The 72,089-nt window shown below is 38.1% G+C and overlaps 1 protein-coding gene and 1 non-coding gene across 4 annotated transcripts; both read right to left on the bottom strand.

The window, feature by feature from the left end:
• Nucleotides 1-7,427: 7,427 nt before the first annotated feature.
• Clcn5 (chloride voltage-gated channel 5) lies at nucleotides 7,428-53,590 on the bottom strand. 3 transcript variants are annotated; one of them, XM_048796634.1, is made up of 12 exons: nucleotides 53,444-53,590; nucleotides 31,950-32,101; nucleotides 29,100-29,199; nucleotides 24,844-25,031; nucleotides 20,833-20,955; nucleotides 19,686-19,892; nucleotides 16,562-16,642; nucleotides 15,587-16,129; nucleotides 13,243-13,429; nucleotides 11,987-12,385; nucleotides 11,617-11,833; nucleotides 7,428-9,712 (listed from the first exon to the last, which is right to left on the bottom strand). In XM_048796634.1, exons 1-12 carry the CDS (start codon nucleotides 53,583-53,585, stop codon nucleotides 9,622-9,624), a joined length of 2,430 nt encoding a protein of 809 aa, XP_048652591.1. In that variant the 5' UTR covers nucleotides 53,586-53,590; the 3' UTR covers nucleotides 7,428-9,621. The 3 variants fall into 3 exon arrangements, with proteins under 3 accessions (XP_048652591.1, XP_048652592.1, XP_015361990.1); XM_048796635.1 differs by lacking the exon at nucleotides 53,444-53,590 and adding an exon at nucleotides 43,238-43,548; XM_015506504.2 differs by lacking the exon at nucleotides 53,444-53,590 and adding an exon at nucleotides 34,220-34,550.
• Nucleotides 53,591-55,428: 1,838 nt separating this feature from the next.
• Nucleotides 55,429-55,501, bottom strand: Trnav-cac. Its single transcript has one exon. It is a non-coding gene; the product is annotated as a tRNA-Val (tRNA).
• Nucleotides 55,502-72,089: the final 16,588 nt, after the last annotated feature.

Raw genomic sequence — 72,089 nt, forward strand, 5'->3', positions numbered from 1 at the left:
AAGACCTGGTTCCAAATTGTCCAGGAATTTTTTTCAAGTGTCTCCCTGACTTGACTCTTGTTTTTATTATTTATTTATTTATTTGTGCTGTGAATGGCACCCAGCGCCATGTGTATGCTAGGCAAGTGTTCTACCTCTGAGCCACTTCCCCAGCCCAGAAATGTGTATTTTAATTTTTCAAATATTTTAGTTGTACATGGACCCAATACCTTTATTTATTCTTATGTGGTACTGAGGATCGAACTCAGTGCCTCACACATGCTAGGCAAGTGCTCTATCACTGAGCCACAACTCCAGCCCAGAAGTCTGTATGTTAACACCCATTTCAGATGATTCTGATGCCCAGTCAGGTTTGGGAGCCATGGCCATAGGTAAGCTAGAGAATCACATTCTACATTATTGGCTTCTTTTCTTGGCTCCTTTTTCTTCTCTAACTTTTAGTTAGCAAGTTCTACCCTGATCTTAGCTATAAGGCCTCTATAAGAGACATACTTGGACCAGAATATTAAAGAGTGGGGGGTGATGTTCACCATACCCCTAAGCCAATGAGGTAACCGGAAAAACATGCCCCTTAGGCAAGGAGTATGTTCTGGAAGCCAAGCCATACTTCAAGGCCCATGATCCCCTTTCCAAGAGGAGACTTCCTTCAAGGCCAATTTAGAGACCCTGAGTTTTGTTTAATCAAAAAAAAGGTAGTAATTCCTTTACAGTAAGTCTTGAGTCTAGGTCCTCTGGCTCCAAATCCTTTTCCCATTCTTTCTATCTTCTATTTGCAGCCTTCTGACTTAAGATCTTAAAGTGGACTAGTAGAGACATGAACTGTGGGCAATGCACAGGCATGGGAGCACCTCAACCTGACACCTTGAGGAGGACTAAGGGAACCCGAAAGTGGCTTTCTTATGAAATGAATGCTGCTCTCTGTTCAGAGCCCTATTATTGTTTTTGAAAACAATAAATTTTTCTTTTTAGTTGTACATGATAGTAGAATCCATTTTTCTACAAAAGTATATCAAGTATACAAGCATAAAATACATCTTATCCTAACTAGGACCCCAGTACCCCTCCTTCCCCTTCACTTTCCCTACCCTTGCTCCTTTCCCTCTATTGATCTTTCTGCCATTTACCCATAAGAACTTTTTAAACTTATGGTTGAGCATTTCTTTAATCCTACATCCCAGTAACAGTTGTGAATGCTTATTATGAGGTAGGAGAGCCTGTGGGAGGATCTATAGAAGCTCAAGGGAAGGGCAGAGCCTGAGATTCTAAGGGAAGGAACTTGGGAAACTTGAGATAGTCCAAAGATGAACAGTTAATGATACCTGAGGATTAGAATGATCAAGCTTTTTGTTTGCCTGGGATAATCTCAGTTTATGCCTCCTGTCCATGAGTGTCATGACTACCCTCCCCTTGTCAATTTGGCTTAGTCATGCAACAAATGATATGTCCACCCTAATAAGGGAGGGACTGGAACCTTCTTTCCCTATTGCTTTTTTAATGTTTTTTTTTTAACTGTCAATGGATTTTTTACTTTATTTATTTTTATGTGGTGCTGAGAATCGAATCCAGGGCCTCACACATGCCAGGCAAGTGTTCTACCGCTGAGCCACAACCCCAGCCCTCCCTGTTGTTTTTATCCAGTTTGCCACTGCGAAAAGAAACAACTTTCAGATATTAGGGTGGTTAAGCTCCTTGAAGGCAAGGACTGCCTTGTGATTGATTTTCTTAAATAATAAGAACCTGTCATATTAATTTTTAAAATAAGATCACAAACTTTATTATGCACATTACAAAGAGAATGTCTAATAAATTAAGACCTACCATGTGATTTAATTCAGTTCTCTCAGCACCTAGCTATAGCTATGAATTTATGCTTCTTGCCCTACCTACCTTGGATACAGTTCCCTTCTGACCAAACCTTAGCCACACCAATACTTTAATGATTGTACTGACATCTGGTGGTTATTTCCAGGTTTTTTTTTTTTTTTTTCTTTTTTCTGGGCAGTTCCTGCACTAGATGATGGATCAGTCTGTACCTCATACTCTATCAAAGCAATTTTTATCTGAGCCCTACACTGACTAGACATGACAACCCTAATACTTAATAAGTTGTTGATAGCTGGTAACAGATGTATTGTTTTTTCCTCAAGAAATATTCACAGAAAGGGATGATGATAGTGTAGAAATGACTCACGATAAACTAATAAATAACATCAAGAACTGAACTTCAGGGCTGGGGTTGTGGCTCAGTGGTAGAGCACTTGCCTAGCAAACGTGAGGCCCTGGGTTTGATTCTCAGCACCACATAAATAAATTATTAAAAAAAACACTGAAGTTCATGGTGGGATTTAGGTTTGTGAGGGAGTCATTTTTACATAGAGATCTTCTTCCTGAAATGAAACCAAGTAGGCCAAAGGCTTTCAAGTTCTTTGTAGCAGCAAAATATTGAGTCAACTCCAATGCAGATGTGATCAAATGTTTGCTAGAGAAAAGTCTTAAACTTGGATCCATGGCAAACTGCCTTATCAGTAGTATTTGGCTAACAAGGACAGGGAGGGAGGGTCGAGGAGGTGGCTGATGTGGGGAAAATAGCAAGAAAGTAGAAAAGCCATACTTCAAAGTATAGCTGTTCCTTTATTTTCTGTGTTCCAGAGATGTGTGGAAAGGGAATGGCTGCATATTCAGTCACCTCTCCATGCCCAATCCCACTGTCACTACACGGTCACTACAGAGGGCTTTCCACAGGGCATATTTTATTCCCAACACACCATGAAAAGGATACTGAGAACCCTGGCATTCACTAGAGGAATATTTTAATCCCCAATAGCCCTCTTCATTTGAAGGGACTGTAGGCAAGAGCCCTGTCAAAGTCCATGAGCTTACATCATTAAAAGTTCAAAAAGAGAAAAAAGGAAAAAATATAGCTCCCAGATTGTTCTCATGTCCTCAGGAAGGTATCACCAATGTATGAGACAGAACATTTAAGTAGGTATAATGATGACATTCTTTGCCATGGATTCCAGGTATCTGGAATGTCTCAGAAAACACAAGCTGCCCTTCAAGGGCCTCCTTCTAGTAAAAAGAATGTAAAAATAAGTATTTAATAAGCTTTTGTTTTTAATGAGCCTCAGCCTGGTGCAGTGGCAGTGCCTGTAATCCAGTGGTTTGGGAGGCTGAGGCAGGAGGATCGAGAGTTCAAAACCAGCCTTAGCAGTGTTGAGGCACTAAGTAACTCAGTGAGACCTTGTCTCTGAATAGAATACAAAATAGGGCTGGGAATGTGGCTCAGTGGTTGAGTGCCTCTGAGTTCAAACCCTGGTACCAAAAGAAAAAGAAAAATGTGAACCTTACAGTTGGAGTGTGCAGTTCCTTTCTATACTACCCTCCCCCAAGCCCCACACCCGCTCCCATGTTTTCTTTTATGGTTAGAAGTCAGCAGCTACAAAGTTTAGGGTCTTCAAAAACACACCAGACACCATGCTGGATAAGGCTGTGCTTTATTACATGCATAATTACAAATATGTGCTAAGTGAAAATGTATAAAGCAATGGCTACCTGGATTTAAGCCACACAGAGAAAGGGCTGGATGATCCCATCAACCCTTCTGCCAATGTCCATTCCATTGCCATTAACATGATTGTTTCCATTTCTTACAATTTGCATAGCACTTACTTGTCAAAGTACTTTCAATTCATTGTCTCAGTTTATCCTCACAACAACCCTGTGAGGTAGGTAGGGCAATTAACACTATCCCCATTTTGCAGATGGGAACACTGAGGCACAGAGCGGTTAAGATCTTGAGGCTAGTGAGTAGAAGCATAGGGAATAAAAACCAGGTCTCCGAACTCCCCAGTCATATCTTCCTTTTTACACTATGTCACTATGCATGACCAGGGAGCAGGACAAATTGAGCAGTGAGCCACAGCTTTGGTTCAGGCTGTGTGTCCGAATAAGCAAGTGAGGATAAAGCTAAGAAAGCAAGGCTACAGGGTTGGCAACACTCAAATGACTGTTCTGAACAGCTCAGCACCAAGCTTCCCCTGGCAACAGGCTCCATAGGCTTTGGTTGAAGCTAGCTTCGGGATGCCAAGTTAGTGCTGATGTCTATACATTAGCTTCATCTGAACTTTGACCAACACTCAGGAATTACAATTTCCAGACAGGTTTTCTTTGGCTACTTCACTTGGAGCCGGCACTACAAATGAGCTTATTACAGAGATATTCACATAGTGGCCCGTGGGCTGGAACCCAGCCCTTCTGACCCTCCTGGCCTTAGTGGCTCACCCAATGGCTGGTATACTTCCCATAGCCAGAAATGAATGGGCAGAGGTATGAGCAGGAGGCTGGTCTTGGTCAAATGAAGAAGATTCACCATCAAGACATTGTTGTCACCCTTAGGTGACGTGACCAAGATGCTGTCAGGCCCATTGCCTTTCTGGCCTGTACCTGGTTAGCAGCATAGCTTCTAAAGATAGTTTAAGAGAACAAAATATTAAACATATTTTATCATGAATGGAATAAATTCATAATCATTATACAGTCCCAATGGACCAAATACATAATAAAAAAGTAAATACTTATATAAAAAGCTGAGTACTAAAAAGGCAGGCTGATGGGGGAAGAAAGGAGTACGAAGAGGGGACAATATGAAATGGAAGAGGGAAAAGGCGCATTCTCAAAGGATCATGTAATCTGAGGTACCCTCAATATGATAGTGAGGCTGAATATTCCCACCCTAGAAAAATCATCACAGGCCCTGCCTTCTTCCCCATTTTGCCAGTTGGCATTTCCCTCACCAAATCCTAGACTGTCCATGAACTCCAACAGATGTAGACTAGTAGAAATAATGAGGTTTAGCAATGAATACTTCATAGGTCTGCCTGGAGGTGCTAAAGCCCTCAGCCTTCCCAAGGAGTGTCTGTGGCTTTAGCCCCAATGGAGCAAAGTGCCCTCGGCCCCATCAACTTAGGAGGACCTTCCATGTTCTGTTCTTAGAATCATCCTTTCTCTCCCTTCCAATGCCCACATTCAAAACAATTTACTTGTCAAAATGGATAGAAATTTGAATTCAAGGCATGGTGGAGGGACAGACAGGAGAGAGAAAAGGAGGGAGAGGGAGAGAGGCAGGGATTGTTTTTTGTAAACTCTCATTTTTCTATCATCACATACCATTTCTCCTCAAAAAGCCAAACTCTAGGCAAAGCATTCATTCAATGAGTGTCACACAGACGCTGGAGGCCTTTGGTAGGAACTTAGAGGTAGGAATCTATGACTGTAAGATTGGGTTGGGTGATCTGATAGGTCCCATCATGGAAAAGCAAACTCTGCACATTCCTTCCTTCCTTCCTTCCTTTCTTGGGTGATTTGGCAAAATCAGATTACACCGTGGAAAAGCTACTTCCGTTGACTGTATCTCTTCAAAACTTTGCCCAGATCCAGATGTTTAGAAATGAGAATGTAGCCAGCAAATGCTGGGGGTGTAACTTCAAGTTGCTAACACCCACCCACTTTTCCCAGAACGTCTCTCCTTAGAGCAAACAACTGAAACTGAAGCAGAGCAAATTCCAGCCATCACTCAAGGTCCCTTGCACTGACTGAACTTCAAATTTACACAGCTCCTGAGCTTTCATCTGAGGAACTCTCATCTATTTCTTTTTAATATATATAATACACAGAGAGTAGGGAGCTAAAATATAAATGTAAAGAAAGTTTATCACTGAGATGGTGCAAATGTCCTGGAGAGGCCTCTCTGAAGGTAGGCCCTTGAGCCAAAATGACTTTGAACCTCTAGTTTGCTTAGAAAGCACAGCTTCGGGGGCTTGCTTGACTTTGTATCTCCATGAAGTACATGATCAAGCACTTTCTGTTTATCCCAATGCCAGGATGCATGGCATGGGTTATGGGAATGCCTTTTTTCTACCTTCTTACATAGTTCATATACTTTCTCACCCAGACTTTTCTATTGTCCTCACTTTCAAATCCTTCCCCCAAAGAAATCCAGGTAATCTCAGAGGTGGTTTTAAAAAAATAATGTTTTAGAACATTTTAATTTGGCTCACATAGTTAGAGTACTTTTTCTGGGGAGGGAGGTGTACTGAAGGTTGAACCTGAGGCCTTACACATGCTAGAGAAGCACTCTATTACTGAGCCATATCCCCGGCTCTTTTTAAAATTTCTTTTGTCTCGGGGTCTGGCTAAGTTGTCCTAGCCAGCCTTGAAGTTGTGATTCTCTGGCCTTAGCCTCCCAAGAGAAATTTGTTTCTTTTTTTAAAAAAGGATTCTCACTCTTCCTGTAAAGGATTTACATTTAGCCTTGGGTGTCAAAGCAATTTGTTTTGAAGTTCAACCAGAAAATTAATCATTTCCTCTACCAGCTTGCAAATTCAAAGTATAGTCAATGTCAGATAATCCACCAGATTTGTGGATCATATCATCTCTGCTCTATAGCAGGGCTAAGCCAGGATGCTGGGGCCAGAGAAAGAGGAGAGCATTGCAACTCGTTTCTAATTAAACAACAAAAGAGAAATAATCTTTACCATAGCCATTATTTTGTATAATCAGTCCCCTACTTCTCGTCTTTGGTTTAACTTCTCATGCACTAATTTTTTTTCAGCTTCCTTAAATTATTTAAATTGGAGAGCTGAAGATACAAAATATAGCAATTAGGTTTTTACAAATCTATGAACTCTCACTCCTTTCATGGCTGGATGGCTACCAGACATCTTTCCCTGGAAAATCCGAACTCAGCTGAAGCACTTACTAGTATTCCTTTGTAAAATCTTCCCTTGTAGCAGGTGATTTTCTAATCCCAAATAGACTAGCCTCAATTCATTCATTTTAAAAATTACAAATAATCTAGTCTTTTGCCACTGAGGTGACCACCTGAGGCTACTGACAGACCTCCATATACTGGCTTTGTTTTTCTGGTTAAGTATGTCTAACTGCTGAAATGGCATTGTCAGGAAGAACATTTTCCTTTACCTCAAGACAAGAAACTCTTGAGTGTCATGGTGCTGAGCTAGTAGTTTTGTATAGCTCTTTAGCCACAATTAGCCAAACTTTGAGCCAAACCCTAGGATTGGACATATACTGGACACCATGCACTATAGCTACTTCTAGAGTATGAGCTACAAGGATTCCTGAGAAACTGAGGTTAATGAATGAGATTTATCAGGAATGAGGTATCAAAGGGACATTGTCATTCTCTGGAGGGCCAATCGGTGCTTAGCATCTAAAGTATACCTTGGCACAGTGTTATCTGATTTCTTGAATTTATTCTCTGAATTAGCACCTTAACACTGGCTCATCTATCTAAAATGAAGAACAGAGCATAGAAGAAACAAAGGCAAACAAGACACCCTCCATGTCACTGCTCCATGTTAAAATACGACCAAACCTCCCCTTGCCACCAAACACCAGAAATAGCCATGTTTCCCATTTTGCAAACTTTAGTGGGCAACAACAGCTAATGAGACACATATTCAACCAGAAATATACACATAAGAACTTTGTTTTCTACACAATATACAGGGTGGTCAGGCAAAGAGACATCTCACAGGAAAGAATCAGTGGCATGGAAGGGACCAAAGGACATAAAGCTATCGAGCCATAACTATGATAACAATGTACCCTGGAGCATGTTTTTTTTTTTTCATTAAAATGCTAGAGTGATATACTTAAAAGGATAAACTCTGGTGGTTGCCTTTATATTTTTAAAGATAAAAATCAGAACAAGCCTTGGCTACATAGCTCTGAGCATTAAAAGAATTTCAGATCTTGGAAAGATAAGAAGTAGGGGTAAAAAGTCCTAGACTCAGGAATCAACAACTTTTAAAATGAGGTACACTGAGGTGATTGGGGATTGGGTCTAGGGGAATGTGCTGAGTGATTGCTGATTCTGGGCTAGAAGGATGGGAGGAAGTGCAGTCTCACTGCCATGGGCATCTGGTGCAGAAACAGAAACATGGCGGCAGCAACTGGGCCACATGGCAAAGAAAAGGGCTGTGTATCGCCTCTAGTCCATGTGTCATATGATTGCTGAGCCTTGGTTTACCATTTACCTAGCCCTAGAAGTTATTATTTGTTATTAGGAATGATTGACCAGCCACAGTGCTCGACCCCAAAGGGAGGATTCAGTACTGAAGAGTAAGAAGGGGAACAGAATGGAAAGGGAGTAATTGCACATGGGTAAAACTATATAGAAAAAGAAATAGTGGTTGGAATGATGGTGGTGGTTCTTTAATTCCACCAGGTGTCCCTATAGTGTAAATTGTTTAAAACTGTTCTAAGTGTGGTAGGAAATTGAGACAGGCACCTTTTCAATTGGATACAAGCACCTTTGGTGTCACCAGGTCTTGTCCACACCCCTGGGTCTTAGGATGGATTTGCCTTTTGGAATTTTAAGGACCCCCAAGGGAGTCACAGTTGCCCATTCTGTTCCAAAGCTTTGAATATATTTGAAAGTATCCCAAGCCTAATCCATGCTCATGGGGACAGCTGGCCTGTTATGAGTACTTCACACTGGGAGGAGCATGAGTGTCAGTTATTTCAATCCTGGTGGTCTTTACAAAGGAATGCATGAGGATGTTGACGCAGCTCTGAATCTTCCCTGGTTTACCAGTATGCAGTCCAGACTTAGTTCCCTTTACTGTTCTTACATATTCCAGAAGCCTAAAGCACCATCATTCGTGGAGGTGGCATCTGGTAAGAGTTTCACTTAGGACCTCACAAAAATGTGAAATTCCTAGTCTTTGACTTTGCTTAGAACTTTACTCATCATTCATTTCAAGGAAGCTGGAAGAAATCATTCGTTGCTACAAATTCATGGCAAAGTCCTTGTCTACTAGCTAACAGATACCATCTGGAAAATTACCATTTTTTTTTTTTGCAGACAAGGAGAAAGCTCTATAACTTATCTTTGTGCACTTCAAAAGAGTACCAGGAACAAGCAAGCTATAAAAGTCAACCTCTCTCAATTCATTTAGAGGAGATTAACTAAAGCAGCATTGTCTTATAATCAGAAATTAAAATTAACATACATAAACATAGAACAAACTAATAATGCTAAATATTGTAACAGGAACAAGAATAACATTTGAACTGAATCTTCACAGTCTAGAGAATACCATTACTATTTTCCTTCTGGCTTTCCTTTCGGTGGTTTGAAAAGCAAAGCCCCTTAGTTTACACTTCATCTTCCACCAATGACAGTTAGATCCACCAAAAGTAACTTTTTCATGAGTTTCCTGCAGGCTATAGGTCAGGACGGTTGGAATTTTTCTTGCATAGTTTTCAGTGATTGCATATTGGCTAACGATTACTTTTAAATTAAAAAAAAATATTTTTTAAAAAAACAAATATAATTAAACCACAGCAATCTTGTTTACTCTTTCATGAGATCTTCCTAATGCAGTATCACAGAAGCCTAACTGTATTTTCTCCTAAAGAGAAGATTAATTTCCAGAGATTATGTAGTGCAACTGGTTAACTTGTAGGAAAGAGACAACACGCTAATATGACTTCACCATCCAAATATGGGAAATGTGTTTTGGGTACCCAGTTAATAAAATATATCCATGGTCTGCAATGTCCTTCCTGTTTTATATCCAGAACAACCCCATGATTCTAGTTGAAGAGAATGGAATCAGGATCTTGGTTCGCCATCTGTGCTATATGCTTTAACACATCCTTTTTGGTAATGATTCCAAGCAAACGCCTAAAAGACAAACATAATTCGACAAAACAAAAGTAAATCTACAGTTAAAACAACATTCCCAAAAGATGACACTTGTCCTCCCCAGTCTTTTTCAACTTTGCCTTTAAACACTATCTGCACTTCCAGAATGTTGAGACAACAGGAGTTGGATGCATGTTCCAGGCAAACAGGACGATGCACAAGTCCCTAAATATATGTGAGAACTTCTACATCTGGGTCTCAGGTCCTGAAATTTCCTCTGCTCTATATTCTCTAAATATATGAATCTTTCTTACTTACTGCAACCCAGTCCAAATGTTCCTCTTCCAGAAACTTTCCTGATCCTATAAACCAGTAATAACTGTTCTGCTCCCAGCAACAGCATGTTTTGTGCAGGCCTCTTCTATAATAGCTGCCCTCTTTGCTACTTTCCTATAACCACTTGTGTATCCTGCATTCCCCCGTAACACTGCAGACTCCTTGAGGATAGAGAAGGGTATTATTTATTTTTGTATCTCCACAGAATCCATAATACCTTCTTACATGAAGTAGGGATTCAGCAACTGTTGAATGAACCAGTTAAGGAGAGCCCCCTTACTGATTTAGATTCTGCTAGACATCAGATATGGCACTTGAAAATTTTAGAGGAGGGAGCAGCCAGGCATGATGATGCACACATGTAACCCCCCAGCTACTCAGGAGGCTGATGCAAAAGGATCACAAGATTGAGGTCAGCCTCAGAAATTTAGTGAGACCCTATTTCAAAAGTCAAAATAAAAAAGGCTGGGGATATAGTTCAGTGATAGAACACTTGCATGTACAAGGCCATGGATTTGATCCCCAACACCACACACACACACAAAAAAAAAAAAAATTAAAGGAGGGGGGAATTCTTATGTAGCGGCTGGATGAATGCAGCAGAAAAATGTTCAGAAAAAACTCCACCCTTCTCCTCTCCCGCCTCTCTTTTCCAGTAAAAACTGAAGGACTTCCTTTACTGGACAAGAAATATCCTGGGAAGGAAAGAGCCATGGACTTTGGAGTCGGAAGATTTGTGTTTCAAGCTACCTCTATTGTTTATTAACTGGGGACCCTCATGTAAATCATTAGACCTCACTGAAACTTGGTTTTCTTGTCCTCAAATAATAAGAACAAAGGATTGTAAGGGCCAAATACAATAGTCTCCTTTAAATTGTGGTTTCAGTTACCCATGATCAACCATGGTCCGAAAACAACGCAGTACCATATTTATTGTCATTATCTCTTACTATGCCCGATTTATAATTTGAACTTTATCATAGGTATAGGAAAAATATAGTCTTTTTTTCAGGGGCAGGGTACTGGCAATTAAACCTAGAGGAACCCTACCACTGAGCTACATCTCAGACCTTTTTTGTTTTTATTTTTTAATTTTGAGACAGAGTCTTGCTCAGTTGGTGAGGCTAGTCTCAAATTTGTGGACTCCTGCCTTAGTCTCCCCAGTTGCTGAGGTTACAGGCATGCACCATGGGACCTGGTAGGGAAAAAAAAGAGTTTTATATAGGGTTCAGTACTATTTGCAGATTCAGGCATCTGATGGCGGTCATGGAAGGTATCCCTGAGGATAAGGGGAACTCTTGTTCTATACATATCCTACCTGATACCATTATAATTTCAGTGCTGCCTGAACATGAGAACACAGCTATTTCCTTTGTAGGCGAGGATCTCAGTTATTGATAATATGCATCTAACAACTTTCAAATACATTCTCTTCCCCAAATTCCTTTTCTACTAATTATGATGATCAAAGTAACATATCTACTTTTATCTCAGAGCTTCAAAATGTACTACTAATGTTCATTTACACTGGATTCTTCTTTTTATTTTTCTGTCTCCATATTCTCTTTCTTCCCACAAGCAATTTGTCTTCGCCCAAGAGTTCTTACCCATTGTGTGTAACCAGGCACTGTCGTAGTCCCAGCTTGCGGAAGATATCCACTACGATCTCCATGGGTGTCAGGTCAGTCACAGTGAAGGGGCTGAGATCCAGGATGTTCCGAAGCTTCAGGGTAGGTGGAGTGTATGGTGGCATTGGAGGAGAATGCTCAGTGAAATAAATGATAGAAGTGCTCACAACTCCATCCTGTTTCTTCCGAGCATTTTCTATTTGAACAGAAAGGGGTTAAGTTGAAAACAGAAGTGCTAGTTCAATCATTCTGGCCCCTAATCAGTCCCCTATCCCCTGTCCTCCCCCATTTTGTGCTGATTTATTGAGTTACATAGTAGATTCTATGATCTCCTCTCTAAAATACTTACCAATTGAAATAATGAGATCTCTTCGAAGGACAAAGCCTACAAGTCTTTGAGACTCCCGGGACACCACCACTGGGAAGCCACTGTAAGTGGTTTCACTGATTATGGTTTCTACATCTTCCACAGTCATACTGTCCTGAGTCAGGACAGTCAACAAAGGATCATTTCTCCGGGGTTTCATCACATCCATTGCCAGGGTCTTATGAGCAAACTCTTCTTTGGCTTCAAGAAAGGGGTATCCATTGAGACGGATATGGGCATCATAAATGCCCTCCCGTCCAAGTGCATCTGCCACCCACTTGCTTGTCATGGCTGCAGCCATCAGAGGCACAATATATTCCAAGCCGCCAGTCAGTTCAAACATTATGACAACAAGAGAAACAGTCATGCGAGTCACACCCCCTGCAAAGAAATAGACACAGGCTATTGAAGGGACACAAAGCACAGGATTCATTCCAATTATTGGCCTGTTACAGGCTCCATACAGGAAAAGCTACTTACCAGAACTAATGCTAGAATGGAGTCCTACCTATAACTACACAGACCCTGAGACTCTAGTAATATTATAATCAATCTGACTCAGATTTTTCAAAATAACATCCACAGAAATATAAGATATCTTCTTGTATTTTTTTTTCATTTGGTGCTTCCTTTCCCTAATTATAAAAGTAATACATGCCACTGTAGAAAATTCAGAAAATATGGAACAAAGTCATTATTCACAAGCTCACTGCCTATTAATAAGCAGAGTAAATTTTTAGAGGACATTTTCAAGTTTTCTATACACAAAAACATAGATAAGCTCACATTATGTATAAATATCCACCATGCTCTTCGCCTTCTTTATGTGGGGAATATTTCACATATTATTACAAATTTATTTAACATCATATTTAAAGATTTGAACATGTTAACATCATATTTAAGGGCTGTGTAATATAGTGATATATGGATGAACCATAATTTATTTTATCAATTCTTTACTGTGCAAAGTCAGGTTGACTGGAAATGTTTCGTCTCATAAATAATACTGTGATGCGTATTCTTGTGCAGCCCTCTTTGTCTAAATTTCTGATCATTTTCCCAGTGGGAAAGAGTAGAATTAGCTCTCATAAAGCTCTTGAAAAATAGCAAACACATTAGGAAATGGATGATCGTTTATAAAATTCTGCAGTCTGTGCTTAATATCACTCTTCTTTTGTATATCAGCTGGATAGCTGGGTAGCAACTTCTTTGAAATCATTGTGAACCCTACTCACCTAAGCAGGCAGCAGCCCCAACCATCGCATAAAGACCAGGGGTGATGCAATCAGCTCCCTGACTACACCAACTATTAAAGATTGTCCAGTCATGGTGGTAATAAGCCAGTTGTTCCATTCCTACTCCTAAAAGCCGACCTGCTATAGCACCAACAGCCATGCTAGGGATAAAGAGGCCAGAAGGGATCTGCAAAGAGAAAGCAAGAGATGGTTAGTGACAAATGATGCTACTGCTTGGCATACGGTAAGGGCTGGAGGACTGACCCTCTGCGAAGCAAACAGGCCATTAACAATTTAACTATGCACTATGCTAGCAAGTGGCTATAAAGATTTGTGTAACACTACAGGGACTAGAGGTTCTCCGGGACGTGCAGGCAAGGATGACTGCAAAGAAGCTTACCCTGATTCGGGGTCCATCAGGCAAGAGCCTGAACTCTCCAGACCAACACAGAACTGGAGGCAGAAATTAGGCCTTTCCCAAAGAAAAAGGAAAACAGATGGAGTTTCTTATATATGCAGACATTTTCCCCAGTTTGAATACTTATCAATTACAATTTCTGACTACAGTGGTCTATGCTGAATGCTCTACACGTAAGATTTTGTAGATTCTTCATAACAACCCCAGGAGGTAGGCATTATTATTCCCAAATGATCAAGAACCTAAGGATCAGAAAGGTCAAGAAACTCATCCAAGGTCAGGATTTAGTAAATACTGGTGCTTGGATCTAAACGGAATGCTCACAACCATGCTCATACATTGAATCCTAACCCACTGTGCACACAAAAAGGATGGTATATGAGGTTTCATTGTTTTGCAACAGCATAAAGAAATATTAAACAAACATTTTAAATAAGCAAATGGCTATGGTTGCATGCTTAAGCAAAAAAGGATACTTCATCTATCTTCCTGCTTTTTTTAGGATGCTGTAATAAATTATTAATATTCTGTTCTAAGAGGGAAATTATGTCAAGGATAATAAAAACAGCAGATTGTTTTAAAATAGTCTGCATTTGATTTTGGAATGCATTTGAATCTGGTGTTCTGAGGGCCTACAAATTCCCTCTAATTTTCACCCCATGGTTTCATTGTTTTATTTAACTGAAGAGACACTGCAAAACTTTACAGGGCCTCCATCCTATTTCTGTGTTGAGGGGCATAGATGGTTAGATGATGTCTAAGAAAGTAGTGTTGCTGAAACTAGGTTGCTGTCCCTTATTTTCTGGTTTGAATCTCTGTTTCCCCAGAGAATACAGGGAAATACTCTGGTAGTAGGGTGCTAAAGAGAAGAAACAAGTAAAAACCTAGTAAGGAGGAGGAAATATCTTAACAAAATTTCCTTTCTGGTTTCTTCTGAAATATAGAAATGATTACTGGTATTGAAAATAAAACATGCCAGCCTGAGTTTTCTTTTTTTAAAAAAAATAAATTAACACATAATAATTATGCATATTATTGGGTACAGTGTGATATTTTAAAAACATGTATAAAATGTATAATGATTAGATCAGGGTAATTATTATATCCGTCAGCTTGAACATTTATCACTTCTGTGTGTTGAGAACATTCAAATCCTCTCTTCTGTTTTGAAATACGCAACAAATTATCGTCAACTGTTGACACCCTAGTGAGCTATACAACACTAGAATGTATCCCTGCTATCTAATTTTATTATGTACCAGTTAGCCAACTCTTCTCAATCTCTTCCTCCCTATTCCCCTTCCCAGGATCTGACAACCACTATCCTACTTTCTCCTGCTAAGGCCTCCACTTTTTTCAGTTCAGGGAAAACATGCCAATGTCTGCTTTTAATAGTTTCAGAATTATATTAACTTGCTAAATGGATCCCAGTTGTTGAGTAGTTGCCTTGATTCCAAGTGTAAAAAGCAACAAAAGTAGTTATATATATTGGGCTGAAACATGAAATTGCTCTTTGAAACAGCCAAAATGGTTGAGTACCATCAACTTAATGGGGTTCAGAGAATATACTTTATGAATAACCTCTAAAGCCACCCTGTAAGAATACCATACAGGACAAATATTGTTTTTTGGTTCTACAGGCACCTCACCATCCTTTTTGAGGGAAAATTGCTTCCCACAGAAAAGGAAAAGACATGTCTTCCCACAATCTCATCACTAAGGTTTGCATTTGGTCTCAAAATAATCTTGGACAACTTGAGAGAGGTAAAGTTATCTAGGAAGTTATGGGAACAAGTGGGGGTAAAAGAGGCTTTGGGGTGGGGTAATTACCACATGAACTATTGTAACTGTAAGATACCTTGGCTTTGCCCTCAAAAACCCACAGCCACACACACACAGCCACTAAGTGCCAAAAGAATTCCTCACCTTCATGCCAAAGGTGAATATAGTAATGACAATTTTCAGGATGAGTGTCAAAGCCAGCTGCCACATGGCACTGTAGACTCCCACGCCAGCCGGTCTGTCAGGCAGTTCACCGCCCTTGCTTGTATTAAAACGGTTCTCATAATCACACAGCTTGGAGGAGTCCAGAAGGCCACAGTCATTGAACAGCTCAGAAATGAGCTCACTTGTACTCATTCGGGTATATTCATTGGGGAAAGCCAGGATGGCAGTGATGGCTGTCACGATGAGTACCTCTATGACGGGATACTTGCCCAACTGAGTGGTCTTACGCTTCCGACACCAGGCAATGTTTGTGCGGATAAACAGAGCTCCCCACAGACCACCAAATATGCCCAGCAGAATGAATGGTACAAGCTCAAAGAGATGCCACGGGGTGTGAAACTCCACATAAAACAGAACTAGGCGGCTGTTCCCAAATGGATTGATGGAGCGTAGAGTAAATGCTGCCACCAGGGCAGCAAAGAATGAACGCCACAAAGTTTTGAGGGGAAAATAGTAGCTGACCTATAAGAGAGGAGGTGAGAAAGCAAACTCGGTCAATACACAGAGAAATGATTTCAGGGGAAAAGTTGGTGCTGCTGGCATTAGAGTGGAGGATGACAACCGCCCAGGGATTTCTGGTCACATAGTAAATCACTGAGTTGGGCCATGCACTCAGGGACTGCAACATTTTTAGATATTGGCAAAAATCCTGACACACAAGCATGCACATGTCAGGTGCAGTGGCACACGCCTGTAAACACAGGGATTTGGGAGGTTGAGGCAAGAAGACCTCAAGTTCAAAGCGAGCGTCAGCAACTTTAGCTTAAAAAATTAATATTTTGTCTCAAAATAAAAATAAACAAATAAAAATGGGCCTGGGGATGTGGATCAATGGTTAAGCACCCCTGGGTTCAATGCTCAGTAGCAAAAAAAAAAAAAAAAAAAAATCATTACCTCTTCCAGACTGAATAACACTCCTCCGATAGGTGCCCCAAAAGCTACAGATACACCAGCAGCAGCTGCAGCTGACAAGACCTACAATCCAAAACTCAAAATTAGCAATAAAATAATGCTGCTTTTCCATGTTCAATCATATTTTTAAAGGAATGTTGTTACCACACATTTTCTTTTTTAAAAAAATCCTGTACATGCTCCATATCCTCAAAAATGTAGTTCAATTTCTATTTACTTTGAGAGCAACCACTATTTCTGGATGTTGAACACACATACGTGGTTCCCATACTTATGCAGGACAAAGGGCCTTCCATTTGTGATTAATTTGGATATGGGCTGTGTTCTAAGTTATGCCTTCCATCTGCAATACACCCAATTCAGTAACTGATGTATTTATTCCCTACCTAAAATGAAGTACTTACAGTGATGTTTACATAGCACTTTGCAAAGGAATGTTTTTCAAATGAGATGTTAAAGAAGGCTCTAATGATACAAAACTGAAATTACAATTGGCTCACAGCTCTTCTGAAGCTGCATTATTTATACAACAGACATTTAGCTTTCCATGCTGTGTGCCCTACTCTATGCCCATTAACCTTTAGAAACAGAAATAGGAAGGCAGCTCGATTTTTAAAGGAAGAGAAAATGCTAAATATGTTTAGGCACAGCAAGGAAAGGGGCTAAGCAGGAGAAGAAGAAGCTGTTAGAGGGAAAGAGAACGAGTGATATTTAGAGAGTGTCACCTCTGTGTGTAGGCATGTGTGAGCATGTAAAATGTACAAGACAAACACTGATGATGGCAAACAAAGCATAGTTCCGTAGAAAGACAGAGTCCTTCCCTTGGATTCTAGTTGCTGTGGAGAAAGAGTTAATTGGGGGAGAAAGGGAATTCATAGCTAAAATGGCTTTTCATTTCAGACAGCCAACATGCAACTTGAGACAGAGGATTTCACTGTGTTTAGGATGAATTAGGGTAGAGAAGAAGGATTGAGTTGGCTGTTGCTTTAATTATCTACTGCAAGGTAAAATCAATCTATGCCCATCCTTCTCAAATCAGTTTTAATCTCAGCCATCTACCCACTTGGACAAGGCCACTGGCCACAAAAGGGTACCACCGATGGTAAGAACAATAGGAAAAGATAACTGGATAGTCTAAATGAGCAGTAGGAAGTAAATTTGAAATCCAAGTATCCACGAATCTACTCAGAGAAATATATGGCATCTGTACAGAGAAACAGGCAAATCAAATTTCCCTTTCATAATATAGGGGAGTATTTGAGCAAAAATGACAATTTTCTGGATGGAAAGTAACCAGCAATCTATAGTTTCAAACTCATCTCCATCAATGGAAAACCAGCAACAATCCACACTTTATTCTTGCCTGTTAAAATGTTTTTTTTCCCTTCAACTCTGTTGCTTCCATTGTATATTATCTCTGTTTAACAACCTCCCCGTTTTAACATGGCCTTTGTGTCCCTCTACCACATAACACATACATAAACAGTCTACTACATAAGCCCATGTCACTTCTGCTATTTTTCCTCTCCTTTCTATGTGTATCAGGAACTTTCTCCCTTGAACTATCAAAATTTATTCCGTATTTGAAACCTCAGTGCCTTTCAGTTTCCTTCTAGGTCTTGCAGTTAACCTTTTTTGTTTTGTTTTTGAAAACCTATTTGTTTTCTTTTGTTTTCAGAAGAAATCACTAGATTCCAGATTTGTGAAGCATCTTTCTTAATGAAATCACCTTGATCTTTGATCCATTACATGTGCTTGCTTTGTAATTCAAGGAAAATAAGCTAGAACCATTATTTCCTTAGGTCCTTAATTATAGCAGGATGAAAAAGGAACCAATGGCTTGGAACATTTTAAAAATGTTCCTCTTCAAAAGAGCATACATTAAGAACTGAATAAATTTGAGAACAACTACAGCGATGCTAATTTAGCCCGGTGGGGGTAGGTGTTTAGCAGAGCTGAGGCAGGAGGCAGAGTGAGGTCTAATCCAGAGAGAAACCAAGTCAAGTGTGCCCTTAGATAGAAATAAAGATAAAAATGTTGACACCTGAATTGCACAATGCATTTATATTTACTCTTGCATAGGAAATAAACAAGTTCTGCCAGGTGCAGTGGTGCATAGAGGCTGAGGAAGGAGGATCTCAAGTTTGAGGCCAGCCTCAGCAACTCAGTAAGACCCTCAACTTAGCATGAAGCTATTTCAAAATAAAAAATAAAAATGTCTGAGGATGAGAGGACACCTGGGTTCAATCCACAATACCAAGGAGGGAAAAAGGAATAGAAATCTTCTTCAGACAGGTGCAACAGCACATGCCTATAATCCCAGCAGCTTGGGAGGCTGAGGTAGAAGGATCGTGAGTTCAGAGCCAGCCTCAGCAATGGCGAGGTACTTAGCAACTCAGTGAGACTCTCTAAATAAAATACAAAATAGGGCTGGGGATGTGCCTCAGTGGTTGAGTGCCCCTGAGTTCAATCCCCAGTACCCCCCTCCAAATCTTCTTTAAAAATCTGTTAAAAAATTTGTAACTCCTTTTGTAAAGAAGCAACATATGCTTGCATAGGATTATATATAATAAAAAGTTAAAGTCATTACTTCTCTTTCCCTACCAGCTCACTGGCCAACTCACCAGAAGTAGACATTTTTAACAACTTGGGGTAAACCCATTTTCCAGACATAGTAAGTTCATAGATATAAACATTTTTGAAATGTTACCTGAATTACAATATGCATATCAGTCACGAACTGACTTTTAAAATTTAATATTATTCTATCACCAGAATATCATATGTAGGACTACCTCATTCTTTTTAAGGGTTGCATAATATTCTATTATACAGGCAGGATATTGTTTATTGGATTAGTCCCTTCTTGATGGACACTTTGGTTGCTTCGGATTTTCACTATTTTGATAAACAGTGTACTGACTACCCCCAAAAACCTGTGTGAACACACATGCTAGGATGCCTGTAGGATAAATTCCTAGAAGTGAACTTTCTGAGTCAAAGGGTGTTTGCATTCACTATGGAAGAATTCCCAGATTTGCATTCATAAGACTGTATCACTTAAGTGCTCATGTAAAAAGTAACTATTAAGGCCATTTTTCATTACCTCTCTGCGTTTGGCTTCATTCTTCCTGTATTTGTTGAAGCAGTGGCAAAGGATGTTCCCACAGCAGCAAGCCACGTGCACTAGGGGGCCCTCTTTGCCCAGGCTCAAGCCAGAGGACACTGCCAGCACCAAGGTGATGGTTTTGATAACCAGGGTCCACTTACCCAAATAGCCCCTAATAATGAAACCACTCAAGATAGTTTTTATCTGCAGGACAAACAGAGAGATTGAACATAGACTAAGGAAGTAAAACAAGGTTAAGAAGCAAAAATCTGGGCCTCATCATAGAAACTACATCTTTTGAACAAGGGAGGTATAAATGCTTGATTTAAAGGGAACCCAGTTTGGGAGGGAGCTCAGGAGTTCAAGAAAGGTGGAACTATTCTTCAAGCTTTCATGTCCCCCCTCCCCCTTTTATTTTGGTGGTGGTGGTGAGAATGGGAGCCATGTGACATCTGGACAAGTGCATACTATATATGAGAATGGATAGCTGGAGAAATTTGAGAAGGCAGATGGGGAGGAATAGATGTTTCCCTTAGTTTACAAAATGGTGGCCTAAGGGGCATGTTCTGAGAGAGCAAGGTCAATGTTCTGGAACCAACCTGAAAGATTAGATATAATCTTGATCTCCTGCCAAAGAAATGACTACTACTTGGTCAAGAAACAGACAGGGGCAAGGTCATTCTGGTGACGTAAAATTTCAGTGGTTTTAGTCACCATAAAGCAACCTATGTCAAAAGTAGTTAGAAATAGGAATTCCCTTTAGCCTAAATTATATTGTGGGAGAAAGGTAGGGAAAAATTATAGGGAAATGGTTTTATTTCTTTTGCTCTACCAGAGTTGATAATTCCACTGTTTTTTGTGGTCAGAATCTTGGGGCTTACCCTGGGAACTTCTTGGGTAAGGACTGGGGGAGGTGTTTAGGAGCCTGGTTTAAGAGGAATCCTCAGGAGGCTCAGAATCAACCCCTTTTAATTTCCAGGTCACCTAGGCTAGGAGAAAGCTTCAGGGAGAACTTAAAGAGGCCTCAGGATCTGACTCTGTTTAATATTTACCAAATTATGGTACAGGCCGGAACACACACTAAAAGCTTTTAACCAAAAAGATTAATATTGTTACCATTCATAAACCATTTCAACATACTCACCTCAGGAATTCCAGAGCCACAGGCATAAGGTGCAAACACCTTGACAAGAGATACAGCAAGGAAGGCAAATAGGAGAGCCCAGAGGACATACATGAAATAATTGACTATGTAGGCAAAGGCCCCCTAGAACAGGGAAAAAAAGAGAGAGAAGTTCATTTTAGCTGAGATTACCTCAGTGAGGTATGGGGCTCTTCTGAGTCATGGTTTTACAGGAAAGAGTTCAGAAGGAAAAAGGCCTAAATTAATTTGCTCAAATATTTCTTTCCAGATTGTTCAACAAGGCAACAACTGATACGGTCAGGTCACTTGGTATTGAAAATTAAGATGCTTTGTTACACCTAAAGGAAATTCACACATTTTAGAAATGGACAGGAAGAAGATCAAACTCAAAACCCTGAACCAAAATTCACTGTTTATGTGAGTGCTTTGATAGGTTTTATAGTCTAATATATATTATGATCCTGCATCAATTTTACCAAGCATTTTATCAGTTCTTTTAATGAAATGGCCAAACCCTGGCTACACGTTTGAAGTGAAGTCCAGCTCTAAAATTTCATTACATTCACCTTTGGCTACCTATCTTGGTGTCAAAATCTCACAGGATATTATAGTGACTAAAATTCTTGGGTGGTTTTCCTTCCATCCTCCATCCCATTTTTCCCTTCCTTTTTTCTTGTGGTACTGGGGACCAAACCCAGGACTGCTCCACTACTGAGCTACTTTCCCAGCCCTTTTCTATTTCTTTTGTGACAAGGTATTTCTAAGTTGCTGAGGCTGTCCTTGACCTTGTGGTTCTCCTGCCTTTGCCTCCTAAGTCTCTGGGATTATAGGCATGCACAAGTGTGCCTGGTGATTTTTCTTGTTTATTGCATATGTTTAAAGTGTACAACAATGTTTTTCATTTTGTTTTGTTGTTTAGGTGATGGGGATTGAACCCAGGGCCTTGTACATGCTAAGTACATGCTCTACCACTGAGCTACACTCATGGCCCTGATGTTTTCATATACATCTACATAATGAATGATTATTACAATCAAACAGACATACATAATCATCACCTTCCATTGTAGCCTTTCTTCATATGTGTGGTAATAGCATGTAAAATCTCTTAGCAAAATTTCAGTTGTTGTTGTTCTTCTTCTTCTTCTTCTTCTTCTTATTATTATTATTATTGCATTGGGGGATTCAACCCAGGGGTGCTCTATCACCAACCTACATTCAAACCTTTTTTTTTTTTAATTTTTTGAGACAAGGTCTTGCTAAATTGCTGAGGCTGGCTTTGAACTTGCAATACTCCTGCCTCAGCCTCTTGAGTAGCTAGGATTACAGGCTTGTGCCACTGAGCCCAGCAACAATATTAACTATAATCCTTACATGTTATATTCGATCTCTAGATTTATTCATCCCACCTAACTACAAATTCATACCTTTGGCCTACTTCCCATCTCCTTCTACTCTTTGTCCCTAGTAACCATCATTTTACCAACCTAGTTTATTTAAGATCCCATATATAATGATGACATCTTTAGAGATGCAGCAACAAGTATGTGAGTAGAAAGTTTGATGACATATATTTCAAAGAATAAAATGGCAATATTTCTTATGTACTCAGCATTGAACTCAGGGCCATGTACGTTAGTCAAGTGTTCTACCACTGAGCTATATCCCCAGCACCTTTAACTATTTTTAAAATGGAGAGAATATACCTTTAAGACTATTCCCTTTGATAATGAAGTATGCTACAAAAGAAATCTAGTTTGGACCACAAATAAGGATTCATTAAAATTAATGGACTGGTAAATAGTCATGCCTTACAAAAAAACAATTTTGGACCCTAGGAGGTTATGCTTGTTGGTAGAAATATTAGGAGTTGAAATTCATTCAAATTACACGGAATACAAAACTCAATGGACTTTTTGACTTTTCAAAATACAAAACATTATTTATATAATTCACTGACCTAGACAAAGAGTGCTCAGGTTTTTTTTTTCTATGCTATAAGCTTGATACAGGTTTTCCATGATTTTAGCTCCTCAAAGGCACAGACAATTGGTATCTCCTTGCCTTTCAAATGTAACCTAGGAGCAAGGAGACTCCAGAGGTACAAAACAAAAAGGGAAAGGGAGTGAAGGGTAAAGTAACAAACAGGCCAGAGGCACAGATGAGGCCAAATTCTTGGCAGGAGAAGGTTTCCTAAAACCTAGAAGACTCTTTCCCCAGGCTAGGATTTCATTCATAAAAAGGAAAGCCAGAGATAGTTGTTGCTCAAGCAAATCTCAAACTCCAGGTCTGGTTTGACAGTAACTACTGGAACACACACACACACACACACACACACACACACACACACACACACACACCTATATGGGGACAGACAGTATGAGGGAGCCTTGTGGTCATAGAACTGTCCTACATTTTCACTGTGCTGGTGGTTATACAAAACTACACATGGGATAAAATCACAAAGAACTCTATCTCAAATCAGTCAGTGTAAAACTGGTAAAATTAGGTCTGTGGTTTGTACCTAAGTCAATTTCTTATACTATTTGTCATCATTATGCAAGGTGTTATTTAGGGAGGCTGAGTGAAGCATATAGAGGATCTCCTTGTACAACTGTTTTAACACTTCCTAGAAATTTGTAATTACTTTTTTCAAAAGTGTCTCATCAAAAGCAAGGGAAACACATGCATCCATCCACCTTCACTCACCCTGAATTCCAGGACCTCTCAAACTATTGTACCCAGGTCCTTCTAATCTAAGACAGTACATAGGGTAAAGGGAGGTGGTACCTGGAAACAGAGCTAAAACAGAGATCTTGAAGTTTCTATAATCACCCTTCTGTGCTGGAGAAAGAGTATTCCTTCTATCTAACTGGATTTTGGTACCCATTATCCAACCTCTCTCTCCCCAATCCCCTCTCACTTCCCAGCCTCCAGTGACCACTATTTTGCTCTCTACTTCTTTAACTCTCTATTTAGATGTGATCTGTTTTCAAGAATAAAATTTCAGAGTATAAGCATATGTCCTAGTCTTGCTTTCCCCACTTTACCAACAGAGTGGAGGAGTAGGGAGCTAAAATGTACCCAATGTAGTTGGTGAAAGAGTGGAATTGGGAGTTGAGAGTTTGTTTTATGTGCTTTCATTTTCAGTGGGAGAGAGCTAACATAACAAAGTGGTAAGAGAAAGGAAATGAACCAAAAAACAAAATCACTTGTGCACCAAAAAACACATGCTAGAGGACAACAAAAATGTTGATTTGATTGCAAGATGTGACTATAAGCAATTTTATTCCTAGGTTTCTGTTATTTAAAAAAACATTTTTAGTTGTAGATGGACATAGTAACTTTATTTTATTTATTTATTTTTATGTAGTGCTGAGGATCAAACCCAGTGCCTAACATGTGCTAGGCAAGCACTTTACCACTGAGCTACAAATCCCAGCCCGGGTTTGTGTTATTTTGACATGGAATATATCATATGTTTTAGTATTCTAATGCGACACTTGGGAACCAATCACTTTTGGTGTTCATATGATAAACAGATTTTAAATGAAAATTTTTGTGTGGTGCTTGGGATCAAACCCAGGACCTTGAACATGCTAGGCAAATGCTCTGCCACTGAACCACTCCCCTAGCCCTAAACACATTTTTAACCCATTCCCTCCTTCATTAGAAATCATAGCTTACCTGTTGGGTGCTTCTGACATTCCCATTGAAATTATTAGGGAAAAGACATATTCAGTTACATTGTATACTAACAACTCAGAAGACTTGCTGGGCTTATTTTAAACAAACCAACATTTTAAAGATAAGCAACAACTGATTGCCCATGTCAGAAGAGATGGAAATAGGATTGTGCATAAACCACAGAACAAGGCAGCTGGCATGTGTTCCCATTTTTATAAAAAGAAATACAGGGGGAGATTCCACAATAGCCACAAGTACAATATCAGAAATGAAATAAATGTAAGAATAAAATCTAGTGGTTCCGAAATCATCACTGTATGTTACCTCATCTGTGTTGATGATAAGTTGGGACCAACTATTCCACTCTGGACATTTGTCTCTGTCTTCAAAGGTGACATGTTCAGAGTTCCAGCAACAGTGTTCATGGTTAAACCAGAACCCTCCTGTGCATATGCCTTCTTTTAAGTCTGTCATCCAATGAGCAGAGATGTCTATCAGGCCAGCTAAGGAACCTGGTTTGTGAGGGAGAGAAGACCAAAGTTAAATTCCATTTCTGATACTCTGTTCTTCAGTAATCAAAGTTTTGTCAGCAAAAACAAGGGAAAAGGAATCAAAATAACTGACGAGCACATACATTGGCTTGGTTTTCACTCATTATCTCCCCCATGAAACACTGGTGTCTGTATACAGGAGGGACTCGGGGAGAAGAAGAACAGTTGGTTGGGAGTAAGGGGCTATTGGTTTTGTCTTTAAGTTGAATCTACCTGGCCAAGACACTGCTTTGATTTAGACGGTAAAGTTTATTCAAGATTATTTCATTCTCGATATATATGTACATGTATGCTTACACACACACACACAGTTGAGAAAACATGACTTGCCCATACTGATAAATATTCTAATGGTGGTTATTGGAGATGGGGAGGAGAGCTGGTAAAGTTTATAGAAAGAAAGGCTGATCCTACGTAGCAGGATTTTACTACACAGACAAGGGAACTAGAGCAATGGCAGGAAGGCATTGTAGGCTAAGGGAACTGCATTTATAAAAGCACAAACTATGATGTGCATGGAAAATTAGATACATTGAAGCCTTCTGAACCTCGGACATGAACATTCTGAATTTTTCTTAGTGAGGAGAAATAAATGCTATTATACATGGAATATTCTTCCAAAAGAAAAATAAGAAAATGAAGAGTGAACTGGGGACATATGTATTATAGCTAGTCCACTGATAGGGTTAAGATAGTTATAGTGCTTTAGATTCTGGCCTTCTCTTCATTTCTGTCTTCCACATGAAGAAACTCTGGCATAGAGAAATTAAATGACCCAAAGTCATGCTTTAGGGAAATAGTAAAGACATCATAAAATTCACAGCCCCTGAATTCCCAGACTGTTCTTGCACTCAGACACACTGCTTCCATTGTTGCTCTCCAGTGCTTAAAAACAAAATACTCTTGTGTATGAGGGAAAGAAAAATAGTCACTGACCACCTAGTGACAAGAAATACATTAAAAAGTGGAGGATATGACGCCTACATTCCACCAGGCAAGAGGCCATGTCATGTGTGTGTTTTGGTAGGTGCTAAAAGTGTTAGCACAGGCTATTTACATCCTTGAATACCCTAGTCAAATCTAGCACGTTGTTTGACACCTACTTTTGGCCACCCCACCCTCCAGCCTTCACTTCTTTCTAACTCATAGTGAGTCATAGTAAGTCTGCCTGGACTTAGAAAATTAACAAGATGTTATATAGTTTGACTTACTCTCTGGTTATTTCATGTGTGTGTGTCTTATTTTACCCAACGCTATTACCCACCATCTTATCCTTCCTTTTATTTCTACCTGTCCTCCTCCTTCTCTCAATCAGCCCTTTCTTTGCTGGTTACAAATTTTATTAGGTTTCCCCTGAGCCAAAGAATAAAATGCTATCCCTTCTCCTTGTTATCATTTTAAGATTTTGCCCCTCCTTTTTTCCCCAATGACTACCTAAACCTCTACACTAGCTTCTGTGCCTTGAAATATGGCTCTTTTTATATATCTGAGATGATTTTTCAAGGTCATTGATGTGCTCCTAACTTCTAGGCTGTATATCCTTTTCCCATCATCTTCCTTCTCTTTAGCTCTCTGCAATATTTTGCATCACAGACCACCCAATTCCAAACTCACCATGCTCTCTCACCCTGTATGAGTCAGAAAGAGCAGAGTTAACATCCTAGACCATGGGTTTGCAAACTACTTCCCAAGGGCCAATCCTTTATTTGTAAATAAAAAGGTCCTGGTGGCAGCCAAGCTCATTTGTTCACCTGTGATCTATGGCTGCTTTCATGTCACATCAGCAGAGTGGAATAGGTGCTAAAATATTTATTAGCTGGCCCCTTTATAGAAAAAGTTTTCCGACCCCTATCTTAGATAAAAATCTAGCTATGGATATAAGCCATTTTTTTAAATTTAAAGTAGCCATTTTCTACTTTGTGGCTCATGAATCATTATCCCTTGGTAACAGCAGCATTATTAACAACTGGGCAGTGTGTTAAGTGCTATATCCTATTTAATCCTCACAGAAACTCTTAATGTAGGTACTGTTATTATCTCCATTTGACAGGTCAGTAAACTAAAGCTTCTAGGGGTTAACAAGAAACTTATCCAAAGCCACCAAAAATGTAGTGGGACTGAAATTCAATCTCTAGCTACCTGAAATTAGATCCTGGACTGTTACCTACCCTCTAATACCATCTCCTCTAGCTTTTCCACCTAATTTCTTCTTCTATTTTTTTTTCTTTTTTCCGTACCAGGGATTGAACTTAGGGTCATTTAACCACAAAGCCATATCCCCAGTCCTTTTTTTTTTTTTTAATTTTGAGACAGGTCCCTCTAAGTTGCTTAGGGACTTGCTAAGTTGCTGAGGCTGGCTTTGAACTTGTGATCCTCCTGCCTCAGTCTCCTGAGCCTCTGTGATTACAGACATGTCCCACCTTGCCTGGACACACATAATTTCTATTTCAGTCTAAGATTCTAGATACACCTAGGCCCCATCTTTTATTTTCAATTTATTTTCTGGTACTTGGGATTGAGCCTACGGTTCTCTACTTCTGAGTCACATCCCCATCACTTTTTTTTTTAATTCTGAGACAGGATCTTGCTAAGTTTCCTAGAGCCTTGGTAAATTGCTGAGGCTGGCCTTGGACTGTGATCCTCCTGCCTCATCCTCCCAAGTGCCTGGGATTACAGGTATGTGTCATTGTACCTGGCATCATTTAATGTTATAAGTACATACCTTTTGGCATCTCTGCCTGGCATCCTTGGCTCTCTGCTTCCCCCATAATAGAAGCCTATTTGAGAACTTGCTTTAAAGCTATATTTGCATAGCATATATACTAGTTTTACTTAGACTGTATACAGTTTAAGAATCCCTAATCTGGAAAGCTCCACAATCCAGAACTTTCTGAGCTCCAACATATCAGCAAAAATGGAAAATTCCACATCTGACCTCTGAAGATGGACCATAATCAAAATTCATATGGTCTAAAAATACTGTATAAAATTACCTTCCAGCTATGTGTGCAAGGTATATATAAAACATAAATGGAGACTTGGAATGTAGTTCCTTGCTAGAGTGCAAGAGTAGCAAGTACAAGGAAGGCTATGTGTTCCATCCCTAGCACAACAAAACATAAAATAAATAAATTTCAAGTTTAGATTTGGGTCTCTTCCTCCAAATATCTTATTATGTATATGAAAATATTCCAAAACCAAAAAAAAATCTGAAATACTTCTGTCTGCAAGTATTTTGGATAAGGGATACTTAGCCTATATTATTTTGAGTGGTAAAGGAAGCTGATGGAGCTAATAGAAAAAGGTGGTATAAATAAATAAAACAAAGAAAGAGGTGGTACCATCTCACTGCTCAGCCACCATGAAAGAATGCAATGAGAAATTCCTTGAAAGAATGGACCACGTCACATGCCTTTATATACCACCAAATGAAAGAGTAGACAAAAGTTCAAGAAACAGCTGTCTCAGGGAATTCTTGTATGCATCTGCTCTCCTAAACTCCATTCAGAATACTTTTTTAAAAACTGTGTTTTTAAATAAAAATTGGTATATATGTGTCAAAAAACAACAACAACAACAAAAATGCCTGATGATTTCTAACAGAAGGGCTCTTCCTCAAGATAAGTACTAAAATGCAGGGTGAACATCGCCTTAAAGTGAAAATGGGCCAGGCCCGGTGGTGCACACCTGTAACGTCAGCTGCTCTGGAGGCTGAGATGGGAGGATCACAAGTTCAAAGCCAGCCTCAGCAATTTAGCGAGGCACTAAGAAACTCAGTGAGACCCTGTCTCAAAATACACAATAGGGCTGGTTGAGTGCCCCTGAGTTCAATCCCTGGTACCCACCCCCCAAAAATGAAAATGGTATGTTATAACAGACAAAAGATGTTTAAATGCAGTTCTTCATTTGTTTAAGGTAGGAGATTCATTTCAGGTAGAAAAACAGCATACAGGCCAGTTCATAAATTAGGGGAGGGGCACAACACAATTTTCAGAGATTTGTTTTGAAAACTACCATAGTTGACCATACCTGATAAAAGTCCAATAAGGAGCATCAACAACCAGCCGGAAAATGCATCGCTCACACTGTGAATTAAGGCCCATGTTGACTCTTTGCTTTTATTGGTGATCTAAGAGAAAATGAAAAAAAAAAAAAACTATTGGTATATGCTATACATACTCTTCCTTCACCTCAAAATTGCTCAGTAAGGAAATACAATGATAATCACCTGGGAATAGAGACCCATGGAAAATTACTTCTCATACAATCTTTAACTGAACGGATTTCACCAAGAACTTTGAAGTTTCCTGTACTCTACCTTCATCTGTAGTACTGTGTTGCTCACAACTACCTTATCTAGGGCTTCCCTAATTTAGTCAGTAATTTCTTAGAATGTCAATCTTTTACTTATTGTAAGGATCTCTTTCTGTCTTGGACATCAGCTATCCCAAGGACAGTCACTTGAAACCAGAAAATATAAACAAACAGAGACTTATGTGAATGATGAAAGTACAATCTGTGGTTTATTTCATAGAGCCATGTTTCAGGTTAGGCAAGTTCTAACACCCAATCCCATGAACCCCTAATTTTTTATTAATCACAGATACTTAGTGATACCAGAGATGTGTTTCTTTCATTTTTTTAGAAACCTGAAGGCACAAGCTAAGGCTATCAGAATATAAGGAAAGTTTTACCTTTTATTCCCAGCCTGGTCAATTTAACCTTTCAGTGTCCATATTTTTAAAACCAACATTCTGCCAGTTTTGTCATGGGTACTTGTCCCTTTTCTGTACCATTATTTATTAGACCGGAAGTAGTTGATTTAGCTGTCCTACCTTCACCTACAACATCACAATAAGCTGAAAATTTCAAAAGAAATTTAAAAATGCATTTTGATCTATGACATTGTTTCCAATATCAGTGCTGAAAATAGATGAGGTTACATTTTTTTCCCTGTGACATTATTTCCTATCTGATAACGAATCATTAATGCTAGCGGGAAAAAAAGTTCCCATAGACCATGTGATAAATGCACTTCAGTTTTGGATTCCTAATTGTTATCATTTATCTCAGATGCAACCATTAATAGGAGAAATATGCTCTTGTCATATCACAGGTGACTCTCACAATTTGAATAATGTGAATATGCAACTGATGACAAACTGAACTCTGAAAGCAGAAATTCAGCAAGATTTCTGAAAGCAGAAAGCCAGCAAGATTCTCAGTTCTAAAGTCTGCCTGATTAATTGATATGATAAAAAGATTATGGAGTATACTCCAGAAATCTTAGGAAAAACACATAATGCCTTATATGATCACCCTTTTGAGTTGTGATAACTCAGTAGAATTACCACAATTCCACGGATTAAGAAGGAATTTCTCAAAGCCTGTATCCAGGACAACCTGACTCCCAGGGGTTCAGGTGGTCCTGAGAAAATCAATCAAGAGCTGGGAAAGGGCTTAAGAATGAAAGGCAAAGGCTGGGGGTGTGGTTCAGTAGTGGAGCACTTGCTTAGCATTTACCAGGCCCTGGGTTTCATCCCCAGCATTGAAAGAAAGACAGAAAGATTTCCACCTGACCGCTCAAGAGATTTGCTTGGCTCTGAAAGGAGGAAATTGTGAATTCAGGAGAGAATGGGGTCAGCTGAACAATCACATTTTCAATTTGAGTCAAAGTAGAAATAGTAAAGGAAAAAATACTACTACTGGGCTGGGGTAGTGGTTCAGTAGTAGAGAACTTGCCTAGCATGTGTGAAGCACTGGGTTTAACCCTTAGTACCACATAAAAATAAACAAATATGTCCCTCTACAACTAAAAAAAAAAAAAAAAAGCATTAAAAATGCTACTACTACTGTGGCCTAAAGAAATGACTTACCAGGGGATCACCTACTGACAATTGTTGGGCTAAGGTTGGACACTTACTATTTTTTTAAGTTTTTTAGTTGTAGATGGACACAATCCATTTACTTATTTGTTTATTTATTTTTTCATTTATTTTTATGTGGTGCTGAGGATCGAATCCAGGGTCTCACAATTGTGAGGCAAGTGCTCTACCACTGAGCTATAGCCCCAGCCCTGACACCTACTATTTTTAATGAGCTCTCCATTGTGGCCCTTATGCAAACTAGAAATTTGGATTCCCTAAATTAAATGATACACAGCAACAAATTAAAGGCAAATGACCTTGGCAGACTGCTCTGAGAGTTTTCCACAATACTTTGAAAAGAGAAAAGTGTGGAAATTCTCTTGCCAAATTCAAAAGAACCTCTGCCATAACCCTAATTACCATCTATTACCTATTGCATTAAATTAATGTCCTTAATCTGAACTGATTGGTCTTGTGGTATGAGTTGAATACATGAATTTATTTGAGTTTTATGGTTGTACAAGAGCTATAATCATAAGGAATTCATCCCCTATGATTCAGTAAACACCAGGGCTATGAGAATTTTTTTCTTTTATTCCTTTAAAAGGAGCCCACTAACTTATTTTAGTTTTAAAATTCTTGCTTCAAGGAAAAACCCGCAAAAGGGAGATGAGAAGGGGGAGGAAGATCTTTGACTTTAATTTTGCCACCCTCTTTAAAGATTGTTTTCACCTCTTCAAAGGCACTTATACCCATTCCAGGGCTGTAAGGACCATTTTTAATCCCTTATTTTAGGAAGACAAATCATCAATAAATACAATTTTGTAAAGCATCTAGGATAAAAATAATATTCAAGATGTCTTTCAAAATAAGTTAAAAATTAAACTCTACATTGATAATAGATATCAAATTCAGTCACATCCAGGACCGAAGAAAGGAAAACAAAATAAAAATTATTTTCTAACACTTCCCCCAGTATTTCCTAACACTCACGTACCATCCTTTGTCTTACCTCTCGGTGTCTATCCCGGTCTCGAGACTTCTCTCTCACCCAATCAATTGTGTTGAAATCATCATAGGTACCTACACCTGGTATTGGCTCCTCCAAGAAGTCCATGATCCTATTTGAAGAACCTATTCCTCCACCATTGTATGACTTGTTCCCTATATTGAATGGGAAACAGACATTTTACTTCATTTTTAACACCTCTTTTCTCAGCTCCAACAGGTGAGCCTTTAAACTATCAGATGACTACAGTTAGAGTGTGCAATATCCTTACCTGGTAGGTACATCCATCACATTCAGAGGTTTTGTGATCTAGGCCCATTTGATGAGTAACTAAAGGCAGTGTGAATGGAAAGGGACAGATGAGAGCAATAGTACAAAGAGAGTAATAATAGGAGTTGATCTGCAATGAGAAAGGATTTACAGAAAAAACAGGAAGGAGTTTGGAGCAGTGTAGTTACTTCAGTTTATGGAAGACAGACAAAAGGGTCAAAGGTCTTTGCAGACATATCACATCAAGAACTATTTTACAATTATAAGGCAGTAATTCAATCCTATGAGATGGCTTTTGCCTAACCAGGGACTCCAAAGAAAGCATGTAAGCCTCTTCAAGAGTTAAGCTACCTGGAATGTAAAAATTTCCCTTCAATAGGCAGAAGACTTGGATTCCTAATATAAGGGCTCATAGAAACTCTAATATGTCAGAAAGTCGAAGATTTCCAAGTAGAAATTTAGAGAACAGTGCATGGCTCAGTGATAAGATGTCCTTCTCTGATCTTTCAATTAGAAAAATAACACCCATTTGCCCATCTCTCATGGTCCTTTACTTGCTTCACTTTCAGCATTTCCATCACAATTACTTATGTGTATTTTTTATCTTCCTTTCTAGATTAAAAGCTGGTAGTCCTGTATCTGATTCATCATTGCCTTCTCCACAGTGCCTGGCACATTCCTGATACTCAATAAATATCAGCTGAAACAAGATGCATGTATTTGATGGATGGCAGGGACGAGGGAGAAGTATCGAAACAGTTGTACTCACACATGTTTAGTACTGCTTAACGTACTTGTTCAAATTATTTTGGCAGAATCATCTGATGAAACAATATTTAGCTATTAAACACAAAATGTGAAACAGTATTGAGGAATTTATGCAAATTGCACACAGGAAGGAAAAATGCAGAGTAATGCCATCATTTAATGCACCGAGCCAAAGCTCATATTTGCAGCAGGGACAACCTTGGCAGGACAAGGTTTCATCCAAACTGTTTGGTAATGACTTCTTCTGCAGAGAAGGCCCGAGTGGGCCGCCACTGACTCCCTCCCCCCTACTGGCATGCTCACTTTCACTAGAAACTCCTACCAGACAACTTCAGCACGCTCATGGGGTAAGTTTGAATGAATACGCCAAGCTGTATGTGTTTTACCAACTGTAATTCTGCTGAATGTCTAATTCAGCACACTTTACACAAGCAACGTACACATTTGAAAGGAAAAGCTCAGCAGAGTTCATATCATCTGGAGGAAGCGGGTAGGACAGGAGGTGAACAAGTTAATCTTAAAACCCCAAAGCAAAGTCCTTTCCATATCTTCACTGGTACCTGGCTGTAAAATGGATGGCTGCTGAATCACCAGCCCAGCATTTCCTATCATGTCAGTGTCATGCTGATAAAGATGAAAGCTAGTGTGTTGTTTGAGAGTTTGGAGAGGAAAGCCAGCTAGGAAATAAGGGCAGAAAGAGAATAAAGTGCATATGGGGGAGAGGGGGACTAAACTGTTTCAATTCCTAAGTCAAATGCTGACACGAACACAGGACTCCAGACAACCAAAAATTGACTTTTAAAAGCAGCTTAAGGCTTCCCTTGAATTTTCTCTGGCTTGAGAGTTCTTTCAGGAAGAAAAAAAAAGGGGAAAGAAAGAAAGGATTTTGTGAAACTGATTTTTAAAAGCATCTGAAAGCTATCTAATGTTACTCTCTCTCTCTATATATATATATATCAAATGAGTCCCCCAGCTTTAAGGATCTTAAAGCAAAATGAAGATCTGCAACAGCGTCCTGGCAGGAAAGAAAGAATCCTATTACATCACTAGGTAACATGAGCACCACCGCATCATCCTCCTTTGTCGTAGTCGGTCTCCTGTTAGAGACGCAATTGTCAGGCCCCTCGCAAAGGGCAGGCAGTGATTAGAATCCTACTACAGACTGCTTGCGATTCTCCAGATCCCCTGCTCCCGGGGGCATGCTTCAGTCCTGAGTCAGGCTCAAGTCTGCTTACCTTCAATCACAGTTCTCTTTTTTTCTGCCTCAAGGAAGAAATAACCTTGGCAGCCTGCATTTAGTCATTTAGGTTGAGGCGCTTTTACAGAAGGAGCGCCGCTGACTCCCAGGCGCTTCAGAAGGGCACTTGCTGCGTTCTCCGCCTTTCACAGCAACAAACGCCACCTAAAGAGCCACCAGTGCTCCCCAGCGGTCAGAGTGTGATGTCACTGTTGGGATCACGTGACCAGACCCTTGGACCAGCCTTGGAGAAAGGAAGATTTTTAACGGAGCACGGAAGCCTTAAAGATGTAGTCTCATCTAAACCAATGCCATCAAACTTGGGGCAGTCAGGTCAGCTCAGAAAACTGGGGTCCAGACAAAGTTTTATCCTTCAGACCAATCATTTAGCAGAAAGTCCCAAATCATTTACAGTTACAAGGGTCCTAACTAAAAAAAAAAAAAAAAGGAGGGAGGCAACAGAGAAAAGGAGTTTTTAAAATGCACTGGGTAGATATAACATGAATAAAACCTTACAAACTCAATGCTGAGTGGAAGGTTCCAGAAGCAAGGAGCACATAACACTATCAGTCTATACCTGTAAGTTCAAAAACAGGCAAACCTAAAATATATCATTTTAGGATCCATTGATTACATTATAGAGAGAAGGAAGACTATGACAAAATGAAAGACTGGATTTACTCAGAGGAGAAGGTTGCCATCTGGGAGGAGCACATGGTGAGGGTAGGATTTTTGGAATTCTGGTCATTTTTCTTCATACAGGTGGTGGTCACCTGAGTGATTACTTTTAATTACCATTTAAAGTGTACACATGTTTCCTATCTTAGTTGCTATAGACGTATCACGATTAAAGAAAAATGTGAAGCTGGGAGCCATGGCACACTCCTGTAATCCCAGCAATTTGGGAGGCTGAGGCAGGAGGATCACAAGATGGAGACAAGCCTTGGTAACTTAGTGAGACTATGTCTCAAAATTAAAAATAAAATAAAATAAAATTATACAGGCTGGAGTTGTAGTTCAGTGGTAGAGTATCCCTGGGTTCAATCCCCAGTACTGCAAAAAGAAAAGAATAATGTGAAGTCAGGTGCAGTTTTATATATCTATAGTCCTAGCTACTCAAGAGGCTGGGGTAGGAGGATTGCTTTGAGCCCAGGAGTTGGAAGCCAGCCTGGACAGACCTCATTTCAAAATAAAAAGTATTTTGGGGATGGGGTTGCAGCTCAGTGGTAGAGTGTGTGCTCAGTGTGCATGAGGCCTTGGGTTCAATCTCCAACACTACAAAAAGGAAGAAATGATGGAAGGAAAGAAGAAAAACATGGATAAACTAAATTGCATAATTACTTACCATACAAGGTCAGTTCTTTAATAGCACCCAGACACTTTGAAACCTCAGAGTACAATCAATAAAATGAGTTATTTCTTAGTAGTAATACTCTCTTGTCGGGTGTGGTGAGGCACATATAATCCCAGAGACTCAGAAGGCTAAGGCAGGAGGATCACAAATTCAAGGCCAGCCTCAAGAAACTTAGTAAGACCATGTGTCAAAATAAAAGTAAGAATAAAAAGAACTTGGGATGTAGCTCAGTGGTAGAGCACTCCTGGGTTCATTCCTCATTACCACAAAAGGAAAAAAAAAGTAGTAGTGCTTGCCCCAGAAAGCAACATTGACTTTGACACTCATTAATCTCACCTGGGTGAAAGCAGTTACAGCAGCCCTGACAATAAATTCAATACTATATTTCCATTGTTTTAAAGGCTTTCCCTTCCCTGGCCCTATTCAGAAGGCTATTTTTAAGCAGGTCTTAATTAATAGTGCAATAAGGCCAGTCCAGGAAAAGAATAAAATTGCCATCTTAAAACTCCTTAAGTGAATCAAGAGGACAGCCACTGTTAAACATTAACCCAGACACAGTGCGCTCCAATAATCAGACTGTACATGTAGGGCTCTGAAATGTTATTAGTTTCATCAGCTCTTAAGGTCCAATATGACCTGAAATGTTAACACAACAAAACCTTATAAAATGTGAGGCATTGAAGGAAATTTGTATGCTTTCAGTTCATCATAATTTTAACATTTCACTCTCTGGATGAACTAATATAGCATTAATGAGGAAAATTTACATTATTTGGCAATTTATATTAAGTGCCGATGAATTACAAACTGTAAAATAAATAAACAGTCATCTATGGCCCAAGTGTGACTGTCTTATACAATTAAAATTTCAGAAAACTAGGTATATTTTATTCAAAGAGGATTACATGCCCAACCTCATAAGCTCCTTCAAAGTCACTCTTTATTAAATAGGATTTTATCTGTAATATCTGAAGACCTCTGCAGAATCTACTCACATTATTTAATAAGAGTTATCTTGTTGGATTATTTCACATTTCAGCAGATACAGTACTAGCAACCAATGTAGCAAAAGAACTCTATTTTGGGGGTACTCAAAAATACATAGTTCTATAGATTATACAGCTGGGCCCACGTTAATACCTTTTACTGAAATTTCTGGTGTTTTTCAAATGTTCTATCAGTGACTCTAAGGAAAGGACTTTTAAAAAAATCTCATATAAGGTTGTTTTCTTTAAGTAGGAGAAAGCTAGTAGGTATGATGCAGTGTTCATGCTAAAATGAGATTTACTTACACTTAGGAATAAGAAATGAAGCAGAAGTATTCAGAGTCTGACATGCTATATTTCTTTCATTTTTTTCTGTCTCCATTCCCTACTCTGCCAAATTTGTAATCTTTAACATATGTTCATTTTACAGACTGCTCAGTGTAGAACAATTGCTGTTTTTTATCTTTTGCAGTACTGGGGTTTGAACCCAGGAATGGTTATCTCCAGTCCTTTTTATTTTGAGACAAGGTCTCACTAAGTTGCAGAAGCTAGCCTCACATTTGTGATCCTCCTGCCTCAGCCTCCCGAGACACTGGAATTACAGGTATGTGTCACCATGCCTGGTGGACAATGGTTTTATTATGAAATTAAGACAAAATGTTTGCCAATTTTAATGCAGTTTATGACAAATACCCAAAAGTTAATATTTTGGGGCATGCAGACTTATCTTTTTGGAATGCAGATTTGAATAGATCATTTCCTGGTTTCTAAGTTGTTGGAGGCTCCTACAACAATGTCTTGAAAATATGTTCAGCAGCAGAACATTTAATGAGAATTTGGCACATGTGTGGACCAAGGATTTAAAAATATTCATAGTAATTTTTAGAGTAGGAAAACTAAATATTTTAAATGTATAATGATGATGATGATGATAATGACACTACTACTCTTTTAGGTTTCATCAATGAGAGAGATTAAATGGTTTGTTCTATTTAACCAAGGTGGTCGTGTCTGACTTTGTGGGTGGAGGGGTTTGAAACCAGGGGCTCTTCATCACTGTGCTACATCACCAGCCCTTTTTTTTAAATTTTGAGTTGGAGTTTTTTGTTTGTTTGCTTGGTTGGTTTTGGTACCAGGGAGTGAACTTAGGGGTGCTTAACCACTGAGAAACATTCCTAGACCTTTGCATATTTTATTTAGAGACAGTGTCTCACTAAGTTGCTGAGGTTGGCTTTGAACTCACAACCCTCCTGCATCAGCCTCCCCAGTTGCTGGGATTATACGCATCTGTGACTGTGTCTGGCCCATATGTGATTTGATTACAAATAACTTAAGCCATTAATCATATTCCACATCTGGTTAGTTTCTTTTGTTAGCATTTTTAAAAATTTAATAGCAAGAATAACTTCATAAAACTAAGCAGTCAAGAATGGCAGCAAGGGGCTGGGGTTGTAGCTCAGTGGTAGAGCACTTGCCTACCACATGTGAAGCACTAGGTTCAATCCTCAGCACCACATAAAAATAAATAAATAAAGGAATTATGTCCACCTACAACTACAAAAAATTTTTAAAACAATAAAATTTTTGAAAAAAAGAATGGCAGCAGGACCAAATAATGAGGTACAGACAAAGCAACAAAATGCAAAATGCTTTTCAAAATACAGTGTTTAAAGAGGTAAGCTTCTTGTATGTACATGTACTGGCAAGAAAAACAGAGTAAAATTAAACAATGAGCCTAAATGTCAGATTGGACTCCAGTTTCTCTTCAGATCACATAAATCTTTTCCTCTTTTACCCTCACATTGGGGTATTTAGGTGAGTCTAGATTTTTGCCTCTGATAGGAAAAAGAGTAAAACTTATGTCAAGTTTTGAAGGCACAGTGAATGTTATAGGTAAAATAGTTTAATGCTTTTACAGGAAAATAATTCAAGTTAAAGTACAATTAGATCTTAAATTGAATGATAGAAGAAAAGCCCCCTAAGGGCTAATTTGCCTTAGCTGAGTCCAGGGAAAGCATACAGTAAACTATTCAGAAAAGAGTCAATATTGAAACAGTCTTCCCCGTAGGTTATACTTAGGTTTAAAGACTTTTTAACAATGGGTCTTTAGAAGCACACTGCTTGAATGAGAAGGCATATAAATGAATGCATTTAACCTATTTCTTATTATGGAAACCACTTTCTAATTTTTTTTCTAAAAAGTCACCTGATGCTTAAGGCTAGAAACACTCCTTAAAATACATGAAAACAAATTCTGATTTGAGAATAATGTTTACTTCATTCCCTAACTAAGAAGCCATTAGAAATTTACCTGGGGGCTGAATAGTAACTGATTAAGTGAACTAGTTAAACACTAACAAAGACACAAGGAGAAAAAGTAGAAAAGGAAACCTCAGCATAGATCTTGAAGTACTGGCTTTGGTAAGATCACACTTGTTGGGAGGGCTTAATTGTTGACAATAGCCTAGAGAAAGAAATGAGCACTCAAAGAAATGGGGTTGAGGTATTGGTATGTGTCACAGGACTTCAAATGGTCCCTTTCAAAATGTATTTCAGTTTCCCAGGGATATACTGTATTTTTTCATGGCTGGAACAACGACCACATCAACAAAAAAAATCAACATGATGCCTAGCACACATCAGCAGATATCCATCCTGTGGTCATTTAAATTTTGCCTCCATATAACAGCAAACACTAAGAATCTATTATGTGTCACTTATCTCCTCCATACTGGCACACCCTACTTCCCATTCTTGGACTGCTTTGACCATTCTAAGATCTCCCAATAAGTCATAAGCTTTCACATTTCATTTCACCTACACATTTGAGAAAATATTACAGCTAAAACACTAAAATTAATCAACATTTGTGAGACCCTTCTATCTTGTCATTTATGCCTCTATCTTGCTTTCAATCTTGCTTATCCAAATCCAGTCACCAAAAAGCAAATATTAGTGGAGTAGCTCTCCCAACTAAACCTTGGATAGTACTGCTGGACCATATTATTATTTTTATTATTACTACTACCAATATTATTACTACTATTATTCAGGGCCTCATATAAGTTAGGTATTCTACCACTGAGCTACATCCCCAGTCTTTTCTATTTTTTGAGGTAGGCCTTGCTAAATTGCAGAGGCTCACCTTGAATTTGTAGTCCTCCTGCCTCAGCCTGCCCAATTGCTGGGATTACAAGTGTGTGCTCCTATACCCAGACACATTATGGTTTTTAAAAATATTTTTTTTTCTTAGTTGTAGGTGATCACAATACCTTTATTTTATTTATTTATTTTTATGTGGTGCTGATGATCAAACCCAGGGGCTCACACATGCTAGGTGAGCGCTCATACCACTGAGCCACAACCCCAGCCCCTTGTTTTTGTTTTTGATACCAAAGATTGAAACCCAGGGACACTTAACCAATGAGTCACATCCCAAGCCCATTTTATTTTTTATTTTGAGACAGGGTCTTACTAAGTTGCTGAGATTACACATGTGCACTAATGCACCTGGCCCACATTGTGTTTTAATGTACTATTTTAGTTTGACCCTGGAAAACTTATTCAGGGAGACTCTTCTATTGGTATGCATTCATATGACATACTGGCCATTAAATACTGAAATACCTCTGTAGCCATAGATAAATAAGCTCTTTCCTGAGGACCCCCCTCTCCACCTCTACTATTCCTTAGAAACTCCTGAATTTTTCCTGGATCCAGCAGCTAAAACCCCAGGAGGCCCCAGGATTCATTCCCAGTGCTGTCTGACATTCAGTCTGATAGATCAGTGTCCTGTGTTGATTTGAATATCACCTCTGCCCTCCTCTCATTTAGGGAACCACTGCTTTTGTTCTTGCTCACAGCAGGTTTAAACTTGCAAGTTTTAACCTAAGTGTCTAAGACACCAGAAGGACAAGGAAGAAGTAACTCTTTACTAACTCTGCTGAGAGCTAGACAATACAAGGGTTGCTGGGGAAAATTGGTAATGGAACTGTAAAAACTGCAACAAACCTATGGTATATAGTATTGACATTATTTCCAAGAGTTAAGAAAACAGGAAGATGAGGCATAGAAGAAAGAGACAGGGGAAACTAAAAGCAAGCATGAATCTAGACTCTATACCAACTCTGGCTCCTAATTTCCAGTTGGACACAGTCCTATCCCTCCTGGGTTGTAGGCATTTGCTTGAGGGTCTATGTCTTTTATACTTCCCACTCCCGGCATCTGCTACAATCTGGAAGTTCCCAACCTGCTACACCAGTACAGCCAGGGTGCTAATTAGCAGAGTTAGGACAAACAGCATGAGGATTTTTGGCTTGGCATCTGCAGGATCCCACTGAACAGAAAGACACATAAATCAATGTAGAATTGGAAGTAAATGGGCTAGATTTGTCAAAGGTGCACAGAGGGCTGTCCATATAAAGAAAACAGGTCTGTGCTCTATTATTTGCTCCTCATTCATTCCTTCCCAAACTGACATGTTTGGAGGGCTGACAAAGGGATGCAGATTGTGATGGACAGTGAGCCCAGAAACGTACATTACATGCTATAGTGTTGGGAAATTCTTCAGGTAGCTTGATTTTTTATAAAGATACATAATTACTTTTTAGAAGCAGTAATACTCTCATTTTTTTCTATATTAAGCCTACAATGGTTTCTCTTTATTAATATCCAAAAAGAAGTCCCCACAAGAGAGTAGCAATTATTCTCTAATGGCGGAAAATACTTCCAACAGAGGAAATACCAATCAGGAGACTTTTCTCAAATCACTGAGAAGACTCTGATGTCATAGACAGAAAAGAAAAATGAATGGTTAGAACAAAGCACATATCTCATCTGGAAATTAGCCTTAAAGAAATAGTTACACTTTTTCACACCAATATGTATATGTTATTCAATGCAGTGCTGTTTGTATTAACGAAAACCTAGTATTAGTTTGTATTAATAAAATACTTGGAAACAATGAAAGTGTTCAATAATAGGGGACTAGTGCAAGGAAAGAAGCAGACAGATGTGTACTGAAATAAAAAAAAATATCCCTGACATATTGCACGTGAAAAAAGCAAGTAAAAATCATAATTAGGGCTGTGGTTATAGGTCAGTGGTTGCCTAGCATTAGTGAGGCACTTGCCTAGCATGAGTGAAGCACTAGGTTCAATTCTCAGCACCACATAAAAAACAAATAAATAAAAATAAAGGTTAAAACTTAAAACAATCATAATTAAAATATGTTTTTATGTGTATCTGTTTGTGACTGGATGGAGAAACAATTGAAAGGAACATACTGATTTCTTTTCAGCAGTTGGGTTTAGAGTGGAGACTTCCACATCTTATATACATGGGTGCTATTTGAATCTTTTATAGTGAGGTGCATTTATGTGTTATGTAAGTTTTTTTGCGTGGTGCTAGGATTGGATCTAGGGCTTCACGCATGCTAGATAAAGATTCCACTACTTAGCTACACATCCAGGTCCCCCCAGTGTAAGTGATTTTGAAAAGAAAAATAACTCAGAACAGTAGAGACAAGACATGCAGAGCAGTCCTATATTTTGGGCAGCAGACCACTGTGATATTTAGGAACAGATACATGATAGTTTCTGTTGAATACTAGGAGGAAAGCCTAGTTTGTAAATGAGAGTTAATGGAAAAAAGCCTTTGTGATTGGAGGGACCTATTTTTCTAGCAATGAGAAGATATGAATTCTAATCCCATCTCCACAGCTCACTACTTTGTTACCTTGGGCAACTTCTTTAATCTTGCTGAATTTACAGGTTTTTCATCTATAAAATGGAGGGATATGAGCAAGTATGATTTTTAAGGTCCCTTCTAACTTCATGCTTTATTATTTGAACAATGAATCTTGATATGATCACTCATGTACTGTATGGAATGATTTCTGTGAAGACCTTATCTCTGAGGAATTCTGAATGGTATTGTAATTGCATAGTTATCTGAGAACACTCTTCAGGCAAGATCATAAAATGGTGCTACCAATCCTTAGAAGAGAGGTAAGATTCAGTTTGTCAGTCAAATACAGGAGAATCTAGTAGTTTCCTGGGACCCAACATTTCTGGCAAATGGTTAACTAGGGCTACACCAACATGGTTAAATTATCTCTGATAGCCACAGACCCTGGAACATGCAAGCCACGTCCCTGAAGCATTACCACAACTCCTCTACCACATGGCATAAATTGGAACACGGTGGGGTGGAAAATAATCCACTCATGAATTATAGTACTACCAAATGCCCTTAAAAATATTATATTTCTATCAAGAGTAGACCAAAGTGTTTCACTGATTGGGAAATAAATGGAGGGACTGGGGTTGTGGCTCAGCAGCAGAGCACTCACCTAGCATGTGCGAGGCACTGGGCTCAATCCTTAGCACCAAATAAAAATAAATAAAATAAAGGTATTGTGTCCAACTACAACTAAAAATATATATATATTAAAAAATAAAAATAAATGGAAAGCTTTCTGACTCAGTCCTACAAGTAAACAGCTTAAAATTTATCATGCTCATCCTTAGAAGAAAAGATTAGACAAACCGAAAAATCAGTGACTTTTTCCTGGACCCATCAGAGAAATGTGGTTTGCAAAATAAACAATCAACCCAACATCTGAAGATATAGACTTATCCAAAGAGACACAGAGACACAGCTGAGATCTGCTTACCTTTTGAAAAGGCTGGAGCCATAACTTGGGTAGAAAAGCTTAAATGGCAACTTGGACGAACTGCTGAAGGCTGTGTATAGACCAATGTGAGTCTAAGAAACTTCTGGGATCCACGGTCTCGGGGGATTGTCTAAGACCAAACCTCTACTTCCAGGAACCTGACCAAGTTCTCACAGTGAAGGTCCAAGAAAAAATCCCCTCTTCATTCTTCTAGGGGAGGAGAATAATCCTCATTGTGAAATATGCCCCAGGGCAAAATACTTGGCCTGAGTCTTATCCCAACTGGGGTAAGGGCATTCCTCCTAACTCCAGCTCCTTCTAGCTTTCTAGTTTCACCTAAGGGGGAACATAACAAGGGACAGGGTTTCAGGTAAATAGATAGATTGCAAATGATAACAGGGAATGGAATGGAAAGCAGGGAGAACAAAAAGCTAAATATCACAGGTGAAAAACTTGTGAAGGTCACAGCTATAAGAGAGTCCCAATAAAACAATGAGAATTAATCAGAAGATTACAGAACTGCTTCCTCACCCACACTTTACCACCATACCAAAGGACTCTAATATAATAATAGTAAATTACAGTTGAAAGAATTCAAAACAGAGAATCTCTAGAGGAAATGTACTTAGGGAAACTCAAAATCAAGAAGGGTGATGAAAATAAGAACAATATAGAAATCTGGCCTGACACCTAGTTATACCATACAGTAAATATGACCCAAGTCATAGGCAGTTTGCCATAAATCCTAACACAATGAAATTAAAATAAAAACTAGTAATGGAAAAAAATGCTGGGCCAGGAACTGGTGACACACACATGTAATCTCAGTGACTCAGGAGGCTGAAGCAGGAGGATCACAAATTCAAGGCCAGCCTTGGAGACTTAGTGAGGCCATCTCACAAAATAAAAAAAATAAAAAATAAAACAAGCTGGGGATGTGATTCAGTTGATAAGTGCTCCTTAGTTCAATCCCAAGTACCAAAAAATAAAATAAAGAAAGCTAGAAAATCCCTAAAGACCTGGAAATTATAAATAACCTATGAAAATTCCAAATAACCTATTGGCAAAAAATGGAAAATTTTTTAAATATTTTGAAGTGAATGAAAACACAATATCCAAAATTTGTGGAATGCATGAAAAGCAATGCTTATAGAGAAATTTATAGCATTTAATATTAGAAAAGAAGGCAGACTTAAATTAAAGCCTAAACTTCTACCTGACAAAGTCAGTTTCTCTGGCAAGTGCTTCTGAACACTTAAGGAAAAAAATAATACCAATTTTTCACAATATCTTCCAGAAAATAGTAATATAATGATATCAATTAACACCAGAAATATTTGGGAACACTTCCTGACTTACTCACGAGGCCATTACTCTATATGAAAACCAAATAAAGATATTACAAAAAAGGAAAACTACAGGAACTGGAGATGTAGCTCAGTGGTACAGCACTTGCCTAGCATGTGCAAGGTTTTACAGAATCCACTGTAAAAAGAATGAAAAGGTAAAAAGAACGAAAAGGTAAGCCATGGGCTTGAAAAATATATTTGATAAAGGACTGGTATTCAAAATACAAAGAAGTCTTAAAATTCATCAGTCAGAAAGCAACCTAAATTTTAAAATGGGCAAAAGACCTAAATCTTATCAAAGAAAAAATATACGTATGGCAAATGGTAAATGAAAAAAAGTAATCACCACCATTTGTTACTAGAGGAATGCAAATTAAAACAATAATGAGATACCACACGATTAGAATGGTCAAAATCTAAAACAATGCCAGTTTTGAGGAACTTACATTCTTTGTTGCTATGAACACAAAATGATATAGCCTGGAACTCAGCAAGACCCTGTCTCAAAATAAAAAATAACAAAGAGCTAGGGATGTGGCTCAGTGGTTGAGCACCCTTGGGTTCAATCCCTGGTACTTAAAAAAAAAATGAGCTAACAATCCACACAAAGACATCCGTGGATTTATTTATTTATTTAGGTATTGGGGATTGAAATCCAGGAGTGCTTTAAAACTGAGCTACATCCACAGCCTTTATTTTTCTTTTAATTTTGAGACAAGGTCTCACTAAGCTCCTTAGGGCCTTAGTAAAGTGCTGAGGCTGGCCTTAAACTTTCAATCCTCCTGTCTTGGCCTCTGGGATTACAGGAATACACTATTGTATCCCACAACATTTGTGAATTTAAATGTATATTGCTAAGTGAAAGAAGCTGGTATGAAAAAGTTACAGACCATATGATCTCACATATGTGACATTCTGGAAAAAGCAAATTCATGGAGATAATAAAGCAGATTGGTGGTTTCTGGGAGCTTGCAAGGGTGAGGTAAAGCATAGATGTTTTTCAGGGTAGTGAAAATATTCTTCATGCCACTGTAATAGTGGATACATATCACTCTGCATTTGTCAAAATCCATAGAAATTCACAGTACAGAGTCAACTTTAATGTATGCAAATTAAAAAATCATTTAGGAGTTTAGGATCCCAGGGTGGAATGTGGAATGTGACAAAAGAATATCTGTATCATAGATTAATGAAACAGCCTCACTGAAGGGGATAAGAGGAGAAGGTGCTAAACCAAGTAACTAGAAAGGAATCTGAGAGCAAAGGCAAAAAGAACTGTGCATAAAAACTACACTCTTTGGGCTGCGGCTGTAGCTCAGTAGCAAAGCACTTGCCTAGTACATGTGAGGCACTGGGTTTGATCCTCAGCACCACATAAAAATTAACAAATAAAATAAAGGCATTCTGTCCATCTACAACTACAAAAAAAAATTTAAAAAACTGCATTCTAGTAGATAAAGTTGTCTCTCATAGAGGGTACTGGTCAACAATTCCAAAACCAGTATACATGTATACTAGTCATGAACTAATGGATGATGGATGATAGGAGCCAGGTTTCTCTTTGTTCCAGAGGAAGGTAACACAGATAAGTAAGTGGGGGCGGGGAGGCTAAGATGATCCATGTAGTGATGGGTTAGAATTAGAATCAGTTTAAGTTTTTAGCTTAATTTAGACTCAAGTTTTCCTTACATTTCATGCTTAGCTTTAGACTCAAGTGGATGGATGGATGGATAGATACATACATACATTCACACACACACACACACACACACACACATACATACACACACAATGGGGTATTTATTTATGGTGCTGGGTGATTGAACTCAGGGTCCTACATATGCTAAGCAAGCATCTGAGCTGTATCACCAGCCCACATGCTTTTGTGTGTCTGCATACACACATATATTTCCTTAGTTGGCTAAGAGGCCTAGTAGCAAGAATGTCTTCATAGAAATGAGCAAATATACTGCCCATTGCTTGGTTCCATAATATTTTCTTTTCTTCACCTTTCTTTGTGTTTTTTTAATTATTAGTTGTTCAAAACATTACAAAGCTCTTGACATCTCATATTTCATACATTTGATTCAAGCGGATTATGCCATAATATTTTCTAAATAAAGGAACCAGAGCTCCTTGGAGAGATGCTTGATTCTAGTATTGGAGCAGGAAATATATAACACAGGTCTGGAGCATATTGTAGTGTCCAAAAGTAAGGGAATGATTTAAAAAAAAATACACACACAATAATAGGGGTTTATCAAAGGGAAACAGAGACAACTAAAAGAGCTCCCAATGGCCCAAGCTGGAATAATTTGAGCAACAACATAAAGTAGAAATGAATTACAACCCAAAGTATAAAGTAAATGAATCCATAATGATATAAATGATTGACTAAATAAATGAATGGAAGAAAACAGACAAATCTTAATCCTAAATAATTTCTGTAGATGTTTTACCTTCAAAGAGGTGAAGAACTTAAGTGTGGACTACACAGTGACTTCCTTCCAATGAGTATAGTATGGAATGGTGGAAAAAAGAATAGTTTCACAGTAGAGAAACCTGACAAGCAATCAATCATCGAGGCCATCGAGGTTACCATCAACAGCAGTAAATCATGTTGACAGGATGGACCTTTGATATGATGTGCTGAGAACGGCACTTGACCTCAGTGGTCTCCCTCCTCAAAACCTATAATCCAGTCTAATCATGAGAAAAACATCACATAAATTCCAACTAAGGGACATTCTACAAAATACCTGAGCAGTGCTCAAAATCCTTAAGGTCACCCAAAAAGAGGCAAGTCTGAGAATGTGCACAAGACACGATATATTCTATGTAATGTGAAATTCTGGATGAGACATTAAATAATCACTAAGTAAATCTGAATAAAATATGTACTTTAGTTAATTAAAAATAGAAATAAATAAAAGGGTGAAACATTAGAGGACATCAATTCTAAAAGCTCCCCATATCCCTGTGAAGTAACCACAAGCCTACAGACACCATCATAGATATCATTTTAAAGATTTAGCATCTGGCCCCACAGAGGTTTAGAAATGGGACACATTTTTTTAAGCTTAAAAAGTAGCAGTTAACTGCCACCCTCCCAGACTAAGTGTCCAGGGGAGTTACAGAATTATGAGGATGATGGATTTTGAAGTACCTTTTCTTCTCCTCCACACACAATCCACACCATTGCTTTAGTTGGGCAGCTCAGGGGAAGCCTAAATGAGGTTAGAATGGTAGGTTTCTCCATGAGCTGGAGTCCAAGATGTTTTCCGTTTCTCTCTGGAGGAAAATTATGACTTTTCTACAACATAGCAGAACAAACAGAACTTTTTCACAAGTTACTTGATGGAATTCAAGTTCCATCATGTTTTCATTGACTATTTATTTCATTCAACTGCTATGATTCTTGTTCTGCTCTGGGACATTGGGAGGTTATGCTGAGTCTCGACAGGTGTTATGTGGGAACACACCCTACCTCATAATATGCTTCAGCTTTGAAGTTATCCCTGACCCATTTCTATTTTATTCCCCACGTCTAATCGGTCATATCAATTTCCCCTGTGAAATTTCTCCAGAACCTATTATTCCTTCCTCTTCATTCCTTTGTCTTCATTCAGGCCTTTTGATCTTTTCCCTAGATTTTTAAAATAACAACAGCTTTACTGATCTCCCACTCACTGACACTTCCTCTCAATCCATCCTCTATACTGCCAATTCTCAAAAACTCAAATCTGATCATGGCATTCCTCTGATTTTAAATCATTTGAAGTGACTTGGTTACAAGATCCCAAAGCACACACAATCTGACCCCACCTAGATTTCTAGCTAGCTATCCAGCCTATCCCCTGCTGCCCTCCCTTCTGCTCCAAGGGCCACCATCCTCCACACCCAGGAACCTTAGACCTCAGACAGGCAGAGTCTGTGTTTCTGGAATTCAAAAGGCATTCTCACGCTGCTGCACCTCTACGTGTGTTGCTCTCTCTGCCAGGAATGTCTCCTCGTGCAAATAGTTAATGCATTCTGGGTAGAAAGACAAGAAAGTGAGGGAAAGCAGGGAATGGGAGAGCACTACTAGAATAACACAGTGCTGGGCTCATGTCTGGGTCCTCCATAAATACTAAATGAATGAATGAATGCAGTGCTGACCATGAGGTCTAGATTGCAGAGGCAGGGAGTGAGAACAGATGGACGATGAGAACAGCTCTGAATGTTTCCCTTTTTCTATTTTCCTCCCCCTCTGCTTCTTTCAGATCTCTGTGTTTATGTTTCTTCTAATTTACTGACTACTATAACACTACCTCAGATGCATTTAGCCATGCCATGCATAATTTATTTATTCATTCCCCATAAATCAATTCCTCTAGCCATCTGGAAAACAAGAACCACTTTTACTGCCTTTCAAGCTCCTTCCAACTAATCCTTTTAGTACGTGCTATTGTGCCTGCTACAAAATGTAGTATTTTATGCACAGTTTTACCGTCACGTATCAAGGACGTTGTGACCATTTTTCTGTTGGTACTGTCTATTAGGAAACCCCATGTGAAAACATTAAATAAAGTAAGAATGATTTGAAAGCAAAGCAAGAAAACTGCATTACTAGAGATTATAGTAAGTGGACTGATTTCTGCATGTGGCTCATAGAAAGCAGCCACATTATTTTATGGTCAGACTTTGAAAACCACAAGCAGTAATTCTCCTATAAAAGCTAGTGAAGAAGGATGAAGGAATTCTCATGTAAAAGCCCAATCTATAATCACAGGCAATGTGAAAAAAGAATCTTAATCTGCCTCGGTTTTCTACTCTATGAAATGGGAATAATGAACTGTCGCTTGCCCCAATCATCACTGAGACCAACACGAACACACAATGTACTTTGGTGATATGGATTCTATGAGACCATTTTCTATTAGAAGCAACCATGATAACTAGGTAGGCCAAACTGGCTTAGCCAGATAGAGCCATGATTGCTATTATAACTGACCCACTATGGATACTAAATGCATGTAAGTGCAAGTGATGTGCAAACACAGTTTTCTTTTGTAGAAGTAGGCAGATATGAAAAATCATTAAACACTAAACCATGAGTATCTCCCTTTTGTGAACTTTAAATTCAGGGTTGTCACCTGCTGGCACTTTCCTGAGTTATCTCTTGTAGGCAAACTTCTGTTCTAGGTAAACTTCTATTCATCCTTTTTAACCTGTGGTTTTTATACTGAAAGGCTCACCCAAATTCATTGCTTCCTCAGAAAGAGGCATCCATTACTTAAATGTTATTCCTAAGTTATTATCTATTGCCATGCAGTTTATTTCCATCCTAGTACTTATCACACTGAGTAATTTACTATGTAATTTGTCTACAATTGGCCCTATGTATTCAAAGGTTTCCACATCTGTGGAAATCAGCTGAAGATTGAAAATATTTTTAATAAACTGTATCTTTACTAAATATGTACACTATTTTGTCATTGTTCTCTAAAAAACACTACAAGTATTTTATAGCATTTATTTTTTGTGGTGTTTTTTCGTTTTTGTTTTCTTGTGCTGCTGGGAATTGAACTCAGGGCCTTGTGCATGTGAGGCAAGCACTCTACCAACTGAACTATTTCCCCAGCCCTAGCATTTACTTTTTACCAGGTATGATAAGTAATCTAGAGATGATTTGAAAAACGAAGGAGGAGGGCTGTGGTTGTGGCTCAGGGGTAAAGTACTTGCCTAGCACATGTGAGGCACTAGGTTAAATCCTCAGCACCACATACAAATAAATAAATAAAATAAAGGTATTGTGTCCATTTACAACTAAAAATATTTTTTAAAAAAAGAATACAGGAGAATATGTATATGTTCTATATAAACATTATGCCATTTTATCTAAGGGACTTGAGAATCCACAAATTTGGAGTCTGAGGACGTCCTGAAACCAATACCCCCTCTGATACCAAGGGACAACTGTATTTACTCATTTATTATCTTCTCTCACAAGATCTAAGTTCAGATCAATATCTGTCTCAGTTCCACCACTGTATCCACAGTATCTACAATAGTGTTTCACTCACAGTAGGTGCTCAAAAAACTATTTATTAAATAAATAGATGAAGGAGCTTTGTCCTTGCAGTGATAATAAGTTAAGGTTAATTAAAAAAATTTTTTTTTCAGTACCAGGGATTGAAACCCAGGGTGCACTACCACTGAGCAACATCTCCAGACCTTGTTTATTATTTTAGAACAAAGTCTTGCTAACTTGTCCAGTCTGGCCTCAAACTTGCAATCCTCCTGCCTCAATCTCCTGAGTTGCTGGGAACTTAGGTATGCACTACCATGTTCAGCTAATTCAACTTCTTAGCATGACATGCAAGATTCTGACTTAGTTATTTGAGCTTACATTCTGTCTTTTTATACCTCTGTATCTTATGCTTATTGATATCTTTCTGCAAAACCTTACTTTTTGTCTGGCATGTTCTCCTTCCTACAAAACAGCTAATCTTTCAAGTACCTGCTCCAATATACCCTTTTTTGTGAAATTTCTGAACCACTGTAGGTACACAGACACACACAAGACATAATTTATAGAACTTATGCTATAGAATTATAGCAGTAAATAATAATGTAACAATGATATTTAAATTGTTTGAGATAGTATCTCACTATACAGCCCAGCTGGCCTCAGATTCCTGAGCTCAAGTGAAACTCCTGCCTCAACCTCCCTTGTATGGGAACTACAGGAGTGCAACATCATGCCTGGATGATCCTTTATATTTAACTTTATGAGCATTTAACTCTATGCCACATACAGTTATAAGTACTTTATAGGTATTATCTCATTTAATCCTAAAACAACCCTAAGAGGTAGGTACTATCATAAGTACTTTGTGTGGCTGTTTAGCTAGCTAGAATTAATTTAATGAAGATAAGGATGGTGTCAAAGCCCTGCTAATTCCCAGAACCTAAAGTGTCTACAAAGTTGCATGCCCTTAAAACAAATTTGCTAAGTAATGAATTCTGACAGTACTTCTTTGTCTTCTGTCTTTGAGAATAGCAACACTGGTCAGTTAAAGTACCCTACAATAGTTTTAAAGTAATTCTACAAATTTAATCTTAAAGCTATAAAGTCCTTTCTAAAAGTACAAGAAGAAACACAGAAGTCCCCACTTTTGTGGGGATATAACTGACTATATAAAAATTAAAATATTTGTAGATTTGTGAAAACAAAGTTATAAAATACAAACCAGAAACGGAAAAATATGTCCAACCTATATCAGACAAAGAATTAGTAATAATATAGTAAAGACTCCAATAAATTAATAAGAAAAGATAATCAGACCATTAGAAAAATAGAAACATCATATGAACACATGAAATCACATTAAACTCCATTAAATAAAAATTATTTTTAAGTGGCCGGGCATGATGGTGCACACCTATAATCGCAGCAACACAGGAGGCTGAGGCAAGAGGATTATAAGTTGGAGGCCAGCCAAAAAAATCTTAAACAGTCTGGGGATGTAGCTCAGTGGCAAAGCATCCCTAGGTTCAATCCCCAGTACCAAACAAAATAAAAGTATTTTAAATGAAGATTAAAATAATAATGGAAATTATTTATTTATCCTATCATATTATAAACTTTTAAAATGATGATATTCAACACAGTGAGGTTGTCAGAGAAAAAAGCACTATTACATTCAAGTTGCAAAAATGCTGTTCATATGCTTAAACAGATATGTATCTACAAGGTTGTTCACTGCAGTATTGTTTGTAATAGCAAAACATGGTAAACAACTAAAATGTGCATTAACACAAGTTTAGTTAACTACAGTACAACCGTATCATAAGATTGTATACAATCATGGGAAAGTGGGTAACCAAACGACTTATTAGGAGAATTTTCACTTTGTAGATGTATTCTAGTTAATAAAAATCCAGTTACAAAATGGGAAAAGAAATTGAACACAAACTTCATCAATGAATATGTAAGGCTGGTAAATAAGCACATGACATTGATGTTAGCCATTATTAGCCATTAAAGAAATTAAATTGAAACCATGATTAACACTACATACTTCTTAGGACAGCTAAAATAAAAATTAGTGAAAATACCAAGAGCTGTAAATGATGTGAAGCAAGTGGAACTGTCATGACTATAGCTAGTTCAGATGCAAAATGGTATAGGCAGTTTGGACAGTGGTTTGGCAGTTTCTTATAAAGTTAAACATACTAGCTCAGACATGTGTGCTAAGAAATGTGTTAAAACTCAGAGAACAGCATACCAGAAAGCAAATAAAGAAATTCCAGATACTTGGGGGGGGGGGACGCTGAGGCAGGAGGATTCCTGGTTCAGGGTCAACCTGAATAACTTAGTGAGATCCTGTCTCAAAATAACATATCAAAAGGTCTGGGGATGTAGCACAGTGGCAGAGTGCCTCTGGGTTCAATTCCCAGTATGTATGTATGGATGAATGGACAGATGGATAGAAGGAAGGAAGGTAAATATACATTTACCATATGACCCAGTGATCCTATTCCTGGGTATGCTATTCATTTAAAAAAGATAAATCTCTAAGGCATTAACTTGAGTAAAGAAGCTAGTCTCAAAAGGTGACATGTGATTTAATGTATATGACATTATCAAAAAGAAAGAATACAGGGACTGATCAGTGGTACAAGGGGCTAGAGAGGAGGGAGGTCTGACTGCAAGAATTCTTTATGGGGTTGAACCTGTCAGAGGTGGAGGTTACAAGAATCTAGGCATGTGTTAAAATACAGAGTCCTGTGTGTCAGAAAGGAAATTTTACTGTACATAAATCTAAAGTAAATTTTAAAAAGAAATTATTGTCATCAGTAATGATAATACCTTCTATTTCTCGGTCTAAAGGAGGAACATCATCTCTCAAGGAGAAATCCATAGCTGTTCCTGGTATGTCCATCAAGTCTTCATCGCTGGAGCTGCTCTGGAAGCTACTAAAACTCCCCTGCTGAAAACCTCTGTTATCCATGGCTCCTATAAAGAAAGAAAAATAGGAGGCTTATAATAATGACATCTAAGTCCCCAATCCCTCCTTTTTCAGTTGTGGTAAACACATATAAAATATAACATCTGAATCATTTAAAGTATGCAATGCAGGAGCACTGAGTACATTTGCAATGCTGTGCAACCATCACTACTATCCATTTCTAGAACTTTTTCATCATTCTAAATAGAAACTCTGTACCCAGTAAACAATCACTCCCCATCCCTCAGTCCCTGGTAACTTCTATTGTACTTTCTGTGTCTATAGACTTGCTGACTCTGGATATTTCATATAATGGAATCATACAGTATGCAGCTTTCTGTGTCTTGTTTCTTTTATTTAGCATAATGTTTTCAAGGTTCATCCATGTTAGGGCATACATTTGACTAATTTTTGTGGCTGAATATTATTCAACTGTATGTATAGGCCCTATTTTATTTATCCATCGATTAGTTGAAGGACACTTGGGTAGTTTTCCCCTTTGAAGTTGCCACTTATCCTTTTTTTGGAGGGGGAGGTACCAGGGATTGAACTCAGGGGCACTCAACCACTGAGTCACATCCCCAGTCCTATTTTGTATTTTACTTAGAGACAGGTCTCACTGAGTTGCTTAGCACCTTGCTTTTGCTGAGGCTGGCTTTGAACTTGAGATCCTCCTACCTCAGCCTTCTGGGCCACTGGGATTACAGGCATGTGCCACTGCGCCCAGCTGAAGTTGCCACTTATTCTTATGCCTTCTTTTGTATATTTACTTTGACAATACAGAACTGTGAAGTACTTACTTAATATACTCAGTAACCCTCTAGTTATGTACCTCTAGACTATACTAAATACTAAGTGGGGGGCAGGGTTGAGAACCATTAAAATGAATATAAAACCAAATAAGAGCCTGTGTACAAATATAAATGGAGTTCACAAATAATTGAGATTAAAATCAGATATGGTATTGAGAAATGTACTGGTCATATTTTATTTTTTAATATTTATTTTTTAGTTATAGTTGCACATAATACCTTTATTTTATTTATTTATTTTTATGGTGGTGAGGATCAAACCCAGGGCCTCACACATGCCAGACGAGTGTTCTACCGCTGAGCCACAACCCCAGCCCCAATACTATAAATTTTCTACCTTCCAAGTGCAAATTCCCAAATTGTAACTTTTACTAAAAAAATAATCAGCAAGCTGTTTAAAAGAAAGACAACATTATGCCCAACTATATGTAACCCTACCCTTTCCCCCATTTAAAAAAAAAATTAAGTCTTAGTAAAAGATCATCAACAGTAAAGTTCTACTGAATGAAATAAATAATACTTGTTTTGAGGTTTCCTGTTCTTTTATAAAACTTCTTTGTCAGGCATGGTGGCACACACCTGTAATCCCAGCTACTCAGGAGACTAAAGCAAGAGAATTCTGCATTCAAAGCTAGTCTTGGCAAAATAGCAAGATCTTGCCTCAAAAATAAATAAATAAATAACTGGAAATGTAGTACAGGGGTAGAGTGCCCCTGGGTTCAATCTCCAGTATCAATCATTCAATAGAAATTTCTTGTTCTAGGTTGTTAGAATGATGCTTGATGAGTCTGGTAAGAAGAAAATTAGGATATCTTCAATAAAGGATAACTTCAATAAAAGACCTAAGAAAGTAGAATCAGAACAGATAAATATTTTAAACACTGAACACAAAAGAAAAACAACCAATATTTGCTAGGTACTTATCCATTTCCAGGCATTGTGCTATGTGCTTCAAGTAAATTCTTTCATTTAATTTCTCCATCATTTCTGTGTCTTTTTCTGTGTGTGTGTGTGTGTGTGTGTGTGTGTGTGTGTGTTGCTGGGGATTGAACCCAGGGCCTTGTGCATGTGAGGCAAACACTCTACCAACTGAGCTATATCCCCAGCCCTCTCCATCCTTTTTATGCTATGGCATTATAACTCTTTTTAAAAATATTTTTATTAGTTATAGATGGACACAATGCCTTTATTTTATTTATTTATTTTTTTTGTGGTGCTGAGAATCGAATCCAGTGCCTCACACATGCTAGGCAAGTGCTCTATCACTGAGCCACAACCCCAGCCCACATTATAACTCAGACAAGAAACTGAAGCTTGGAAATGCTAAGTAATGCCCAGTTAAATTTTTCTGAAGTTGGGCTCCAAATCACATATTCAATTTCACAATACCTCCCTTGTGATAAGTGACCAGCCTGAGTTAAGTGAGTGACATTTAAGAAACATCTACTATGTATAAACATTGTGGGATACTGGGACAGATAGAATAATGATGCTGTGTAGGCTGAATGAGATGACTGGGAGGCAAAGATTTGGGAGTTAATAATGTTGAGGTGGTGGTTGAAACTAAGAGATCAAATACCCCAAGGGAAACTCTGTTTACTAGTGGATAAGTATGAATGCAAATAAAAGAAATGCATTCTCACTATTCTGCTATATGCAAAAACAGTTTGAAATCTGTGCACATTGAACTAAATATGAGGTTATACTGGGACATTACTATGTTTTATGATATGCAGTGAGGTAGGAAAGGGAACAAAGCTACTTTAAGGTACTAATAATATATAAAATAATTAATCATAACACCCTTTTTGGTATTAGGGATTGAACCCAGGGGTTTCTACCACTAAGCTACATCCTCAGCCCCCTTTTTTTTGTATTGGGCACTGAATTCAGAGACACTCCACTACTGAGCCACACCCTCAGCCTCATTTTGTATTTTATTTAGAGACAGGGTCTCACTCAGTTGCTTAGCACCTCCTCACTTTTGCTGAAGATGGCTTTGAACTCACAATCCTCCTGCCTCAGCCTCCAGAGCCACTGGGATTACAGGGAGGCACCACCAGCCCAGCTGTTGTTTTATTTTGAAACAAGTTCTTGCTACATTGCTGAAGCTGGCTTCAAACTTGCAATCCTCCTGTCTTAGCTTCCCAAGTCACTGGGATTTCAGGTGTGTACCACTATGCTCAGCTGATTACAAAATCATTTCTTTGGCTACACAAACTTACTTTGCTGTGTGGATTAAATGGGTCATAGGATACTAATAATCCATGTTTTGCAAACTCTGCCAAGCTCCTTTACGCCTCACCAATTTATCCTTGCTGGGCTTTCCCCCCTCTATACTGCCTCCTTCACTCTCCTTCTCCTGAGAGGACCCCCTCCATAATGCTCTTACACAAAATTCTCTGCCTCAGAAAGCCAGACAAAACAGGACTGTCAGAAATTTTTTTTCCTATTACTTAAAAACACATAGGAAATCTTTACTCTGTCTTCACTCCTCCCACCTAGGAAATAAATGTCTTTACTATTTAAGAAAAAATATTTTTTTCTGTGTTGATGTTAGTCAAACTGATACGACTGCATTCAAAAGCATCTTCACTTCGGACTTTAGGAGAACATGCTGTCTCATATAAGCTTATTTCCTTTTTAAAAAAATAGTGAAAATCTTTTTTTGGCTTTGCAAATAACTGTTCTCCATAATGAATATTGCATTACTCAATGAGGACACAACTGGCAAACATTGTTGGGAAGTATTCAAATAGCATAACATTTGGATCTCCTAAGCAAGGTCAAGAACACTATACAGAATTGCCGACTTAAGGATTTATTTCACTTCCTAAGCTTGTTTTTTCTTGGGACACCGTTCATAGGATTTGAGTAAAGTACACTATGCACATAAACTTATTACTATTTATTTTATTTACAAGAATGACTGTTAGCAGCACACAGGGCCATAGACATACACATATCTAACAACCACATATCCCAGGCTAACTGCTTAAACCATGACTTTTTCCTCTCAGAAACTCCTGGCTTCCTTTCTAAAAATGTAGTTCCTCAACTTTTAACTGTTTCCTTCTTCCTCCTCTTATTTTTACTATCATCATCATCATCATCATCATCATCATCATCATCATCATCGCCATCTGCAATGCTAGGGATCAAATCCAGGCCTTGTGCATGCTAGGCAAAGGCTCTACTATTAAAGTACACCTCTAGCCCTCTGTCAGTGTTTTGTACTCTTGCTTTGAACTTGACATGAGTGGATTTCTTCAAACCATCATGATTTCTATGTTGAGTGCTTCTTTCTCACTTCCTAATTTCTCAACTGACATTTGGGGGGATACAAAATTTGGAATAATACTAAATTTCTGGAAAAGTGACAGAAGGAATACCTACATGAAATCGCTATCTGGAACAGATCTTTATCTTTTCTTGAGGTTATAATGTTGACAATCTTGAATATAGGCTATTTGTGGACAATCTCTCAATTTTGGTTTGTTTGATATTTCCTCATGAGTAGATTCAGGTTATATATATCTTTGGCAAGAAGATCAGAGATCTTACGAAAAGCTTTGTTCTCCTAATTGTTTCTTATCAGAGGGCACATGTTTTTTTTTTTTTATTTGTCCCATTAATGGTATTTATTTGATAACTTGATACAAGTTGTGTCTAGCTGGGCCAGTGACACATGCCTATAATCTCAGCTACTTGGGAAGTTGAGGGAGCTGGATCACAAACTGAAGTGCACTCTGGGTGACTTAGCAAGACCCAGTCTTAAAAAAAAAAAAAAAATTAAAAGCACTGCGGATACTCAGTGGTAGGGTACTTGCCTATCATGCACAAGGTCCTGGGTTCAATCCCTAGTACTGCTCCCCACCCCCAACAAAGTGGTATATTTCAAGCCTCTTCACTGTTAATATATTATTTGTCTCCTTATAAGAATGATTATTTTCTGATTAAGTACATTAACACTAGGCAAATAAACTATTTCTTATAAAACATTTTATTTATTCAATCTTTATATAGATATGTAGACTCTTATTTTGTTCAATGGATTATAATCCATTGCTATTATTGCATTCACGTTCAAATTTTCTAAAATTTAGCTAGTGAGAATCTCTTTCGTGTGCATTTATGTACCCTTTTGACACATTGCTATCGTGCTTTGACAATTCTCTTAATCTCTGTCACAAAAGACATCCCAGACTCATCTTGTACTTTTGTTCTCCATTCCTAGAACCAGTCATTTCTTCAAAGAATCCTGAATCCTTTTACTTAAGAATGGTATTTTAGAAAGTAAGATATGGTATAAATATGTTCATTGTTATTGTGTGTTGCTGTTACCAAACTCTCTTAGTGGACATAGGTAGGAATACATATTTTCATATATATTTCCACATCCATATCTATATATTGACCAAAATGCTTTCTGCATACTTACATTTTACATATATAAAATATGTTTTTATATATTATACACACACACATAGTATACCATAAGTACTCACTTAAAGCTGTAATTTCTATTAAACATGATAGGGCTCAACCTAGGTTTTTTTCCCTTCCTATTTTTGTACCTTTTTTCAACTGACAATGAAAAATATGGATCCTATCACCCCAATTTCTTTTTTCTTTCCTGAACAATGTCCCTGCATATAACCAATCCCCCATCTCCTTCCCACCTATTTTCCCTACATAGGTGTTCTCATACTTGTCAGGTTCTCACTCACAAAACAGTCACTGTCTCATGTAGGTGCCTTCTTTATCCTTTATCCTGCTCAGGTTCTGATACTAAAGAGGGCCCCATGTGATGTCCTGACACCATCTTTAATATATTTAAACTCCAACACCCCAAACTAATACCCTTCTGAGTTTGTGCCCTTCTCATACTTGGACTCTGACTCCCTATTCTGACCACCCACATGCACAGCTGTCCCTTTTGAACATCAAATAAACAGACAAATAATTTTTAAAAGATGAGCAAAAATAGCCTCTCCCCTTAACTCTGGATCTTAGTCTTAATTGACTAAGATAAAAGATGCTTCCCAGCTTTAATCTTATTTACTTGTTTTATCCTTTAAGAAAACCTTCTACAGTTTGACCATCCCTAATCTGAATACCTGAAATCTTATAAATGCTCCAAAATCTCAAAGTTTCGGAGTGTCAACATGACATCACAAGTGGAAACTGGCACATGTGACCTCCTATAATGGATCACTGTCAAAATGAAAGCACACTAAAAACACTATACAAAATTATCCTCATGTTATGTATATAAGGTATACATGAAACAAATTAATTTCATATTTAGACTTGGGTCCCAACCCCAAGATATCTCATTATGTATATGCAATATTCCCAAATTTGAAAAATTCTGAAATCTGAAACACTTCTGGTCACAGCATATTGGAGAAAGCATACTTGACCTGTATCTATAGCTCTTATTGCTCCCTTAAACTCCAGTCCTAAATTTCCAGGAATTCCATTTGACACCTTTGTTGCTACTTCAAACTTAGCAGGAGGAAAATAACAAAAAAAAATGGAAACAATATTAACCTAAACATAAAACATAAATAAGACATGTTCCATGACCTCAACCCCATGACAACTTTCCTTTTTAAATGCAGGTGGCATCAACATCAGTATTTTCAAAAATGCTCGTCTGGTTTTAGGGTTCACTACATTCAACAAATCTACAAAAAGCACTCAATCTCTTCAGGAGACACTCCAGGTGACTAGAAAGCTTATCTGAAAACCACCACCATTTTAGCTGATGAGAAAAACCGAGGCTAACAGAGTAACACAACTCAAGAAGTTTTCTTTTAGTGTAAATTTATTAAATGCTCATGAGTTTCATACAGTGAGTAGAACTGAAAGAAAGCAAGAAAGTTTGTAAGGCAATGCAGAGTCCCTTCCCCCTCTCCCTACTGGTTATGTATTTCATTCAGGAAGTGATTTAATATACATGGTTCCAGCAACTCTATATTAGCCACACAAATCATAGGGAGAAAAAAGTATGGGAAATCCAAAAATAATTTATGTTTGGCTTTGGAATGTGTCCTGTAGTCATAGTTTCAAATGGGTGTACCTATTGTTCTGGGAGTTCATTAAAACAAAATAATGATGCTACAAGAGAAGATCTAACAAAGGAGAAACTGGAAAACTTTTCATTTTTCCCGTAGGGACCTTGAAAACTCCTTCCTGTAACCCACTGACATGGAACAATCAAGCTAAACTGAACAGCCTCATTTCAAACATTTCCTGAAGCAGCTCTCTGGTTCACTGTTTGGGTTATAAAGTGTTTCCTTAATAAATACATTGAAAGGAAGGGTCAACAAAAGAAAGTTAGAAGCAGTGAGTAAATCAAGCAAAACAGATGCTAGGGATAGGAAATAAATTCAATCAGTAAAAGTGAAAGTGGCATTTGTGCACAGATAATTCATTCAGATAGTGTTTAGTTTTACTTTGCAGATGCAAAGATGTTCATGAAAAATTAAAGCGGTATAGTTAGGAAACAACTGAAAGTTCCTTAAACTTGAGTTTTGATCACAAGTCCAGCTGAACTCCAGGCCCAGTGCTTTTTCCATAACACCTTGGGGCTTCGCTATGACGTATCAATCCAAAGAATGGCATATCTGTCCAGGGATGGTAGCACACACCTATAATCCCAGCAATTTGGGAGGCTGAGGCAGGAGGATTGCAAATTTGAGGCCAGTCTCAGCAACTTAGTGAGATCCTGTCTCAAAATAAAAATAAAAAGGGCTCTGGATGTAGCTCAGTCGTTAAGCATCCATGGATTCAATCCCCAGTACCAAAAAAAAAAAAGAGAGGAAGAAAAGAATGGCACATCTGGAATAAATCAAACTTCCAGATAGCACAAGCCTGAGGTCAGTCAGAATTTGGGGTAGGCAAGGAACAATGAAAGGGAATTTAGTTATTGGCCCAACTAGAGAACATGGAGGGCTAAGTAGGAAAGCAATCAAGGGGAAATGCTGAATAGTTGACACTTGTGTTACAAAGCTAACAAATGCCCTTTGTCACTTTCTCGCTTAAAATTATAAGCTATTTCCTCACTGCCTACAGGGTCAAGTTTAAATTTCTTTGCATCACATATTCAGGTCATATCAAATCTAGATCCTATCTACCCAGAAAGACTTATCTCCTACCACATATTTGTTATATCCCACCATAGGCCATGAAGGATCTCTGTCTGTATCTCTGGATGTCCTATTTGCTAAATCAACCAACCACAGATTTAAAGTATTTGGAAAAAATGGCTCTGTACTACAATGACAGCCTTTAAATAACAACTATTTCTATAACACTTACAATGTATTAAATATGATTAATAATCTAGAAATAATACAGTGGGTACAGGAAGATGAGTATAGGTTCTATGCAAACACTATGGCATTTTATATAAGGGAACTGAGCATCCATAGATTTTGGGATCTGTAAGAGGTCCCAGGGAGAACCACTCCCCCACTGATATGGAGGAATGGCTGTAATTTTAGGTCTCTATGCCTTTATACAGGCCAGATGCTATACATGGAATCCTACCCATCCCCACTTCTGTTCTCCTTCCAGTCTGATGAAATCACATTCAGTCCATCTAGGGCCAGTTCAAATAGGCTTTTCCCTCAATACACCCTTTGTTCAGACATCTATGTTGCCTGCATAATCTCTTTCACTTGAGCCTTGTGATTACACAGTGTCCTTCTCATTTCTGTTGTTCCAGCAACTCCTGTGTTGTCTCAGAGTAGGTATTCATTAAGTGCTCACTGAGGAGAATTCCAGTAGAGGAAGAAGAGTTAAGAGCTAATCAACTTATTTATATGGCTGACACTCAATAAATTTATATGTTTCATTATGAGGGGAGGGAACTGAGGATACAAAAGGAGTTTATTGCCCTGTCCCTAACTTTCAAGGAATTTATGGTCTAGAAGAGGAAAGAGTCTTCACTTAATGCAGGGACACAACAGGTATGTGTTCAATGGTTAGAATAAAAGTGCAGTTGGTATTCAGGAAATGGAAAGGAGAATATACGCTAGAGAAGATCTGATGGAGGAGAGAGGGTATTCCAGGCCCAGTGTCAGCTTTTTCACTTCTATGACTTAAAGACCCAACTAGAACAACTGTAGAGGAGGAAAAGTTTACTTAAGGGCTCACTGTTTCAGAGGTCTCAATCAGCCAGCTCCATTCCTCAGGGACTCCAGAAGGGGCTGAACATCATGGCAGAAGAGTATGGCAAAGGGAACCAGCTCACATGGTGATCAGAAAGCAGGGAGAGACTTCCTCTCCAGATACAAAATATATACCCCATAGCCACGCCCCCAATGAACCACTTCCTCCAACCACACCCCACCTGCCTCTAGTTACCATTCAGTTAATCCCATCAGGGATCGATTCACTGATTAAGTATATAACCCAATCATTTCTCCTCCAAACCTTGCATCGTCTCACATGTGACCTTTTGGAAGATACCACATCTAAACCATAACACCCAGGAAACAAAATGGCCAAAGACTTAAAGATGAGAATGAGGCTGGCATTTGTGCCTGACTAGAGGACAGTAATCTTGTGCGCTACTGCATAGTGGTGGGTCATGAAGGACCTGGAAAACCAGTGGAGTCACTATGGTTTTTGAGAACAAACACAATAAAAAACTGACACTGAGGCTGGGGCTGGGATTGTGGCTCAGTAGTAGAGCACTCACCTAGCACAGGCAGGACCTGGGTTCGATCCTCAGCACCACATAAAAATAAAGGCATTGTGTTGTGTCCATCTACACCTAATAAATAAATAAATATTTTAAAAAACAGGCTGTAAGAGAGCTTGTCTAGCATGTGTGAGGCATTGGGTTCAATCCACAGCACCACATAAATAAAAATATAAGTATTATGTCCATCTACAACTAAAAACAATATATATTTTTTTAAAACCTATTTTAGGAGGTAAGTGTGGCAGCAGTAGGGGGGAATAAAGAGAGTAGAAAAGGGCAGGGAAAAGTTTTGTTACTTCCAATTTCAATGCAGGTGATTTCAATAGAAGAGGAGCAACACAAGGAGGAACACACATTCCCACCAGTTGGTAGTAAGATAAAGGCAAGAGCCAGGTGTTGGGTGTGAACGGGGTGGTGCCAGTTTGTGGTAAGGCATGTTGGTATCCTGTTTTACTAGTGACATTGACACGTGTTAGTTCAAATATATTAATATTCAAGTAACCCATTTAGCAAATACAAATGTATAAACCAATATGTGGGTGGGCTGACACACATGACCCCTCCAATGAAAATATAAAGCATGTCACACACTTCAACACTAATAAGCACAGAGCAGCAATAAACTCTATTATTTCTTGGTTTTACTCCAAAAATATCTGTTGACCTGCACATGGTATTCTGGGAAAGTAAAATATGACAGATACTACAAACGTGAAAAGGGAGTGCAAAAGATGAAGAAGGGGGTATAAAAGAGACAATTTAAAATTGACCAAGAGATGAGTACTGTCATATCATTTAATATAAAATATTAGGACAATCCTAAGTGTAACAGTGAAAGTGATGAAAGTTTACACACACATAAAGTCATCTGTCTGCCCATTATACTTTGAGGTACTCAAAGACACGTTTACTTAAATCTGTGTTCCCAAATACATACTGCCTCTTGGCTCAGAAAGTAATCCAATCTAGACTCTAATTCCAGTTTTAGTTATTTTTTTAAACCTTTATTTTATTTATTTATATGTGGTGCTGAGGATCGAACCCAGTGCTCTACCACTGGGCCACAACCCCAGCCCTTAGTTATTTTATTTTGAGAAGCAGAAATAAATGCAAATCTTGCATGTTCCCTTAGATGCCTTAGAAAGTGCTTATTTCAAAAGTTTGGTATAATACTTAGTCCAAGGCATGTTCTCACCTTTCAGAGTTGCAGGTATAAAGCCCCAGAAGGAAATCATAATGCTGCTTCTTACAGTGTGGCCTTCATCTGAGAGTCATCCTCACAAATGGGCAAGGATGATGAGAAATGATGATATGTCTGAACAGGCAATAGCAGAGCAGCACTTCTTAAACATTTTGGCCTCAGGATTCCTCTAGTCTGCAAATTCTTTTCCTTTTTTTTTTTTTTTTTTTTTTGGACCAGGGTGCTTTACCACTGAGCCACATCCCCACCCTTTTTTATTTTTTATTTTGTGACAGGGTCTCCTATAGTTGCCTAGAGCCTCACTAAGTTCCTGAGGCTGGCCTTGAACTTCTGATCCTACTTGTAAGCCTCCTGGGATGCTGGGATTACAGGCGTGTATCACTGCACCCAGCCCTAAACAGCTCTTATATACAGAGATTTTATCTATACTTAATTACTGCATTTGATATTAAAATTTTGACATATTTAATGATATATTTATTCACTTATTTCAATGTAATAGAAATGGGGGTATATATATCTCAGTGGTAGAGTGTGGGCAGGGTCCATGTTTCCATCTTAAGCACCATTAAATAAATAAATAAAACAATGAATAAATAACACTAAATAAATAACAATATTGAACTCACTATGTTAGCATTAATATTTTTTAAAAATAACTACATTTTCCAAAATAAAAATGAGAAAAAATTTTGCAAATGTCTTTAATGTTTGGCTAAATAGAGGACAGCTGGATTCCGCTTCTATTTATTCTCTTGGCCTTCAGAGCAATGCCATCATCACTCATCATGTATCCTCTAAAAAATTCAACTATATTTGTAAGAAAATGAGTAGAAAATACAAATTTTATTTTAATATTAATATGAAAATAATTTTGATCCTACAGCCCCCTCCCAGAAAAAGATCTCAGGAACCCACAGACCACATGGTAAGAATTGCTGAAGCAGAGAAAAAACTTATCTTAGAGAAATTGTACTTGGACAATACCCATGATTGATGAGAAGGGAAAAGAGGACATACCAGTCAGAGTTTGATAGCTGGGAAAGTGAAGCTGATGACAAACTAATACCTTATGCAATTTTTTCCAAAGGAGTAATAGCCTTGATATATAAAGTGATTGTTTAAATCATTATAACTGAATTCCAACAGATGATTAGCTAAAACTAATATCTTCAAAATAGCCACATTCTCTCATTTGTCGAAGATAGAAAGAAAAAGGGCGGGGAGAAAGAATCACAAGAAAATAGAAGGGAGACCAGTACAGAAGACAAAGGGATCTAGGGAAAGGAAGAAGGAAGGAAAGAGGGGAGATACTGGGGAATGAATTGATCAAATTATGCTATGTTGGGCTGGGATTGTGGCTCAGAGGTAGAGTGCTCGCCTAGCATGGGCACGACCCGGGTTCGATCCTCAGCACCACATAAAAATAAAGGCATTGTTTTGTGTCCTAAAAAATAAATATTTAAAAAAACTAAAAAATAAATATTTTTTAAAAATTATGCTATGTTCATGTATGAATATCTTGATATTAAGTATGATTATGCACCAATAAAAGTAATTAAAAATAAAAATGGCTTTAATAATTCAGAAAAATTAAAATTAAACAATAATATACTATCTTCCATTAGCAGATAAGCTTTTCTTTGTTTTTATCTCAGAGATTCTTCAGATAATAATAACTATTCTGTTACACGGGCTTTCAAGTGTGTGATAAATGGGATGACTACAGAAGCACCCTGGAGGTTCAAAAATAAGGGACTGCCAGGCCTGACAAAGACAACACTAGACATTTACAGATCATTTTTACTATGGTACACACATATGAAACTACTAAATAAACTTTTAACAAGCTGAATATAGCATCACGTTGAAAGATTTCCCTGTTATATATAAGGAGGATTTATTCCAGGAATGTAAGACTGGTATCACAAGGGAAACTGTTAACATAAGTTATCAAATGAACAGATAAAATTTTTTCAATCCATAATTATCTCAAACAGATGTCAAGAATGGACTTTTAAAATATGTAGTCGGGCTGGGGTTTGGGGCTCAGCAGTAGAATGCTTGCCTACTATGTGCGAGGTACTGGGTTCCATCCTCAGTACCACATAAAAACAAATAAAATAAAGGTATTGTGTCCAAATACAACTAAAAATACTAAAAATATATGTATAGTCATTTTGGATCGAATTTTTAAAAATATATTCCATATGCAGGATTTCTTTACGAATATGACAGAATATTTATATTAAAAACCAAAAATCAAAATGGATGGCAATGATACTTCCTGGTGTCAATTATATTTAACATAGTATACAAAAAACTTTAAGAGTAAGAAAGTAAGGAATGCGTATAGGAAAGGAACACTTTAGCTATATGGGTTTCTTATTTTTCCAAACAAATTTCAGAACTATTTTTTTCTAGTTCTGTGAAGAATGTCATTGTACTTTTGATAGGGATTGTGTTGAATACGTATAATGCTTTTTATTAATGTGGTCATTTTGATAAAATTAATTCTGCCTATCTAAGAAAATGGGAGGTCTTTCCATCCTCTAAGGTCTTCCTCAATTTCTTTCTGTAGTGTTCTATAGTTTTCATGGTAGAGATCTTTCATTCCTTTGGTTAGATTGATTTCCAAGTATTTTTGAGGTTATTTTAAATGGGATAATTTTCCTAATTTCTTTTTAAGCAGATTCATTATTGGTGTATTAGAAACATGATTGTTTCCTGAGTGTTGATCTTGTATCCTGCTATTTTGCTGAATTCATTTATCAGCTGTAGGAGTTTTCTGGTGGAGTTTTTTGGGTCTTCTAAATATAGGATCATGTTGTCAGCAAACAGACAATTTGAGCTTTTCTTTTACTATTTGATTCTCTTTAATGTCCTTCTCTTGCTTGATTGATCTGGCTAGAGTTTCAAGGAGTATGTTGAACAGGAGTGGTGAAAGTGGGCATTCTTGTCTTGTTCCTGTGTTTAGAGGAAATGATTCAGTTTTTCTCCATTCAGAATAATATTGGCCTTGGGTTTGTTATATATAGCCTTTAAAATGTTGAAGAAAGTTCATTGTATCTCTAGTTTTTTGTAGTGTTTTAAACATGAATGGATGCTTTACTTTGTCAAATGCTTTTTCTGTGTCTATAATTATGTGATTCTTGAACCTAATCGATAAGTGGGCAAAAGAACTAAATGGACACTTCTCAAAAGAAGTTTGAATTCTCAGCAAATATATGAAAAAATGTTCAACATCTCTAGCAATTAGGGAAATTCAAATAAAAACTACACTGAGATCTCATCTGACTCCAGTCAGAATGGCAGTTATCAAGAAGACAGATAATAATAAACATTGACAAGGATGTGGGGTAATAGATTTATAGATTGTTGGTGGGACTGCAAATTAGTACAACCAATCTGGAAAGCAGTATGGAGATTCCTCAAAAAATTAGGAATGGAGCCACCATATGACCAAGCTATCCCACTCCTATATATATCTAAAAGATTTAAAATCAGCATACTACAATGACACAGCCTTATACAGAAAATGTGGCATATATACACAATGGAGTATTACCGAGCCATAAAGAATGACTTTATGGTTTTTGCCAGTTAATGCATGGAACTGGAGATTATCATGCCAAGTTATATAATGCAGTCCCCAAAAGCCAAAGGTCAAATGTTTTCTCTGATATGCAGAAACTAGTCCAAAATAAGGGGAGGAGAGTAAAAAAAGAAATAAAGACAGAGAAAGGGGAAAAATTGGATAAGAAATTCCATGAAATTAGAGGAAAAAAAAATCAATAGATTAGATGAAGGGACTGAGGAGGAACAGGAAAAGGGAAGAAGAGTGGGATGAATTTGACCAAACTTTTGTATGTGCATGCATGGATGTGGCACAGTAGGTACTGGCATCAGGTATATCCTCAGAACACTAATTTTTTTAAAAAAGTAAACTGCAGATGGATTGAAGAGGAATTGGTGGAGTGGAGGTAGGGGTAAGGGTAGAAGGGAGAGTCCTGGGAATCAAACTGGAGTAGGTTGTGTTCCAAGATTTTGTGATTATGTCAGGGTATATTCTGATGATTTTTTTTTTTAAAAAAACTGACACTAACAGTCTACTTACCTTAGTTACTGCTTACTCAGTATATCCTGTCCAGCTCTCAACAGAAATCATAAGGTATACCAAAAGACAAAAAACAACAAGGATCAAAAAAAAAAAAAAACTATAATAGAAACAAAGAATGCCTTAAATGGGCTCATCAATTGGACACAGGAAAGGAAACAATCAGTGAGCTTGAAGAAACATCAATGGACACTTCCCAAACTGAAATGCAAATTGGAAAAAAAATACAGGGAAAAAAAGCAAAGAAAAGAATATCCAAAAACTGTGGGACAATTACAAAAGATGTAACATGCATAATGGGACTACCACAAGAAGAAAGGAACAGAAGAAATACATGAAGTGATTATGACTGGTAATTTCCCAAAATTAATAATGGTACACCAAGCACAGGTTTATGAAGCTCAGAGAAATCTAAGAAAGATAAATGCCAAAAAATTCTACATCTAGGCAAATCATATCCTAACTGCAGAAAATCAAAGGACAAACATCATGCAATTAGCCAGGGGAAATAAACACCTTATGTATATATGGGCAAGGGTAAGAATTACAACAGACTACTCTTTAGAAAAGGATATAAAGATATAACATGCTACCACTAATCTAAACAAATCTGGAGTAGTCTATTAATTTCAGGAAAAAAAAAGATTTCAGAGCAAAGAAAATTATCAGAGATAGAGGGAGCATTACATAGCAATAAAGGGATCAAATTTCTGAGAGTATGTAACAATCATTAATTAGTATGTGCCTAACATTTAAATAACAATGTTATTTAAAGGATATGTCAAAATATGTGAACCAAAACCTGATATACAAGGAGAAATAGATGAACCCACTATTATAGTTGGAGACTTTAACACTCCTTTATCAGTACTTATAGATTCAATGGGCACAGAATCAATAAGTACACAGTTTACTGAAATAAACTATGAATAGCACCATCAATCAACTGAATTTTTCCTTGACATCAACGGAATACTTTGTGTAACAACATAAGAACACACATTCTTCTCAAGCTCACATACAACATTCACTAAGATAGATCAAGTCTGGGACATAAAATACACCATAACAAATTTAAAAGAACATAAATCATGCTCTCAGACCACAATGGAATTATACTAGAAATCAATAAAAGAAAGTCAGCTGGAAAAAAGCAAAATAATTAGGAAATTAAAGACACTTTTAATATCACATTAGTCAAAGAAGTCTCATGAGAAACTAAAAAACACTGAACAAAATCAAAAGGAAAAATAACATAAAAATTTGTGGGATGCAGAAAAACCAGTCCTTAGAGGGAAACTGATAGCACTTCTTTTTACATATATAAGAAAAAAAAGAAAGATCTAAAATCAATCATCTAAGATTCCACTTTAAGAAAATAGAAAAAAAAACAAAATGAATCCAAAGTAAGAAGAAAAGAAGTAATAAAATCAGAGCGGAATTCAATGAAAGGGAAGACAGTAAATCAAAAGAGAAAGTCAAACAAAAAGTTGGTTCTTTGAAAAGATCAATATAATAATAAATGTCTTGTCAACTTACCCAACCAAAAAAGAAGGCACAAATCACTAATATGATACATAAAACAGGGACTATCACTCTTGATCACATGCACATTAAAAGATAATAAAGGAACATTACTAACAATTCTATGTCAACAAATTTTATAACTAAATGAAATGGACTAGTTATTCTTGAAATACATAATCTACCAAAACTCACACAAGGAGAAAAAGATCATGTAAATAAGCCTATACTTATCAAAGAAAGTAAATCAATAATTAATAAATTTCCAAATCAGAAAGCACAGACCCAGATGGTTCACTGGTGTAGTCTACTAAACATTTAAGAAGAAATTATACTGATTCTCTACAAATTATTTCAGAAGATAAAAGCAAAGGGAAACTTCCTAATTCATTCTATGAAGCCAGAATTGTCCTAATACCAAAACCAGGTAGAGAAATGACAAGAAAATCACAGACCCATATCTCTGAAAACAAAGATGCAAAAATCCTGAACAAAATATTAGCAAATTGAATACAACAAAAGAATTACATGCTATGACCAAATGGAATTTATCCCAGTTACTGAAGGTTAATAGTTCAACATTCAAAAATAAATAAACAGGCTTGGAAGGAAGATGGCGGCGAGGGGAGTGCATTGCCCCCGTGTGCTGCTTCACTGTGTGTGGGAGTATGACAAGTCAGGACGGGGTAGTCACGACACCCCAATTGGAGTAGGGGCAGAGCAGAGCCTCCACCCGTGCCCGAAAGGTGGGCAGATCTGCGACCGACCAGCGGGACAGGCCCAGTGGCCTGCCGGTACGACAGACACGTCACCCCATTTGGAGTAGGGGCAGAGTAGAGCCGCCGCCCGCGCCTGCAGGGTAGGCAAACCTGCAACCGACCGGCGGATCAGGCCCGGTGGCCTGCCGGCGTGGTACACTCGTCACCCCAATTGGAGTAGGGGCAGAACAGAGCCGCCGCCAGCGCCCAGAACAGGCCCAGTGACCTGCCGGCGTGGTAGCCACGACACCCCAATTGGAATAAGGAGAGAGCAGAGCCGCCGCCCGCGCCTGCAGGAAAGATACGCAAGCAGTATGAAAAGACAAGGAAAGAAAGGACCACAAGCAATGCAGGTCAACGCAACTTTAGAAGAGGTAACAGCTGCAGCAGATGGAATGTCAGATAAAGAATTCAGGATATACATGCTTCAGATGATCTGGAGTATCAAGGAAGACATTAAACAGCAAAATCAGACAATGAAAGATCACTTCGACAATGAATTACGCAAACAAATCCAGGAAGCAAAGGATCAACTATACAGGGAGATAGAGGTTATAAAAAACAAACAAACAGAAATCCTAGAAATGCAGGAAGCAATAAACCAACTTAAAAACTCAATGGAGAATACTACCAGCAGAGTAGAACACTTAGAAGATAGAACATCAGACAATGAAGACAAAGTATTTCAACTGGAAAAGAACATAGACAGCTCAGCAAGACTGTTAAGAAACCATGAGCAGAACATCCAAGAAATATGGGATAACATTAAGAGACCAAACTTAAGAGTCATTGGGATACAGGAAGGTACAGAGCTCCAAACCAAAGGAATGAGCAGTCTATTCAATGAAATAATACGAGAAAACTTCCCAGACTTGAAGAATGAGACAGAATCCCAAATCCTAGAAGCCTACAGGACGCCGAATGTGCAAAATCATAAGAGATCCACACCTAGACACATTATAATGAAGATGCCCAACATACAGAATAAGGAGAGAATTTTAAAAGCTACAAGAGAAAGGAAGCAGATTACATTTAGGGGTAAGCCAATCAGGATAACAGCTGATCTTTCAACACAGACTCTGAAAGCTAGAAGATCCTGGAATAACATATTTCAAACACTGAAAGAAAATGGGTTCCAACCAAGAATTGTGTATCCAGCGAAATTAAGCTTCAGGATGGAAGATGAAATTAAAACCTTCCACGATAAACAAAAGTTTAAAGAATTCGCAGCTAGAAAACCATCTCTTCAAAACATCCTCGCCAAAGCATTACAGGAAGAGGAAATGGAAAATAACAATGAAAACCAACAGTGGGAGGTAGGACAGTAAAGGGGGGGGAAATAATCAAAGAGGAAAACAAACCATGTTTAGTAA

Source organism: Marmota marmota, unplaced genomic scaffold (genome assembly GCF_001458135.2).
Source record: "Marmota marmota marmota unplaced genomic scaffold, marMar, whole genome shotgun sequence".
Classification (NCBI taxonomy): domain Eukaryota; kingdom Metazoa; phylum Chordata; class Mammalia; order Rodentia; family Sciuridae; genus Marmota; species Marmota marmota.

Excerpts from the sequence above, each read along its gene's own strand:
- Clcn5 (XM_048796634.1), bottom strand. The coding sequence starts at position 53,585 with ATGGATAACAGAGGTTTTCAGCAGGGGAGTTTTAGTAGCTTCCAGAGC. Across the intron at positions 32,102-53,443 it reads TTTAGACCGAGAAATAGAAG|GGAACAAGTCATACAATGGT; the intron begins GTATTATCATTA and ends CATTCAATATAG. Across the intron at positions 25,032-29,099 it reads CCTTATTGGACTTTTATCAG|GTTCCTTAGCTGGCCTGATA; the intron begins GTATGGTCAACT and ends CTCACAAACCAG.